This window comes from Aristolochia californica, unplaced genomic scaffold, assembly GCF_029961685.1.
Source record: "Aristolochia californica isolate CCGP_79_NKW_82.1479 unplaced genomic scaffold, dmAriCali1.0.hap1 SCAF_5, whole genome shotgun sequence".
NCBI lineage: Eukaryota > Viridiplantae > Streptophyta > Magnoliopsida > Piperales > Aristolochiaceae > Aristolochia > Aristolochia californica.
In genome coordinates this window covers 38,138,253-38,209,770 of record NW_027182214.1, presented here as the reverse complement: position 1 = coordinate 38,209,770, position 71,518 = coordinate 38,138,253, and the positions used below count along the sequence as shown (strand labels likewise).

At 37.1% G+C, this 71,518-nt stretch overlaps 4 protein-coding genes and 1 non-coding gene across 16 annotated transcripts; 3 read left to right on the top strand and 2 right to left on the bottom strand.

Moving 5' to 3' along the window:
• Nucleotides 1-24,191: 24,191 nt before the first annotated feature.
• On the top strand, nt 24,192-28,775 carry LOC137966037 (transcription factor ILR3-like). 6 transcript variants are annotated; one of them, XM_068812490.1, is made up of 7 exons: nt 24,339-24,427; nt 24,687-24,883; nt 25,021-25,129; nt 26,165-26,228; nt 27,145-27,222; nt 27,312-27,474; nt 28,370-28,775. In XM_068812490.1, the coding sequence occupies exons 3-7, from the start codon at nt 25,069-25,071 to the stop codon at nt 28,652-28,654; spliced, it is 651 nt and encodes a 216-aa protein (XP_068668591.1). In that variant the 5' UTR covers nt 24,339-24,427; nt 24,687-24,883; nt 25,021-25,068; the 3' UTR covers nt 28,655-28,775. The 6 variants fall into 6 exon arrangements, with proteins under 6 accessions (XP_068668589.1, XP_068668591.1, XP_068668588.1 ...); XM_068812487.1 differs by having other exon boundaries at nt 26,160-26,228; XM_068812488.1 differs by lacking the exon at nt 24,687-24,883 and having other exon boundaries at nt 24,192-24,366; nt 26,160-26,228.
• A 231-nt stretch (nt 28,776-29,006) lies between these two features.
• TRNAV-CAC (transfer RNA valine (anticodon CAC)) lies at nt 29,007-29,080 on the top strand. Its single transcript has one exon. It is a non-coding gene; the product is annotated as a tRNA-Val (tRNA).
• Nucleotides 29,081-29,236: 156 nt separating this feature from the next.
• Nucleotides 29,237-39,582, top strand: LOC137966142 (PRA1 family protein A1-like). The gene is made up of 8 exons (XM_068812667.1): nt 29,237-29,627; nt 30,306-30,346; nt 30,455-30,533; nt 35,532-35,618; nt 35,694-35,782; nt 35,878-35,949; nt 36,080-36,226; nt 39,301-39,582. Exons 1-7 carry the CDS (start codon nt 29,470-29,472, stop codon nt 36,181-36,183), a joined length of 630 nt encoding a protein of 209 aa, XP_068668768.1. The 5' UTR covers nt 29,237-29,469; the 3' UTR covers nt 36,184-36,226; nt 39,301-39,582.
• A 15,855-nt stretch (nt 39,583-55,437) lies between these two features.
• Nucleotides 55,438-57,203, bottom strand: LOC137966275 (uncharacterized protein At2g39795, mitochondrial-like). Its single transcript, XM_068812856.1, has 3 exons — nt 56,848-57,203; nt 55,849-56,189; nt 55,438-55,758 (listed from the first exon to the last, which is right to left on the bottom strand). Exons 1-3 carry the CDS (start codon nt 57,106-57,108, stop codon nt 55,599-55,601), a joined length of 762 nt encoding a protein of 253 aa, XP_068668957.1. The 5' UTR covers nt 57,109-57,203; the 3' UTR covers nt 55,438-55,598.
• A 91-nt stretch (nt 57,204-57,294) lies between these two features.
• On the bottom strand, nt 57,295-62,770 carry LOC137966274 (uncharacterized). 7 transcript variants are annotated; one of them, XM_068812850.1, is made up of 7 exons: nt 62,415-62,770; nt 60,756-60,795; nt 60,400-60,468; nt 59,000-59,162; nt 58,627-58,900; nt 57,878-58,106; nt 57,295-57,683 (listed from the first exon to the last, which is right to left on the bottom strand). In XM_068812850.1, exons 1-6 carry the CDS (start codon nt 62,466-62,468, stop codon nt 57,918-57,920), a joined length of 789 nt encoding a protein of 262 aa, XP_068668951.1. In that variant the 5' UTR covers nt 62,469-62,770; the 3' UTR covers nt 57,295-57,683; nt 57,878-57,917. The 7 variants fall into 7 exon arrangements, with proteins under 7 accessions (XP_068668951.1, XP_068668952.1, XP_068668950.1 ...); XM_068812851.1 differs by lacking the exon at nt 57,295-57,683 and having other exon boundaries at nt 57,728-58,106; nt 62,415-62,470; nt 62,620-62,770; XM_068812849.1 differs by lacking the exon at nt 57,295-57,683 and having other exon boundaries at nt 57,728-58,106.
• Between the last annotated feature and the right edge of the window lie 8,748 nt (nt 62,771-71,518).

Sequence of the window (71,518 nt, the reverse complement as noted above, 5' to 3'; positions counted from 1 at the left end):
GCTGCGCCTAAACCCTCTCTCCATGTGGGCTTAATGGACCCACATGGGCCATCCTCCATATAGGAGGGAACCCACACAACAAATATTCTTTTTATTAATAATAAAAATTAAATAATATCAAAGTAATTTTTTATATTTTAAATATTTATAAATATTAATAAAAGTAAAACATTAATAAATGAATTATATAAATTAAACAATTAACATATATAACATTAATAAACAATCAATAAAATAAAATAAAATATGAAATCAAGTGACACAAATATATATAACAAATAACTATGAATTAACATTATATAAAATTAGACTAATAAAATATTAACAAACTATTAATAAAAAATAACATTGGGACTAGAGTTTAATAAACTAACTGCAATCCAACTTCATAATTGTTTAATAAACAAATTAAGGGAAATGCCCGCATGACTAAATGGAGGCATGCTGGCTTATCTTCCCCATTCAAAAACATTCACAACAGAAATGAAAATAGAGACAAAAATTTGAGACGACTAGTAGCCAAAGTGGGTAGCAACGGTGAGCATGGACTTATAGTAGAGCAACTTACAACAAAGAGAGGGAGGCTAACTTGTAACAGAAGGAGTTATGTTATAGTTAGTGTTCCAACATAATTTTAATTTCAAGTTTGAGATTATCCGATCCATACATTGAATATTTTTCCCTTTGATCCTGATTTCTACTCCATTTCCCTGTTACCCAATTCTTTTTGAGTCTTTGTTTTTTTCTCTCTCATTGCTTCCTCACCGGTTTTTCTCTCCCATTTATTTCTCTATTATCCAATGAGCAATTCAATTTCTCCCACTTATTTCTCCTGTCTATTCTCCCACCAAATTTTCTCTTCAATTTTTTCTCAATCATTGTTTGCTTAGAGTTGAGGGGGCGAGAGGAGGAGCTATCAACTCTGTAAATTCTGAAAAAAACACAACACTTGTTTCCTTAGTATAAATATATATTTATAGACTAGGATTGAAAACTAGAAGTTGTGGAATGTTTTAAAAATGTCAACTTCGACAGCTCGATAACATTGATCAATCAATAACCTCTAATACCTCTATTTTTTTTTTTATTGATCGATCATTCTTGTTACATTAATAGACAAATCCCTTCCAATGGCTCTATTTCTTGTGCTTTCCTAACCTAATCAGCGATCAATAATCTATCAAATATTTTACAAAAATCAATAACACTAGTTGATTGATCCTACTTTATAAACTTGCCTTGTAACATTCTAGACGATCGATCTATAGCAAAAACTATGATGAATCATTCTTACATTGAGGGATCAAACTCAAAAAACATTGATTGATCATTCTTTTTGCATATTTTCAAAATTAAGTAGAAGTGTAAGAAAACACTTAAAATTGATCTATGATTTGTCTAAAACATTTATATGATAATTTAAAACATGGTTTTAGAGAATATTTGATGCACTAATATTCTAATTCATTCTTTATCCAAGTTTTGAAAGTTGGATGATATCCTTTCACGTGGCCAAAGTTCTTGAGATTTTTTGTTATGCTTAGACTCTAGGTCTTCCAATCTTCATGTTTCTATCTTTTTAATTTATTCTTCAAGATGACTTGACTTTCCTTTTTGAGCTCGAGGTCTTTGGTCTTGTGTTATTTTTTATAGCTCTTCCTTAGAGTTTGAATGAATGTCACTACAAGGCACAATGTGTTTTCTACACTTTAAATGCTTAATATTCATCATTAGTCCAAAAGCTCAAGTTGTTACTGTCAAATCTAGGGAATCCATATTTGTGGATTTGAGAGAACCTAATTCTTTGTCTAAAGGAGTTTTAGTTATTTAAATTCTTTTTTAATTTGAATATAATTAGGAGTATCATATTGAGTGTAACTAGGGCTTGGGTAGTTTAATTTCATTATGATTATATGTATTTTCTCTATTATAAATAGAAGCCTAATGTACTCAAATTAAACAAGTAAATGAATTATTTCTCTTTTCTAGAAATTCAACATGGTACCAAAGTAGGTTCTATTAGTTGACTCAGTCAACCCACAAAGATAATGTGGTCATTTTCTTATCTATATCCTATTAGTTTAGGTTTGCATTCTACTTTTTTCTTCCTCATTAATGTTTTCCTATCTTATTACCCATTTTCTTTGGAGTTAACACCTCCACACTACAATTTTCATATGATACATTATATATTGATGGAAAGGTCTTTTAGTATAATTTTAACAATTTTTTTTTTTTTACAATCAAAGTTTTTATAGAGAGAAATCGACATCTAAAGTAGCAAAAGTAAAGCAGTAAGAAAAGTTTGAGCAATAGCAAAAGATTTCATTTTTGAAACATTTTATTCCATCAAGAACCAGGCTTTATATGTAGAATTATATATGTGAAGAAAACTTCGTGAGTCTAGTTCCTAACCCAATAAACTATTTCTCAATTTGATATTTTCAAACAAAGATGTTAATATCGAAAGACTCAAAAGTTATACTAGGAGATTATTGCTAGCGGAAATCAGAATTTTGAGCTACTGCCTCAAAGATAACTCTTTGTGTTTGAATTCTGGTTGTTGTTCTTTTGCATACATAAATTTTAGGCTCCATAGTTTTGTTTAATTTTATTCCTCATCAATTTACAAGCATGTACATCATAGTCTTTTTTCTCTCTATCAAAATCCTGTTTTGCATGTACCATGCATGCAAAAAGTTTGTTTGTTTGTTTGTTTTTTCCTTTCCAGCCGTAACCTTCAATTTGTATGTCACAAGTTCACTCCAAATGGAAGAAAAGTCTTTCAAAACTCCAATAATGCTAGACAAAATTAACTTGACTCCCTCATGAAACCCTAGATTAGGGTTTGAGGTTGTTTCAAAAGAGAAACAAAGGAGAAGAGGGCCTATTTCTCACATTTTTTTTCTATAAGAGTTTTCTATTTTATTTTATTAACTTGCTACCATTGATTCATTGGCTAAGCTCTCTTATTCAAATTCTTTAACTACACTTATGTGTCAAATGATTTTTCGCAAAAGCTTCTATTATTTTGGTCAATTGTGGTAAAAATATTCTACTACTTAGTGTTACTTCATTCCTTTAAGAAAATTTCAGAAGGCATGGTAGAAATTTTCTATTCTAAGTTGCTTTGTCCCTTTCTTTTTGTACCGAGACAAGTGACTCTCATTAATCAAGTGAATTGATGAGTACCTCCTTCTTTTTTGGAGGTATGAGTGTAGCATTATCACATCCTTTTGTTTGAAGTATAAGTGTTGTTGTCTTTGTATTCGTCTACTAATTCTTCGATTAATCATATTTTATTTTTATCACTTTGGAGCAATGCCTACAAACTCACTACCTACAAAGTACTTGAGTGCACTCAACAACTAGTGTGAGTCAAGTCTTTTATTCACTCAAGTAGTAATTTATTTTTAGCTACCCTTAAAACTGAGTAGTCTTGATTTTATACAAAAAAAACAGGCATTTTTTCCGCCTTTGAAATTGAATGGAGTTTTTTTTCCAGACTTTGATAGTTTTACTTGGTATATGGATTTTTATCGTACGAGTAAGAGTAATTTACCTCTCCCATATTTGTTTTGTCCAAGTTGGGTTGTCCTTTTTATATCTTGTTTGAGAGGAAGAAGTAGAGGAAGAAGTACAAAGAAAGAGATTATTTATTTCACATGTTGTGGTAAATTTGAAGAAACCAAAATATTCAAGTAAGGGGAAGAACAAAAGAAGAAGATTTTGTATCAATAAATTTTTTTTTCTAGCCAAAGAAACTTGAAGATTGTAGAATTTAGGATCTCATGAAAGGAACTTTAGATCAACGAGGAAGAAGAAGAAGAAGAGAGAAGGAGAGGAGAAGAAAGACGTGGAAGGAGAGAGTTTGGATTAAGGGAGAAGAGGTTTGCGTCAAAGAGAAAATGAGGGCTAGATGAATTTGTGGAAAGAGAGGAGAGTGCTTCAATGCACTACTTCTTAGCCAATGCCTTCATTTATAGTCTTTACAATGCCCTTGGGGCTACAGCTTGATGAAATAAAAGACATAAAAAGAACACATATTTATACCTCTATGCCATCTTTAAGTGAAGTATCATATTTCACACATATGCAACTCCTTTGACGTGTGAGTTTCTTGCCTTGAGCTTGTGGGCTTGAGCCCATCTTCCAACACTCCCCCTCAAGCTGGAGGAGAAAAGACATCATAAATACCCAACTTTCCACATATAAACGATAGGATTTTAGATGTAACGGGTTTTGTGAGAGTATCAGCTACTTGCTCTTGAGATGACACATGTTTGAGAGAGATTACTCCTACTTGAAACTTCTCCCGTATAAAATGACAATTAACCTCAATATCTTTACTTCTTTCATGAAAAAATTGGATTTGAAGTAATATGAATGGCTGCTTGATTATCACAATGCAGACCCATGGACCCTTTTTATAAAAACCTAATTCGGTAAGAAGGGTCCTAACCCATAAGAGTTCACTAACGGTATGGGCCATAGCTCTGTATTCTGCCTTGGCAGTAGATCTTGCAACCACATTTTACTTTTTACTTTTCCATGTAACCAAGTTTCTTCCAACCAGAGTACAATATCCTGATGTAGAATTTCTATCATCAGGTGATCCAGCCCAATCTGCATCTGAGAAGCCTTCTATGTTGAAGTGCCCATGTTTTTTATACATCAATCCTCTTCCTGGAGCTCCTTTTAGGTATTGTAATATTCTCTCTAAAGCCTGCCAGCGGGTAATTTGTGGTTTGTGCATGAATTGACTCACCATACTTACAACATATGATATGCTTGGCCTAGTTATCGTGAGATAAATCAGTTTTCCCACGAGTCTTTGATATTTGCCAATATCAATATCTTCTTCATTTTTGGCACATAATTTTACATTTGTATCCATAGGTGTGTCGACTAGTCGACAACCCTTCATTCTTGTTTCTTCAAGGAGATCCAAGACATATTTCCTCTGAGACAATATTATCCCCATGTTTGGATTGAAGAACTTCTACACCCAAAAAATATTTAAGCATACCAAGATCTTTAGTCTTGAATTCCTGACATATCATCTTCTTTCCCTCTTGTATGCTCAGAGCATCATTACCGGTTAAGATAATATCATTAACATATACGACCAATAATATTTTCCCTTTGACATTATCTTTATAATATACGGAATGATCAACCGAGCACCGATGAAAACCAAACCGTAGAAGTGTTTGACTAAATTTATCAAACCAAGCCCGAGGGGACTGATTAAGCCCATATAAAGATTTTTTTAATCGGCATACTGACTCCCTCTCAACCACATAACCAGGTGGTTGAACCATATAACTTTTCTCACTTATATCACCATGTAAAAAGGCATTTTTAACATCCAATTGATAGACATGCCATGATGAGTTAGCAGCAATAGATAAGATGATGCGCACCGAATTCAATTTTGCAATAAGAGAGAAGGTCTCCTCATAATCTATCCCATAGCACTGAGTATAGCCCTTAGCAACGAGTCAAGTTTTAAGACGAGCAACCGATCCATCTGGATTATGTTTTACCAAAAACACCCATCTACAACCAACCGGTCTTTTACCTTTTGGGAGTAATGTTAAGGACCAGGTTTGGTTTTCATATAAGGCGTGCATTTCTTCATCCATAGCGGCCTTCCATCCTGGATGCCTCAGAGCCTCCTGATACGACTGTGGAATGGAAGTAGAAGAAAGAGACACAAGGAACTGAAAACACTCAGAAGACAAGCAATAGTGAGACATAAAATTTGAGATAGGATGCGAAATAGTACAAGAACGACGTTCCTTTCTTAAAGCAATAGGTTGAGTATCAAATTCATGCCCATACATAGGAGGAAAAGGACTTACCACTGGTGGATTCGACAACTCCACAGGTGAAGGTACGGACGGTGCATCAGGATTGGGTTAATTTCAAGATTGAAAGGCACAAGCGGACAAGGAGTGGTAGAAGGAAAAGTCCATCTTGGAGGAGCATCATGGAAGGAGTAGAAGGAGGTGTACTGATAGATGCCATATTCTGACATGAGAACTAGGTTAATTATAATAGAATAACCTTTATAATTGTGTTATAGGTGGTTATTTATCGGTTTTCAAATGAAATGAGCATTTATTGAATTTGGCATTAATCACTGTCGATATTGCATATTTCTCTCTCCTGAATTATATTTCATTATTTTTTAGTCTTATTTCTTCCTGAAATGCTTTTTATAGATTCAATTATGGAATTTCAGGAGAATTTGGGTGGAGAAGAAGATATTTACCAAAATGCCCTTAGTGAAATGGAGGTAATTTCTAGGGCAAATCGTTTTAAAATAAAAAAAATCATATTTAAAGGAAAGGGAAGCGTCGAACGAAGGGGGGGAAGGCAGCGTGAAGAGAAATAGAAACGGAGACCAAAACAGAGTTTTTTTTTACCAGAAACAGGGGAGGACCCGAGAGGAGTTCCCCACCGTCGTTCGCCGAGCCAATACCTTCCGCCGCGCCACCGTCGTCCACCGCAGTCCACTGCTGTCCTGCAACCGAGAACAAACCCGAGGAGAGCTCGAGAGAGTCTCTGTCGAGGTGAGTTCGACAGTCGTCGCTCGCCAGACTGAGAAGTGATCCGAGAGGGCTTCTCCGGTGCAACTTCCGCTTTCCGCCCATCCTCCGGCGTCGGTTACGTATTTTCGACCATTCCCGGAGCTATTCTGACTCCAAACGAGACTCGAGAGAGCCGGTTAGAGAACTTTAGCTCTGTTTCATTCTTCGCCCGACGTTCCCTCCATCAGCCGGCTTCCAACCTTCGTCGCCGGCGTCGTCTCTACATCCGACCACTCACTCTTGCCAACCTGAAGCCATTGATTTCTGGAAATTGCAGCACCCGTGAGAACGAGTTGCTGCCCGAGCGAGAGGAGGAAGAAGGGGAGTAATTCATCATTATTGAATTTAGTTTTTATATGGTTTGAACTTAGGTTTTGAATGTTAATTGAATCTGATTTGATAATTAATATTTATTTAAGATTTGTTTTCTGGATATTTGATTAAATTAGCTAATTAGGGTAGGATTATAATTGAGGTTGGATTTTGGTATTTTAATCCGATTTCTGTCTTTCACTCTATGCGCCCGAGAGGTGATAGACGCAAGGATTGAGAAATCGGATTCGTGATTACGTGGCGCTCGAGAGAGGCATGAATCACGGTAAAATCCAGAGTTGATAATTTTAGCATCATCACAATAGGAAATTGATTCTCTGCATTCTATTGTAATCCGCTCTTTGTCATTAACTCTAGGCGCCTGAGAGGGGCTAGACGCAAGGATTGAGAATCCGGATTCGTGGTTACGTGGCGCTCGAGAGAGGCACGAATCACGGTAAAATCCAGACTTGACGTTTCCTGTTGTGCAAGTAGTTAATTAGATTATTGCTTGATAATTTAGGATATAATTAGTGTTTACTTCAGATTAATTCATCATATTTGGTTAGGCTAGTTGACTGAAGAATACACAGAATTCAATCCTCCCTGTGGATATGACCCTCGCTTACTGCTAGATTACATGAACGATTCGTACGCTTGCGAGGTATTAAAGCCGATGTAACTAAAATTCTACATCATGTACTCAAAGAAAGTCACATCCCTAGAGATAAGCATCCTCCGAAGGGTAGGATTGTAACAGACATAAACCTTTCTGGGTGCGAGAGTACCCCAAAAAAATGCACTTCATAAACCGAGGATCATGTTTATTTTTATGTGGAGATGTAACATGAACAAAACAAGTACATCCAAACACTTTAAAAGGAAGAGAAAAAGGATCTTCACCATTAAGTAACACAGAGTAAGGAGTTTTATGATGAAGAACTGATGAAAGTAACCTATTAATAAGAATGCATGTCGTAAGTATAGCATGAGGCCAATAGAAATAGGGTACCTTCATGGAGTAGAGGAGGCCTCGAGCAACTTCAAGAAGATGGTGATTCTTCCTTTCAGCAACATCATTTTGTTGAGGGGTACAAGCACATGATGCTTGATGAATAAGCCCATTACTCTCACAAAATGATTTGAATTCATTAGACATGTATTTCTTAGCATTATTAGATCTTAGGATTTGAATTTTATTCCCAAATTGTGTCAAGACCATAGCATGAAAATTTTTAAACGAAGGAAGAATTTCTGAATGCTCTTTAAATAAATATAACCAAGTCACTTGGGTAAAATCATCAACAAAAGTCCCCATACATCAGAATGTATTAGCTCAAAAGGAGAAATACTTATAGTTGTAAGACAAGAAGAATATGTACTCCTAATATGTTTACTTAATTTACAAACCTCACAACTGAAACTAGAAAGTTCTTTTAAGGACAAAAGCAAAGAACGAAATGAAGGGGTAGACGGATGACCAAGCCGGTTGTGCCATAGTTGGGCCTCAGATGTAGTGGATGATAATGCTGCTAATGGTGGAAGAGTGAAGTAGTACAAGCCCCCCTTTTCATGGCTGCGACTAATCACCTGCTTTGTAGTGAGATCCTGAAATACACAAGAGGATGGTGAGAAGGTGATAGAGCAATTTAATTGTTTAGTTAATTGACTAACCGAGAGAAAATTTAAAGGAATTTGAGGGAAAAACAAAAGATCTTGAAGGGGAATAGATAAAGTAAGAGAGGAGGAACCTTTGCCAAGGACCTTGGTTTGGGTACCATTAGCAATAGCAACGAATTTTTGAGGATGACAAGGAGATAAGAACTACAACAAGTGTTTGTTACCTGATAGATGTTCGGATGTATCTGATAGATGTTCGGAGGCCCCGGAGTCGATGATCCAAGAGGAAGAGGAAGAAAGCATACCTGAGGCAATAGTAGTAGCAACAGTAGATGATGGGGAAATAGAGGATTCTATGAAGGACTTCATTTTCTGAAATGCAACATAGACTTCAGCAGTAAGAGTCACATTTTCGGAGGATGATTCAGCCTTATCTTCATGTTTCTCAATGCTAATAGAGACTGGGTTAGTCGTGGCCCAATCAGGCTTGCCATAAAGTTTCCAGCATGTTGCCACATGGTGGTTCTGACCACCACAGTAAGTACAAAGTCAAGGCTCAATACGGGAATTATTCGGACCCGTTTGACCACCTCTATTTTCAGCCCCTCTCATATTTCTGCCTCGTCCTTGGTATGATGAAGATGTACCCCGATTTCCGGAGAACATCGCCGATGGGGCATCAATAGGAGAAGAAGGGATTGGATCAGGTATCTGAAGTAATGTAGCACTAATGTCATCAAAGGATGGAAGAGCGGAAGAACTTAGAATCTGAGTTTTTGCAACCTCAAGGTAAGGTTTAATATTCGATAAGCAAATAGTTTCTGCCAAGGTTTCTCGTTGTCATTCTTGAACGATAATATCAGTGGAGTATGACTAAGCTATTTTCCATTCTTGGAAAAGGCCCCGAAAATTGGCCAAAAATTCGTGAATATTATCTCCATGTTTAGTATGTAACATATTTTGTAAGACATCACATACTTTTTGTAATGAGACAGTACTTGAGTAAAGTTTAGCACAAATGTCCCATATGTCCTTGGCGGTTTCCAAGTGGACCACATTGTTGGCCACATGCTCTTCCATGCTATTGATGAGGCAACTTATCACCATGTTATCATTTTTAACCCACTCGTGGTAGGTCTCATCTTCTTCATCAATCGGAGGAAGAAATTTAATAACGTGGCTTAAGAGGTCACAAGTAATAAGAACCCTCCAGACCGATTGTGACCAGCTCATGTAATTGGAGAGACCTTTTAGTGAAATCGTAGTAATATGGAGTATATCACTCTTATTATTGTTGTCTCCACTCTCCATGATGAGGCAAGTCAAATGTGGAGGTCAAGGGAAGGGGCTTTCTTCAAATAACAATTACTCAATATAATTTGACGAACCCATGGACCAAATCAGTCACCAAAAAAGAGAACAAGAAACCAATTTCCGTCATGAGAGCAAGCACCTAATTATCAAAAAATTTGTGCCTTTAGCAAGTGAGAATAAAATCTAGTCATCACTCAATTCCTCTTGTATTCTTAAAAACAAAGAGGAGAAGATAGATGCAACTGATTAGGAGTTAATCCAAACTCCAACACAAACCGAGAGAGAGAAAAAATATTTAGAGACGATTTAAAGGCAAATAAAGATACTTGGAAGAAATTTATCTTCAGCTCATGGGATACTTCAAAGTAAAAAAATTCAATTATTGAAGTTCAAAAGAAATCACAAAGGGTAAATGACTGCTAGAATTTCACCAAACATATAATGGGCATCCAACAACATAACACAAACCCATGAGCAACATTAAATAGGAGAAGTTACAGCAACATGTGCTGAATTCTACCTCAAATGAGATTGATCCAAGTTACATAAAAGGTAATTGAATCTCAACCATCAATCTTAATAAGACACAAACAACAAATGATTTTGATCACGCTTGTAATTGATTTACAAGAAGATCAAGATTATAACATCAATTTAGTCATAAAAATAAATCTTCACAACATATAAAGATTTATCTTGACTTGATGTGATTCAAAGTTCAAGAAGTAGAAAAACAGTAAAGAGGAGTATGTAAATAAGGAAATAAAACAAAATGTAAATAAGAAGATAACTCTTCATGACTGAACTCCTTCTTTTACAACTTCTTGAACAGATTCCATAATAACTTCATCAATAGGGATCCTAAACTCCTTGGTCTGATACAATGTAGAATTTAGGATCTCATGAAAGGAACTTTAGATCAACGAGGAAGAAGAAGAAGAAGACAGAAGGAGAGGAGAAGAAGAAGGACTTGGAAGGAGAGAGTTTGGATTAAGGGAGAAGAGGTTTGCGTCAAAGTGAAAATGAGGGTTGGACGAATTTGTGGAAAGCGAAGAGAGTGCTTCAATGCACCTCTTAGCCAATGCCTTTATTTATAGTCTTTACAATGCCCTTAGGGCTACAACTTGATGAAATAAAAGACATAAAAAAAATATATATTTACACCTCTATGCCATCTTTAAGTGAAATATCATATTTCACACATATGCAACTCCTTTGACGTGTGAGTTTCTTGCCTTGAGCTTATGGGCTTGAGCCCATCTTCCAACAAAGACTAGGATTGCAGATCAAAAATATTTTTTCTTGGAAGTTACAAACTGATGAGAATTATAGAAGACAAGATTGAAGACAGACTAAAGTTACAAACTCCATTTTGAAGGGAAGTGTTGAAGAATAGGTATGGAAGAGTCTTACATGACTCTAATAAAAAAAATATTAAAGAAGGAGAATTAATATGGTGGAATCAAACATGAATCCAATGAGGAAGTTTCACAAGAATGACTCTCTTAAAGGATGTTTTAGTTATTCTAGTTATCTTTAGTTATTGTTTAGGTTGGATATAATTAAGAGTATTATTTCTAGGCATAATTGGGACTTGGGTATTTTAACTTTATTACGATTCTATGTACTCAAATTAAAAAAGTCAATGAATTATTTATCTTTTCCAAAAATGTAAACACTAAATCAATCTCCCCCTCTTTTACAATGACGAAACTTTAGATTATATAAAAATGACAAAAGAAAAGCTTCCTCTCAATATATGCATGATTTGACTATTATAGTGGTAGGCTTGCCCCTTATGATATGCACACATTTCTTCTCCCCGTTTTTGTCACTCATTAAAAAGGAATAAATATAAACCACAATGAGAAAATGAAAAAGAGAAAAATATATTTCATTGAGTTCCAAACTTAGTACAAAGAAATAAAACCATACAAGGAGTGGTGTCATACAGACACAAAAAGATCATAAAGGAAAAAAAGGTAAAAAAACATAGTGCCCTAAACAAAAGCCAAGATTTATGCCTAAGGTGAAGATGGAGGGGGTTGTAAGAGTGCAGGTATGCTATAGAGAAGGTCCTTGGGTTCTGAGATGACCTCTTTGGTCCTCCATTGAGTTGCACGAATCTCCTTAAATTCTCCCTTAATCTATTCCAACTATCTTTTAGTTTTTGAGACAATCTAAACTCGAGGATTCTCCCATTTGTTTTCTTTTCACAAAGGCATAGCTGTCTCGTTGTTCCTCATCTTCACTCTCTTCATCCACTGATATCATCGTAGCAGATCATTTTTCTTTTTGATGTTTGGAGACCCATTCTCCTCTGACAGTCTCAAATCCAAATTTATTTAACTTCACCTCACCAATAATTATTTTCTTGGAGGTTGTTAGATTCTAGGATTTCATGATTGAAAGAGCTGGAGTTTAGGTGAAGAAGAGGTAAGAAGAATAAGAAGGAAAAAGGAGAGAAAGAAGAGCATAGAAGGAGAGCGAGGGAGCTTGAGTGATGGTTTTGAACCACACAAGGAGAGCTCGAGTATGAGCCTCTCCTCCCCATGATGTCTTAATTATCACCAAGGGTAGAAACCATAATACATGATAAATACGAAAATAATTTAAAACATTTAGTAGTTACAAGGTATGCTACTCAATCCCTTAATGACAAGATATGTCATTTAGTGTTTCTTCAACACTCCCCCTCTAGTACAAAAATATCAAATATACCAAGTTTTGTGAAAGTAGTACCAAGGGGTCCCATTGAAATAGTTTTTGTGAAAATGTCTACTAGCTAATTACGGGATGGAATATATTGCATAGATATGACACCAAATTATAGCTTCTCTTGAATAAAATTGGCAATAAATTTTGATATGCTTTGTTCTTTCTTGGAAGACTGAACTAGCGACAATATGAATGGCCACTTCGTTGTCACAATGAAGTTAAATGGGGTCGGTTATTGAAAAAATAAGTTTTGTCAATAAAGATCTAAGCCACAACAGTTCACTTACTACATATTCTATGACCCTATATTTTGTTTCAACACTGGATTGAGCTAGTTTTTTATTTTTCCAAGTGACCAAGTTGCCTTCAATAGTGGTGCAATATCCTGATCATCAAAAGAACCAACCCAATCAAAATAGGAATTCCTTCACCTGGATTTTTCTTAAGATATGAAGAATTATTTCTAATGCCAACCAATGAGGTTGTTGTTGTTGATTCATAAATTGGCTAATAACACTAACTAAGTTGGAGATGACCGGTCTTGTAACTATGCGTAGGGGTGGCATCAAACTGAGCCAGTTCGTGAGCAGCACGAGCTCGGCTCAGTTCAACTCAGTTACTCAATCTCGAATCGAATTCGAGATCGAGACCTGGCTCATTCAAGATAACGAGCTGAGTTCGAGTTAACCATGGTTCGGTTCAAAAGCTCACTAGTCGGGTCGTTACTTAACAAGGGCCCAAGAAAAAAATCAATGAAATGGGGATTCAACAATGGGATTAGGCAGCACCAACAGCAACGAGGTTGTGGGGATTTCGGGTTCAGGATGATTGGAAGAGCATCCTTTTTCTCTCATCGCTAGGCTAAATGATGATGAAGCTGCCCCCGTCGGTCGCCCTAAGAGTCGGCCATCATTTTTGCCACACACACTGGTAACACATCTGCCCCTGACGATCATCTCTCTGTCTTTCTTTTTATCTGTTTGTGTATTTGACGCTGCTTTGAATTGATTTTTATTTTCTATTCGAGTTTTTATATAACTATTTAACCACGAAGGTGATGCACATGTTTCTCCTCCTTTTGGAGCTCTAATGTTTAACAGAGCCTTTGCCCTGAGAGGTCTAATGTTTTGGTTCCCACCCTTCCACCCCTTAACCCTAATTTCTCACCATTTATTGTGCTTGTCCCATTTTTGACAGTTTATACACCATTTCCGTGTTATTCTGTATCATTTTAAGTGAATTCCCACCTCCTCCGTTGCTGCTCTCTTGTTCTCCCTTTGAGATCTATTTTTGCTCTTCTTCCCCTCTCTGACTGTTTTTGTGTTGGATGACAGTCGCCTGGTCGAGATTTCATTGGATCTCAATCTGCCCTTTCCTCAATCCGCCCTAACCTTTTCTATGTTGGTGAAGCTTTTTTTATTTATTTTCTTTATCTTCTTTGAGTTAAACTTAGGTATTATTTGATTAATGAATAGATAATATTTATTATTAAATTATAACATTTATTAGTGTTAGTTGTTTGGTTGTTTCTTTTTATGCATAATTAGTAATTATTAACTAGTAATTTTATACATTTTCCTAAAAAAATTATTAACTAGTATTTACTAATCAAGCTGTTATTTGTTTTACACATATTTTGATTCTTTTGATGTTGCTTGATAATGGTGGACAAAGAGAAAATTATTAGTAATTAAGCTAGTTCTTAATAATTTAATATCAATCAAGTAAGTAATATAATAAATTATATAATTATTAAATAAGTTTTTAATTTATTAAATTATTTCAAAAAAAATTTGAGACAACAAAAGAAAGACTTTTGTTTTGGGAGAATCTCTTTAAAAGTGTATGCAATTTTTAGTAGAGGTAATGCCCAATTTTAGGTAAGATTTATGTATAATTTATGTACAATTTATTTGACATATATTTTATGTAAAATTTTAAATGTACGTTGGAGCTCGAACCGGCTCGAGCTCGAGCTCGAACTCAGTTAAAATTATTGGGCTCGAGCTCGAGCTCGAACTCAGTTAAAATTATTGGGCTCGAGCTCGATTCCAATTTTAGGTTCGAGGCTGGGATCGACTCAAGCTCGAGTTCTAAGTATTTAAATCAAGCCCAACTTGAACATATGTAGGTTCGAGCTCGGTTTGACTCGATGCCACCCCTAACTGTGAAATAAATAATTTTTCTAACCAACCATTGAAATTTTCCAACATCTACATGTTCACTGGATTTAACACATAATTTAACATTTGGTTCTATAAGAGTATCAACCAGTTTAAAACCAAGTATGCCTATTTCTTTAAGTAAATCAAGCACGTTCATTCAAGATAAAACTATGTCATGACTAGATTAAAGTACTTCTATACTGAGAAAATATTTGAAAAAAACCCAAATCTTTTGTAGGAGACACTTTGATCAAATTCTCTTTAACGTTTTGAATTCTCACATGATTACTTCCTATGATGATAATATTATCTACATAAACAACTATAAGTATCGTGCCTTGTCTTGTGCTTTCAGTAAAAATGAAATGATCACGTTTACATTGTAAAACAAGTCTTTCCACAACTTTGGTAAAGTTATCGAACCAAGTATGACGATATTTTTTTAGCCCATAAATTTCATTTTAGAGACTGCATACTTTCTCCTCCTCAACCACATAACCAATTGGTTGAATCATATAGACCTCCTCAAATAAGTTAACATGCAGGAAGACATTTTTAACATCTAGCTTTAAAAAATTTCATTTAAAATTAGCACCCAGGGATATGAGAACACGTATTGAATGTAATTTAGCCATTGGTGAAAAATTCTCCTCATAGTCAGTGCCATATGATTGAGTATACACCTTGGCCACTAACCTTGCTTTACATCAAGTAAATGTTTCATCAAGATTACATTTTAAGGTAAATACCCATATACAGCCCACTGCTTTTTTTTGTGTGTGTGTGTGTGGATGGAAGTATGACTAAGTCCCAATGTTATTATGATACATTGCATGCATTTCTTTATCTATGGCAACTTTCCACCTTGGATCAAGATAGATCTCCTCATAAGTGGTTGGGATGCGAGAAGATGACAAAGCTGCCAAGAAGGTTGTAGACTTTAGGATCCCATGATAAGAACTTCAACCAAAGTAAGAAGAAGAAGGAGAAAGAGAGGAGAGCTTGACCATCAAAGAGGGAGGAGCTTGGATGAATCTGAGAACAGAGGAGATAACTTGATGCACTACCTCTTAGCCAAGGGCCTCTATTTATAGTTTTTGCAATGCCCTTAGGGCAACAACATTACAAGAGAAGAGACATAAATAGACAAGTAATTACAACTTCATGCCATCTTTATGAGAAGTCTTCTTATTTACCAATATGCCATCTCTTGGACGTGTGGGCTTGAGCCATCTTTTAAAAAAGATGACACAACTAGAAGACAATTTATAAGTGGACAAAAATGTGCAAGAGGGTCAGAGGCAGAGGAGTGTGGCTCCTTTCTAAGGGCAATAAGTCTTTTGTCATATGGTGGGCCAAACACAACCAGAGATTATGGAGGATAACTTACCTCAGAACCATTGGAGGACTCTACAAGAGAGTGATAAACAATGGGAAAGGAGATCTTAGTGAGCTACTCATCATGTATAATAGGTGGATGTGGTGGATCTTGCCATCCTTGTCCTAGGCTCAAAGCAAGCTAGAGAAACACTAGAGTAGAAAGGTTAAAAAAGGTACATCTGCTGAGATAAATGTTTTTTTTTATCATAGATGGAGAATAACAAACATACCCTTTTTGAGTTTTTGAGTAACCAATAAAGATACATGTAACAGCTTTAGTACTGAAGTTATTTTGGATGAGGGAAGTGTTATACATGAAAAACATCCAAACACACAAGGAGGTAACAAAAAGGAAAATAAATTTGTAAACAAACTGGAGATTGGTGTTTGATCTTGTAACAAACTAGAAGGCATCCTATTAATAAGGAAACAAACAGTGAAAATAGTACAAGGTCAACAATATTGAGATACATACATAGATAACATAGTAGTTCGTGCAACCTCAACATGTTGCCTATTCTTTCTTTCAGACACATCATTCTGTTAAAGTATGTAAACACATGAGGTTGATGAATGATGCCCCTATTTTTACATAAGAACTAATATTGAGAAGATAAATACTCCTTGGTATTATCTGACCTAAAAATATGGATTTTCTTGTTAAATTGATTTTCTACCATAACACAAAATGATTCAAAGATAGATAAAATTTCATATCTATCCTTCATTAAATAAAGCCAAGTTACTATAGAATAATCATCCACAAAAATCACAAAATACTTAGGTTGTGAAATAGTTGACAAATGAATTGGTCCCCAAACATGTGAATGAACTAAAGAAAACAAACCAGAAGCTACCCTTTCTTGCGTAAGAAAAAACATGGATCTATGATGTTTCTCAAGCTAAAAAAACTCACAACTTAACTGTGTAAGATATTTTAAGTGATGGAACCAACCTTTGTAAATTAGCCAATGAGGGATGACCAAGCCTATTATGCCACAGTTTTGCATTTGGATTGGTTGTTGCTACAGTTGTCAGAATGGAAGAGTACAAGAAGTAGAGACCTCCTCTCTCATAGCCGCCACCGATCTTCTGTTTCAAATTGATGTCTTGAAGAACACATGATGTTGGCCCTAGTAGCTTATCAAGAGGGGGGTGAATTGAGATATTCAAATAAAAAAACAACTTGTGTGTGCGACTAAAAATTCATGCATAAAAGCAATTCAAAGTAAAAAACAACATGCACACACCACATGGACAAATAGATTTTTTGTTCTTGATGTTTCCCTAGTAGTAGTCTCTATCCAAGAACCCTTGTTTGGGAAAATTACACTATTTTCTCAATACACAAATTTACACAATGTCAATCTCTCCAAGAGATTGCTACTAGATTCTAGCTCTAGCTAGGCCTTTCTATCTCGATTAACAGGTTCTAAATGAACCTTTCACAAATACATAAAAAAAAGGGAAAAAGATATACACTTACTTGGAGAGATGTTTCTCCTTGAGAGATTCAAGCAACCTTCTCCTTTGTAGCACATTGCGAAAAGATCAAGGAGCTTGTATATGATGAATGCAAGGATGATTGAAAGATGATAAGAATTTCAAAGTGTGTGACTCTCTCTTTCTCTCTAAAGCACTTTTTGATGGAAATTTGCAAGATAAAAGAGTTGTGGCTTGAAGATATGCCAATTAATGCTCATTCACTTCTTTACTCACGGTTTAGAGGGGTATTTATAGCTTCCCAAACACAAACTAGCCGTTATTTGCTCCTTTTCAAAAATCTTTACTTTGATTGATTGATCATTGTAAAGTGATTGATCAATTAATCGATCATAATGACTACTTTTTGGTCAAAACAATGACTTGTTGATCGATGGACTGATTGATTAATATATTATCGTTGGTCCAAAAAAGTTAAGTTGATCAATCATTGTCAATGATTGATCATTCAATTTAGATTCCCTTTGTCTTTGCATTACAAGTATGATTGATCAGTGTTTTGTCCTTTGATTGACCATGCTTTATGTCCCATACTGGCAAGGTTCTGACTGATCGGCCAATCAGGTAGGATGATCGATTATTCCATGTAAAATTAGCTTTCCTGGATAGTAATGATCAATCAATCCAAATAGGATGATTGATCATACATTATAGCATGAAATGGTCATGTCTAGGACGATCGATTAATTGACTATGGTTGACTGATCATGCTTCATATTTTTGGCTTGCATAGTTTTGGATGATCGATCATTACTAGTGGTTGATCGATCATTCCAATGCCAATTTAAGAGTGTAGATTTTTTAAAGCATGAGATTTTTTCTTTGAGTGCTCAAGTATATTCTAAATAATATTTACGATGATCTTAAACATGTCTATATGCAATTTATAACCTAAAGCTCTGATTTCACAAATGTACTTAAGGAAAGGGACTTTAGAATGCTCTCTTACAAAAATGGTTGAGTTTAGAATTATCTATTATACTTGAACTCTAGTCTTCTCATTGTCTTCTTCCTTGTGGGTGCTTTTTTAAGAGATGTTCTTCAATTGTGCTTGAGGTCTTGAATTTGGTTTGACGCTTTAGACCTTGAGATGTTTTAACTTTTGAAGGTGAGGTATTTGAAATATTTGGATTTTCTAGTTATTAGTTTAATTAAATTTTTTATCATCAAAAGCAATGTGGGAGTCAAACTACTTTCAATAAATGAAAGGGGAAATCTAAAAAAATATTGAAGAGAAAATATGAAAGCCTCTTACATGACTCTCACAATAAGCAGTCTCACAGGGCTAAAATTAATATGGAAGAGTCTTACAAGAGTCTCACAAAAGGTGGTCTCACAGGAGAGTCTCAGTTTAAAGGTGTTTTAGTTATGTTAGTCTTCTATTTATGTTAAATTATTTAATTATGCTAGGACATATCTTTAAGTGTTAGAGTTTGGGTGTCATTGGGACAAAGGTAGTTTAATTATAATTAGACTCTATTAAATTCATCTATTATAAATAGGGGTTCATGTACTCTGATTACATTAAGTCAATGAAATTTTTCTCTTTTTCATAAATTTAACATGGTTTCAAAGCAGGTTTTGTAAGTTGACTCGGTCAACCCACAAAGATAATGTGATCCTTTTCTGATCTATTATCTCTATCAATTTAGGTTCATATTTATTTTTTTCTCTTTTCAATCCCTATACCCATTGTTTGTTTTACATTTTCACCTCTATACTGAGTTTTTAATATTACATATTATAAATTGATGGAGTTTTATTTTGAGAATCATCTTCTTTTCTATTTTTTTATTGCTGCTCGATGGATGACTACTTGGTGGATGATCAACATGACGATCACTCTATCATATTTTTTACTCTTATCTTTGCTGCCCTAGCGTTTTGGTTTATGGATTTGGTTTCTAGTAACTTTATGTATCTTGAATTTAATCTGTCGGGAAGAGAGTCTTTGTTTTTTACGCTTCAGTTATTGTTTTTAATCCCGATTGCTATCTTTTGACTACTATCTTTTGAAGATAGAATCGTATCTTCCTACTGTCGAAATCTTTCAATTGGTTTATTGAGCTGGTTCTGATCCCGCACTGTTCGGGAGCCAGTGCCCTGGGGAAGACGGTAGCGTATTTCTCGATTATTGCTGTTGTCTTGGTTCAAATCTTCACTGCTATTAGTTTATTTTCAGTAGATCATCCGAGATCAAATCTGTCTGACTATCATTATGCCATATTAAAACCCCAAAAGCCACAAGCATCAAGGCTTCCACAAAGAATCCGAAAATGGGAGGAAGATGACAGATTGGCATCGACAGTAGATACAATAGCTAGATTTAATTTTCACTTCTGGTTTTGGAAACTCTTGCCGGTTCAAATCGGTCCGATGCAACTATTGTTAGGGTAAAAATGATCGTAAAGAGACAAGTAATCATGCACAACACAATATTTTACGTGGTTCGGCAAATTGCCTACGTCCACGGGAGCTTCAAAGGATTTCATTTCAAATCAGTTTGAGGATTACAGTACAATAAAGAGGTTTCTCTATTACAGTAGCAGCGTCGTCCCACTGTCTCTCAGTTGCGACGACTCCCTGTTATCTCTACTAGTAACACTTGGAAAACCTCACTGCAGTAGTCTCTGCCTACAACCATTGTTGCCTCTACCTCTGCCTCTGTAGCAACTGCTACCTCTGCCTCTGCCTTTGCCTCTGCCTGCAACAACTAGAAGGCCTCCCTGCTGCATCTGCCTGCAGCTACTGGAAGGATTCCCAACTGCAATGACGCCCACTGGAATCTACCCTCTGACACCGGTGAGTCCACGACTCTACCTCGGGCAACGGCGAGTCTACGACTCCAACCTCTGGCAACGGACGAGTCTACGACTCCAGCCTCAACGGCGAGTCTACGACTCCAGTCTCTGGCAACGGGCGAGTCTATGACTCCAGCCTCAATGGCGAGTCTACGACTCTAACCTCTGCCAACTGGGTGAGTCTACGACTCCAGCCTCAACGGCAAGTCTACGACTCCAACCTCAATGGCAACGGACGAGTCTACGACTCCAGTCTCTGGCAACGGGCGAGTCTACGACTCCAGTCTCTAGCAACGGGCGAGTCTACGACTCCAACCTCAATGGCGAGTCTACGACTCTAACCTCTGGCAACTGGGTGAGTCTACGACTCCAGCCTCAACGGCAAGTCTACGACTCCAACCTCAACGGCAATGGGCAGTTTATGACTCCAGCCTCAACGGCGAGTCTACGACTCTAGCCTCAACGGCAACGGGCGAGTCTACGACTCTAGCCTCAACGGCAACGGGTGAGTCTACGATTCCAGCCTCAACAGCAAGTCTACGACTCCAACCTCAACAGCAAGTCTACGACTCCAACCTCAACGACAACGGGTGAGTCTACGACTCTAGCCTCAATGGCAACGGGCGAGTCTACGACTCTAGCCCCTGCCAATGGCGAGCCTCCACGGCTCTGCCCTGATCTACGCATATCCTCTCTTTCGACACCAGCGAGTCCCGATGAGACCAAAGCTTACTGCTTTGTCTTCTTGGTAAGACCGAAGCTCCAGACTCGTCTTCCTGCGGAGACCGAAGCTCCTGCTTCGTCTTCCTGCGGAGACCCTCTCTTCCGGCGACGGCAACGACGTCGCACGGCAATGCTCACAGCGCATGTACTGTATCTCACAGCAGCGTCTGGAACGGTGCCTCTACTGTATCTCACAGCAATATCTGGAACGGCGCCTCTCTGCCTGCCACGGCAAAACTGAGAGTCCCACTGTCTCTCGGTTTTCCGGCAACGGCATCGGAGTTCCGAGCTCCGACGACGGCAACAACGCCGAGCCCGAGCTCCTCCTTTGCTTCCGCTGCGTCACTCTGAACGACGCTGGAGGTCTCTCAGTCCCGAGAGACTCTCTGCTTCTTCTCACCAGAACAGCGTCGCCCAACAGCTCCGACAACGACGAGCCTCTACGGCTCTCTCCTCTCCGGCGACGGCGAACCTCTACGGTTCCTCTCCTCTCCAACGACAGTGAGCCTCTGCGGCTCTCCTCTCTGCTGCAACGGCGACGCCTCTACGGCTCGCCTCTCTGTTGCAACAGCACTGGCGTCGTCAGTGGGAATCCGAACCCCCTCTCTGCTCCGACAGCACCGTCGAAGCTTCACGGGTTCACGCGTCGTCTCTAGGCCCTCTGCCTTCCTGTGACGACGCCGAGATCTGAGCTTACACGGCTCTCTCTTCTCCGGCGTTGGCGAGACCTCTCTCTGCAGCGTCGACCGGCGAGACCTCTCTCTGCAGCGTCGACCGGCGAGACCTCTCTCTGCCAAGACCTCTCTCGGGCATCGGCGACGATCGTCCCGAGCTGCTCTCTTTCGGGGACGAGCGTCGCCTCTCTCCGAGACCCTCAGTCTGTGCCTGTCCCGACTAAGCCCATCTCTTCCTCTTCCCGGCGCCGAGAGTCCCAAACTCCCACTGCTTTCCGGCAATGGCGACGTCTGAGGTCCACTCTCTGGCTCTGGCGACGGTCGTCCCGAGCTACGCTCTTCCGTGGACGAACGTCGCCTCTCTCCGAGACCCCTGTCTCTCTTCCAGCACCGAGGGTCCCGAGACCCTCTCTCTGGCTCTGGCGACGGCAAGACCTCTCTCCGCCGGGTCCTCTATCTGCAGGGCTCTCTCTCTTGCACCAGCGACGCTCGTCCCAAGCTGCTCCTGGTCCGAGCGTCGCCTCTCAGCCCTCTGGAGCTTCCTCCTTTCCGCCAAGCTCTTCTCTTCGAGAGTTCTCTCTCCCGGCGACGGGAGTTCCGATAGAACTCACCTTCCACTGCACCGGTTGACACTGGATGGTCTGTCAGCACCATCTCGGTAAATCCCGATAAGAGATACAATCTCCAACGGGAGGGAAACTCAAATTTCCCTTAACGTGTGGCACACGCGAAACAGAGAGAGAAATTATCAGGAGCCCACCTCTCTGGCGCTGGCCCCGATACTTCCTGACGACTATCTTCGGTAAAAAAATCTCTGCCGATCCGTTGCTGCGTTATTGATCATCTAAAGCTCAAGCATCGCAGGGAGGAAGGAGACGTTGATTAAGCCTAGTTCATCGTATTTCTAGCGTCGTGAGATTTTTTCTCCACTACTGTTGCCGATTGATTTTCAGAAACTCCTATGATCTCCTCTGGTCATTTTCTTGCTGACTCTGTTGGACCCGCTGGATAAGATCTTATTTCTATCGTTGTTGCTATTTGTTTGAAAATCACACAGCTATCTGTACCGATCATCCCACTCTGCTCAGCAATCACCAGGAGCCGCTTTAGGAGGATGAAGACACTCGTCCAACCTGTCGGGTTCTATTTTTGATTTGTCTGCCATCGTTGTTTCATTGCCGGCAATCCTCTCTGTTCGCTGATTGATTCCCATAGCCGTTGCCGGAGAAGACGACTCTGTTGAGTCCGTTTTCAGTTTTGGCCCGTTGGACTATTTCCTCCGCCTAGAACTCTGTTTTTGCCAAGTTATTTGCTCTCACCGGCTATTGACATCTTCCAAAAATACTTGCTTGAGCGGATGGCCGTGATGATGTCTCTCTGCTCTCTGGTTTTTTCGCTCTGTTCGACGCCTCGACGAAGAAGAAGCTACTGTTGAAAAATGAATGTTTCCCTAAGTTAGGAATATGGGTTCTGTTGATTCTCACGCCGAATGAGCCAAACAAAACCAAAGACCCGAGCTTACTGCTTCCGCACCAGTATGTCGGGTTAACTCGGACCGAGTCAACTCAGTCCGGGTCAACCTGACTCAGCCCACTTATTTCCTGCCTCGATTATACGTGTTCAGGTTCCGAATTCTATACATATTTTTTTTGTGACTCGGTTATATTAGTCTACTATTTGATTTGGTTTGACTCAGTTCTCTATCTCCATATGGGTTATTATCTTGGATTATTACTCAGTTCCAACATACTATTTTGTGTAACTTCCTTATTTACTGATGGACTACATATTAAATAGTCTGCAAATTTGGTACATATTATTTGGGCATTGGCCCATTTCCGCTACTGCATTTGTATCTCTTTGATTGAGACTTTATTTTTGAAGAAGAACTCCTTGGTCGCTAGCCTTGGGTTCGTTATTTGCTGACTATTGTTGGCATTGGTTTGTTTGATGTAGAATTTGAATTTCTTAAAAAAATAAAGCACATACATGGTGGCCTCAACATCTTATTTTCCTCTTTATCCATTACCCATTGGTTATTTGGCTTTCTCATACCATCCTTTATTTGACTTTCACATACTCCAGCCAACATCTTGTGTGTTGTTTTGGTTGGTTTACCTTATTGTAGGAAGATACGGAGGACTACCATTTACATGGTTTTCTCCTACGAAAGTAAATTGGCTTTTTTACATGGTGAATGAAAATACTAAATAAATAAACTACGAGCCTCAGTATCAAGTGTGGACTTGTGTTATTTCGACGAATAAGAATAAAAAGGTCCTAATCAATGCTCTATCCTTGAGTTTCGTATTCCACGTCCACCGTTGACAAAATAAGGCTTTCTTAGGCGAGCAAGATGCAGCCATTATCGATTGGGACGTCAATGGTCGAAATTTCGTTTTCTATTTGCATCACTGAAAGTGATACTCTTCTAGGGGAGCACTGAGCGGAAAGAAATTTGCTCTAGGCCAGGAAGAAAAGCATGATAGAGCGTGTGGCACGCGCGTGGACTTGCCCTTTTCTGTTCTTGACGAGGCAGTTTGCTTTCTTTGGCTAGGTAATTCAGTGTTACATTTTGAAGGAATTCCAGTGCTTCCTTTCTTGCCAATTTTAAACTGGTAAGACATTCTTCAATCCAAATTTCTTAGGTTAATACTACATACTTGTTATCTCTTCCAAGTCAATTATCTTTGTCGACTCGCGACCGAGTTCTCTGCTCAGTCTAGTTTTCGACATTGGGACTGAGTTTCGCCGTAACTCCATGTTGGTTATATCGTATAAAGAGCATGGTGATAACTCAGGCGACAGAGGGAATGGTTTTTACTTTAATTGTGCTGTTCAGGGGCCCCTGAATCGATTCACAATGTGACTATGCAGTGTTTTCCGGGAACCTTTTTAGCTGCCGAAGCTAAGATCATTTTACCATGGAAGTGGGTGGTTAACTCGGGGCTCTACCGTAGGGCACAGACGATTGTGACTTCTAAAGAAAAAGGGCGGATGAAATCACAGGAAGTCACTCCGGAAAAGCAACATTTAATATTATTTTTTCCGAGTGAAGACGTCTGCATCTTCTGGTTTAGCCTGACGTGATTGCTTTTCCGCATTTTTAAGATCAGATGCATTTCTTTTCTTCTGTTTTAAACTTTTTCTTCATATAATCTTTACATTTCTCGATTTGTTCACCTGGGTCATCGTCAAATTGATTCTGGAGAAATGGGCTCTGCTCCAAGCGGCTGGATTCTTGATTACAATACCTTCGATGAAGTGCAAGCTTCTGATTTCATCTGGCCTCAGATTATCAACGATCAAGCTGTTGAAAGGTACTAGATGATTCTCTTTGCTTTTAGACTTTGTTGTGTGGTTGTTTTGTTTCGTTTCTCGTCGATTTATTGCCAAAGCCTAAACTATGGAGGTTGTTGTGATCTGACTGAAACTTATCTGGGGCTTTGGGGAGGTCTTCCTCTTCATTTTTCGTCATACTGGTTCTTGTTTGACCTTTTTATCTGCATGCTGTTTAAGTGATTTGTTAGACGATTTTTTGTTATTTGTTTTATTTGAGCTTTTTATGTGCTGTTTGATTTCGGTGATTTACAGTTTCTCCATCCTCGTATTTGTTTTTATTGTTGATTTAACTGCATGGGTTCTCTGAACTTTTGTTTCTATGTTTTTTGTGCCCACAGAGTTGAAGGGTACATCGACATAGATGAGTGCCTTGTCAAATTTAGTTGAACTATTTCTGTTATGGATGAGCCATTGGATTTCTTAGTTTCTTTTTATGTTATTTTGTGGATGACAAGGCTTTTGTATGAAGCATGGTAGTTTCACTATAACTGTTTGTTCCCTTTCTGAAAAAAAAAATGGTAAACAATAGTATGCAACTGCGTGGAAGATCATAAATGCTTGACAAGGAACCTAGATGGACTGCCTTAGTACTGGAAGAAGGGAATGGATTATGGAGAGAACTCCTGTGGTTTCAGAAACAAAACCAAACGGTTCCCTTCTCTGAGGTTTTACAAAGTTACTCTACCACATAGTGTACTCTAGTTACTTTTGTCCCAATCATCAATAGAAATATCAACTTTTCATGTTATCTATTTGCTTAACTGTTAATCTCCAGACGTAACTGCACCAAAACTTGTGTGGCCTTGAATTTTCCAATCTCATGCCACAAGATTTTGTTATTTTTTTTGTTGAAGGTCCAAGATTTATTTCATAGCTGATGTTTGCCAACAGAAACTCTCTTTGTATTTTCTTCATTTGGTTTCTGTAATTGGTGAGGAAATTTGTGAACTCTGCTAGTCCTTGTGACTAACTTTATCTGGAAATTGATGCTACGACTTCTGTGTCCAGCGAAGGTGTAGGGCTTCATATCTTAGTCAAGGAAAACAGTTGCTCTGATAAGCAATCTTCCAGAAAAAGGCAAGGATTTAACTTTTTGCTGACCTTTCTGCCAACTCTATCACTGGATGTTTAAACCTCTTTCCTGCTGATGAGCAGTCACCTTTAACTGCAAAAGAGATGGTAGTTCATTCTCTAACATATTCTCTGTATGGTTTAAATCACATGCTTATAGATGTGTAGAGGTATACATTTCTTTTTATTCTTGTTGTGGTTACATTGCAAGTATTATTGTAAAGCTTTTAAAATCTGCAGCAACTCGGTTCTGTAGATGTTTTAAAAGCACAAAAGCTAACTGTTTGAGGACTATGCTGGTGGCTATGGAGCTTTCAATAACCATTGGTATATATTTTGTCTAAAGAAAAAGAAAAAAGCGTGTTCTTCACCTTACCTGACAATAGCTCATCCATGTGATTGGACACTTATATGGACCAACTCACTGTGGAAGGTGTATGTAAATTGATGGACTAAAACATCAAGGAGTATGAGAAACAGAAAGGAGACATAAACGAACATAGTAGACAAAGTTAAGACTAATGAAATGCTCTGTACTTACATAGAAGTGGTATTAGTTATGGACTTTTATTGGGACATTTACCTAGTTGAGATGCTTAGAGTACTTTATAAGTTGGACTTGATTTTGATTGTTCTTGCCTTTATTGCATGATTCATGATAGAGATCCAAAAGGAGATAGGAGGCTTGCTTTCTGCATAGACATTTATGATGAAGCATGCTGTGATGTTGTTAAAGTAATGAGATGCTGCAAAACTCAGTCGGTTCTGTTTGATTTTGTTCCAAAAGTGTATAGTCTTGACAATAGTTCTGAAAAACTAAACCTACCTGCTTACTAGCTCTTCTTCTTTGCACATGTTTATCTGCTGATTATTTGTGTCTCCTTTTAGTTCCTTTTTAACGTTACCAATCCTCATCTTGTAGAACTCGCATGGAGTCACGTGCAGGCCTTGGCACGAAAGCATGCCGTGAAAAAATGCGAAGAGACAGGCTTAATGATAGGTTCAAAGCCTAGTTAGTGCAAGCTTTCATTTTGATGCTTGTTGATTCTTTCTCTCGTCATTTGATAGTGGATTCTGTTTTACTATCAGGTTTGTAGAGTTATGTTCCATTTTGAACCCTGGGAGGCCATCAAAGACTGACAAAGCCATTATTTTAAGTGATGCTTCTCGCCTTTTAAATCAGCTCCGTGTTGAAGCACAGAAGCTTAAAGAAACAAATGAGGCACTTCTAGATACAATAAAGAATCTGAAGGTACTTTCTATGTGGCTCCTTTTCTTTGAGGTTTCTCATGATTTGCCTAACCAAGGGGAAAAAGCATCTCTTTGCCCGGGAACTTCATGCAAGCAGATGGACATTTGGTCTACATTGAGAATGATTTGCCAAATTTAGTAAAAGAGCGCTCATATATTTCTGTCCACTTGAAAACTTGTTTCCAACCTGGTGGGTTCAAATGGCCCTCCTCATATAACTTGACAGTCAGTGAAATCCATTTTAACCAAGTGAAACCTTCTTTAGCTTCTTCTAAGCAATAGCATTGATTAGAAATGTTGATCACCAAAGAAGGGTAAACTCAGAGCGACAATGACATATCATATTTGTTTTGGTCATGGTCTAGTGTGGAGGACAATTAGAGTTCAGATTTGCTATAACATGGATCAGTGACCAAGCTGGTCCTTTCCAATCATGTGGAGAGGATGAATGGACCCAATCATATTAGAAAAAAATGTTCCCTATTCACCCTCTCCTTGTGATTAGAAAGGACCAGCTCAATGCTAATACATGTGTACTCGCAGATCTGATCCGGGACAATTATTCCCTCTATAATGGGCTAATATGCATCCACCAGAATGGGTGAACTATTCAGATTACATTCTTTGTCCATTTGGATGTGTTCCACTCAAAGTTGTCTTCGTAATGTTTGAATATTGGGAAATATTGAATTTTTACAACAAAAGAAAGCAATGCCGATTCATTAAATTGAATTCAGGAGCATACTGGCACTGATGCAGCATTGATTCTCGCCTACTTCTATAACGTAATTATGGTAACATTGTTGAGGTATTGGCAAAATGATAAATTTCTATTTTTTTTGCATATCATCTAGGGGTACCGGTAAGTGTATGATCTGATTGTTTTTCAATTCCAGGCAGAGAAGATGGAGCTGCGAGATGAAAAAGTGAGGCTGAAGGCAGAAAAGGAAAAGATGGAGCAGTTACTGAAAGGAATGAGTGTTCCATCACCGTTCATGCCCCACCCAGCTGCTGCATTCCATGCTGCTGCTGCTGCATTCCATGCTGCTGCTGCTGCTTTTGCCACAAATAACAAGGGAATCCCTTTTGCAAACTACCCTCCAATTGCAATGTGGCAATGGATGCCTCCAGCATCTTTAGACACCTCTCAGGATCATGTACTCAGGCCTCCTGTTGCTTGACTGTTGGCTAAATTTGCCTGCATAAAATGGAAACAAGCTGTAAATTTCTGCTTGTAATCGTGTGTAACTTACTGATTTTAACTGTCTGATTGGAAGGAATCCCTTTCCATGGGTTGTCTAATGATGGAAATCGTACCACTGATCTGATATTGAAGATGACGGCTTCTCAGTGTAACTTCTCGTGAACGGAATTTATGTAAACTGGAAGCGGGAAGTCTCTAGTCTCAGGTCTACTGAAACAGGTAGAATTCTGTTTCTATTCATTCCTTGTGAATACCGGTTGCAATTAATTGAGCGTTCCCTCGGTAAATTTCAAATATATAAAAACTCTTAATCTGCTCAACACAACAGCGTCTGGGTGGTGTAGTTGGTTATCACGCTAGTCTCACACACTAGTGGTCCCCGGTTCGAACCCGGGCTCAGACATTGTTTTTCCATTAACTGTCCGTTATGTTTTCGTTACTTCCAGGTTTTCGCTTACCTGTTATTTATAATTTGTAATAAATCCACAGTAGAGGACATGTTCGTCATATAAATTTCAAATGCAGCAGGTCAGAGAATACGTTCACCGAACCACGCAAGCCATCACCACTTGGAGTTCCTTCCAAAGTGCATTCATCTCTGACAAGACAGACCTTCTCGTCTTCAGAGCTCGGCAATCTTTAAAGTCGCTACCAACGACCATCGAGATCAGAAAAAATTGAAACAGAATTTCTTTTCCGCGCTTTTCTATTCCTTTTCAACTTTTCTCCTTCTAATAGGGTTTCGTTCGATCTCCCACAGTCTCTTGATTAGGGTTTTTTCGGAATTTTGAGATGGATTGGGGAAATGTAACTGCGGAAGATTTAATGGATGGTCTTCGAGAGGTGGATTGGTCTTCACCTCCGCGGCCTCTTACCGAGTTCTTCTCCAAGTTTACCTTCCCGAGATCCTATTCCAAATGGAACAGCCGCCTCAAATGCAATCTCTTTTAGTAAGATCTTTTCCCTTTTCCCACGTTCAGATAGCGATAGCGATACACTTCCGGTAAAGAACATCTCCCTTGATCTTGAATTTGACCAGATGCTAGAGCTACTTGAATCGTCTAACGATGATTTTCAATTATATAATTCTCTCCTATGGAGAATTTCTTACCAACTTGACTTTAAAATGAGCGCTCTCGCATCGTGATCTAATACTGTGCGTAAGTAGGACTTCGATTTCTTAGCAGGAGGGCGTCTTTATCTGTGTTGATTTTGTTGTGTTTGTCTAATTTATTTTGGTTTCCAGAGAAACTTGTTGAGTTTTGCTGTCATGAACTGCTGTTATTATTAGATGGGTTCATGTTTCTTACGGAAAAGATATGCCAGTATTTCTTTCTCTGACTATATATGTGATTACTTACTATGAGATTTGAAAGTGGTTAATTGTGCGAGTTTATTTTTTTCTCCACCACTCAAACCTACAAGCAAATGCAATTATCAACTTCTGATCCCATTTTTCTGCGTGTCCTTGAAATTAGCAGAAAGGTCTTTGCTAATATTCTTAGCCTAATTCGTTAGTTTACTCTTTTTATTTTGCAATTTTGTACTATATTAGGATGTCCGTTCTTTTTTATCTGTCTTTCTTCTATTGTAACTCACCTTGTAATATATTGGAATCTGGTCTGCAGCTATCGCACAAACTATTTCATCATGGTAGTTGTCATACTAGGTAAATTGGTTCCTGATGTTTTTTCTTCCCCTGTTAAGATTGTTGTTAGGCTAATAATTTCTTAAATTGCTAATGGATTGATTATTTGTTGTATTGTCTGATTTTCAGGGATAGGATTTCTCAGAAAACCACTTGCTATTATTGCTGCTCTATTAACAGCCCTAAGTATTGCTTTTCTCAATGACAGGTAAGCTTCATTGTCCATTGTAAGGTTTTTAGCATCATTGCTTGTATTGTTGTGATTTATTATGAATCTTGATCTAATGGGCATGTTAGGGAAAATAAGGATAAATTTCTAAAAATTATGGGTGAATGCTCAGTTTGGAGAAGACAATTTCAGACGTCCTAAGTTCCAAAAATGTTTTTTTGGGACTGTCCATCTATTAATGCAAATTAATACCTCATAAAAACTTCTCTCAAAAAATAAAACTAAAAAACTGTAACAATACAGCACATCAAATCTTATAAATAAAATGTCTCGCACAGTCCATCAGGTCATACAAATAATTACCTCATAACAGCATTTTATAATATCGTTTTCAAGCATATGAAAATAAACATGTTATCCTAATGTATTATAACAGCACAGTCCATCAGATCATTCAAATAAATACCTCGGAACAACATTTATACTATTTCTTTGAAGCATATGAGAATAAACATGTTATCCTAATGTATCATTCCACCCCCCTGAAATTCCAAACCTAAACAATAAACTCTAAAAGGTATTGTTACTCTAGTGCGGTATTGGCATATTGCTGCACTGATTGGCTTGTGGGTTATAGAAGTTCACGTGCACTTAGGGTTGCAAATGGGTTTTGTTGATTTTCCCTTGCTTTTGTTTGTCAGCTTGACTTTTAATTGGATTGGAATGCCTCAATCGTTCTAGTACCAATGTTTCAATAAAATAAAGAGAGACTCACGCATAAGAAAGGGGTTGGAAAAGGACGTTGTAACCCATACCCTTGAAAAATGTGAGCAGCTTCAGAGAGGAGAGCCATTCCGCTTCCCGTAAAATATTACTGGTAACAGATTGCTTCTTCTGAAGCGCGCCCTATGCATTCCGCTCGCTACAATCCGATTAGTTCTCTGGGTGAAAATACATTAGACATTCCATCTGTAGTAAAGGGGTTTGTGCGAAGTGCAAATGAGCGTGTGTGTGGTTGGGCCTTCTTTTTGAATCTCCCTTTGCTCCACTCATTTAAATAGACCCAAGGGAGCGGAAGATAACGAAAGGGAGACAAAGTCATAACTAAATCATAACACTATAACCTCAACCATCTAGATTTGTTCTTATCTATAGATAATGCAAGAGGGAACTTATGACCTCGCAGGTGGAGAGGGATTCGAACACCTGATATTCATATCAATACTTCAATTTTCAAGACCGACTCTTTCAACTGCTCAGACATCCATCCCTTCGCGTTTTACTGCGAGTAGGAAGTGGAATTAATGCAATGGATTCAAAAGCATCAAACCTCTCTTGTTTGGAAGAATCAAAACGCATTGAAATGGTACCAGCCATACTTAATAATGGAAGGATTTGGCAGAAATATGTAAAATTGTCCCTCCTAAATGATCCACTCAATAATGAATTCAGTTCCTATAGTTGTTATGGATAGTTCAAGTGTAGGTACTACACTCATGCATTATCATCACCTTTAAATCCATTGCAAGTGTATCAACAACTCTGATACATCAAACAAAGCCTTCTTCTCAAGTCCAATCATTGAATTCTTCAACTACAGATTTTGAACTTTCAAATTCCACCTTATCTGTTGCACTTTGGGAAGGAAAAAGGCCATGTATTTCTGATCCAGAATCGAAATATGTGTCCTTTGATTTTTTGTCACCGTCCTATAAATCATTTGCATTGTCCTTGATTTTTTGTCTTCATCCTATAAACCATTTGCATTGTCCTTGTCTACTTCTTCTATGATTTATACAGTGCAAGATGCCTTAGCGTTGCTGAAGTGGAAACAAGTTATGGATGAAAAGATGGATGCCTTGGTTTCTAGGGGTACATGGACACTGTGTGACCCACCTAAGGGTGTTGCCATTGTATGATGCTTCTGGGGTTTATACTATTAAATATAGAGCAAATGGGATTGTTGAAAGGTATAAAGCCCAATTGGTGGCCAAAAGTTATACCCAAACCTTGGGTATTGATATGTTCGAGATGTTTTCACCTGTTGCTCGTCTTACTTCTGTCAGAATTTTTGTTTAATGGATGACCTTTATATCAGTTGGATATAAAAAAATGCATTTTTTTTATGGTGATTTGCAAAAGGAGGTGTATATTGAGCAGCAACCCCTTGGTATATTGCTCAGGGGGAGAGTGTAAATTGCAGGATGTTATTTATAGCCTAAAACAAAGTCCCCAACTTGGTTTGAAAAATTGAGTGAGGTAGTTATTAATTTTGGTTTTGTAAGAAGCCATTGTGATCATTCCATTTTTGTGTTGAAAAGACAGTATTTGGTAAAACATTTTCAAACAAAAGATTTAGGACCACTAATGTATTTTCTTGGTATTGAGGTGGCCCGAAGCCAAAAAGGTATTTTCCTATCTCAAAGGAAGTATATTTTAGATATGTTACGAGAGAATCGTGTATTGGGCGCATGTCCAGGGGATACTCTCATGGATGTCAATACTAGTCTTCACAATGATCAGAGTCTTGAACTTAAGGATTAAACACAGTACAAGTGCCTAGTGGGCATGTTAATTTATGCTAGTATTACAAGGCTAGACATATCGTTTGTAGTGGGAGTTGTTAGCTAATTTGTATAGAAGTCACGCAAAATACACTTAGAAGAGCACATAGAATCCTAATATATTTGGATGGTGCTCTTGGAGATGGTATATTATACACTCCTCGTGGAAAAAAATGATGTGGTAGGATACAGTGATACAGATTATGCAAGATGCAAAATGGATAAGAGGTCCTAGATATGGTATTGTTGTTTTGTTGGGGTAACTCGGTTAGTTGGAAGAGTAAGAAACAAAGTGTAGTGGCCAGATCCAGTGGTGAAACTAAATATAGAGTGATGGCTCACATAGTGAATGAGCTAATGTGGATGAAATTAGTTCTTGTTGACTTAGGATTTTATATTACAGAACCTATGGTTATGAAATGTGACAATTAGACAACAATTTTTATAGTTAGTAATTAAGTCTTCCATGAGAGAACCAAACACATCAAGGTTGACTGCCATTTGGTGTTTTGTGACAAGCTGGAACTTTAATATTTATAGCCAGCTTGAAGGGAAGTGTTAAAACACATGTACTGGGGTATTTTGATAATATATGGCCCTCATAAGATACTAGGAAGTTTGTCTACACTTTCGTGTTCCAAGTTTCAATTTTCAGTTTATTCTAATATTTATTTAGGAAGATATAAAGGTTTACGTATAGAGGGGATTGACATTTTTTTTCACTTAAGTAAGTTTATAGGAATTGGGGGTTGAATTCCGGTCCCTAACAAGTGCTTCTTATTAGGCACTCTTCTGATCTCCTTCATGCACTTCCGCTTCTCCTTTCTTTCTTTTTCTCTCTCTTTTAATATCTCTTTTAACAATTGTCCTTCTTTCCAGTAGTATCTTCTTCTCTGAAAATATTATTGTTAGCTTTGCCCATTCAGTTTGTGCAATTCAGTTAAAGCTGCTATAGGTTCTTAGGTTTCCAATACCTCATTTTGGACTCCTTCTGATTGTGAGTAGTCAAACTATTCAATTACTCCACTTTTTTCCACCGACTTCTCTATGGGCCGTTTCGTGTTTAGCATCTTAGGTGCTATTCTTTACTCCATTCTCCTTGATCTATGAGCCAGTGTCAATCAGACATTTTTTTTGTCAGACATGTGTTGGATGTCTGCAGAAAAAAAAAAACAAAAACAAAACAATTTCCCTTCTCTAAACTTCCGATCGACTCTAGTCCTATTATTCCTCTTCTCTTTTGTGACAACCCTTTTCTCCGTTGTTGTCAACTTCTGTTATCTGTGCATTTGAAACATGTGGCAAGTAAAAGTGATAATGCCAACCTATCCAGTTGTGTTTATTTTGGAGGATGATCATTTTGATTAAAAAAAGGAAAATTTTACAGAAGCCTCCAGAAAGGCAGGGTGCCAAAATTACTTCAAGAAGGAGAAACCAACAATAAGTGGCTACATTAGTGTTGGAGAGACAACTAACAACAAGTTGGAGATTGCTTCTCTAGCTAGAATATTAGCAATTCAATTGCTCCTGTTGTGCATGTCTGTCTTTCATTGAGGCTATCTTTTGCTTCAAACTTCTTCACTCTATCTTTCTTCGTTGTCTCAATGTGCATCCTTCTAGGGAAGCACAAAAAAAAATAAAGAGAAAATGACGGCTGATTTTCTCTGGGTAATGCAACTTCAATGCCAATTGGGTAAGTCTGCATTGAATAGGGTATTTTAGGGGATGATTTCTACTTCAAAATGAGGGTAAATTTCTTGAAAATGAAGGGTAGCAGCTCAGTTTGAGGAGACTCTGACCGTCTCAGTTCGTTCAATATGAACAGACTACCTAAAACCAAAGGACCATTTTTTATCGCAACTTGGCTGCTGTCTAGTGTTTCTGCAATGTAAGTGGAAAGAAATTGAATTGTCCATTAGATCATATAAGTAACCACCTCATTATGACAATTTTTGTACTGATACCAATGGTACAAGAATAAATTTGTTACAAATGTAATTTCTAATGAGTAATGGAGGTTGCCTATGATGATGCCACCAGAAATTTTTTTTTTTTTAATTCACTTAGTTTCAGATTTTGTTTTTCGAGCTAGGAAAGGTGGTTATCCACTTAGCTCTTGTTTTCATTCCCTAGACTTAATCAACTGTCATACTGAAGCAGGAAAAAATTATTTTTTTATTATTATTATGACTATTTTTACGTTGATAACACTTGCACACTACACCCAATAACTTTGGTTGTCAGAACACCCCCCACCCCCCCCCCCCCCCCCCCCCCCCCAAAAAAAAGTGCCTCTTGATGACTTATTATACAGAATCTATTCACAAGACTTCTTTTAATACTTTTCAACCTGTTTTTTTTTTTTTGTCAATGACCTAGTACTGAATTCTAATTTATGCTGCTAACAACTTCCTGCTAGCATACCTATGGTTGTTTTTCTATTGTGTGTCGTTTCTGAAGACTTGATTTGCAGCTTTGCAGTTACTTTCAATGAGAAGGTTACAAGGACTGTTAGACAGTTTTCGCCCCACTTGGCTGCAAAAATGCGACCTTCTATAACGTAAGAGTAATAAGCTCTACTTTTATGTGTGCTAGGAACTTAGTTGTATTATATAAACTAAGAATCCATTTGCAGGCCTGTTATTCGTGGGCGTTCCTCTGCAAAAAGACCAATTCATATATGTGGGAAGCCTCGTTGGGTGTTTGTTGCTGTATTTGCATTAGGTACCTCATGTTTGAAGTCTGTTTCCTTTGCACTGCTATCTTGCTGGGAAGAAGAGTTCACTTCGACTAATCAAACATTAAATGTTCCTCTTCAGCCTGTTGTGTCCTGTGGTTTACCTCATGCAGACTCCTTATAGTCCTATGGGCATTTGTGATTGGTCTAATTGGTAAATACTATTGCCACTAGTTTTTTATTTATTTTATTTTGAGAACGAATACTCTTGGCACTAAAGTATACAATTTTCTTATCCCCTTCATTTAATTGATCTAGTGAATAAATTATAACTTCTCTTACAGCAACGATTCTCCATGCAAGCTTTAGAACACCAAATCTCAAAGCTCGCCTGAACACATTCCGGGAGGATTTTCGTGCAGTCTGGCGCAATTATAGTGAGCTATGAATGTAGCAGTTCCTCCTGTGGGATTATGGGATTTGTAGTGCAGGTGAAATTCTATATTTTAATTGTAAAATATGATGGGTGATGTATCTGTTGTTGTTTGTCTATAATCTATACCTTGACCAATTTTGTTCTCTTTTACCACCTATCTCTCATTCTCTCTTCTCTTTTGAGGAAGTTGTCTCCTCTTTCATAAATCAATTGGAATTCAAGAAAGTTCTAGTACTTATCAACCTGATAGAAAATTGGAAGTTTTGTAGGACTTGAAACTTCTGGTTGTTTAGTCCTTAAACTGACAGGATTTTTAGTGGTACGTGGTTTTAGCTTTGACGTGCCTATAGATCTTATTTGGGTGGGAACTGACTCTGTTTGCAAGAAAGATGATAAACATTTGCTGTTAGCACCGTGATCTAAATAACCTGGTTTGGAGGTATATCACTGGTTTGGGAACTTTTTATGATCTTGGGATGAAAGAATTGCTTTTTGAGGATCAGTAGTTTTTTTCTGTTTTTTTGATAAGGTGTGACTATTAAAAAGAATTTGGTCTACATGTTGGATGGTCCTGAAGAAAATTGAAAGCTTTGGAGGGTAAATTTCATGGGAAGGTGGGCCTCAAAGGTCAGTATTGGAGTGAACTGGTAGTATTTCTCAATGCCTGTTGATCTTTAATGGGCTGCAATTGGGACCTAGCTGTCTTATCATAGTCTATGATTGTGTTCAGCTACTAGGACTGATCTTGGAATCGATTTGGAAGGACTTTTGATGATTCCTGTTACCCATAATTTGAAGAGCAAGTTAACTCTGGTTGTGAATTTTCTAAACTTCTATAGTCAAGTTACAAGTTTTCATCAATTTACTCAGACATATTCACCCCATACCCATACCCATACCCATACCCTTTTGGAAACTTGAACACAAGGTGTTATGAACCTCCTTTGGCCAATGGCCTATTATCTTGCGGAATTTGTTATGAAGCTGGGCTCCTAAGAAAACTGCCAAGCTTAAGCTTTTGACTTGGTTGGATTAATGGTGGTTCCCCACGAAACCCGACCCAATGCCCACCCTAGTCTCACTGGATTATAACAATCCATCACGCTTCTGTATTAAGTCCATGTCCTAGCCAGCCCATTCTATATCGGCTCACTTCGGTTCATGGAGCCTTTTTACCTTGACAACAACTCTCACTCTAGCACCAGGTAACCCTTTTCATAGGTTGCCCCCTCTAGGGTTCAAACACATGACATGATGGCTGCTCGGATACCAATGTCAGGTACCTAGCCAATACTGTAAAAGTTCTAGAGCTGATAGAATGAGGGGAGATTAAGCCCTTTAACCTATCCAATACTAGGTTGTCCCAACCCTCGCGTCCATGCCCTAGGTTGGGCTCAACAGGACCATAAAAGTTGATCTCTCAAAGTGTTTTTGTTTCAGCTCTCTTTGATTAATCACCTCCTAGCAGCTTCAGAATTTCAGAGGTGACTTCTCTTCTTTTTTATTCACGTCATGTGATGTGCTTCTATACCAATTCTTTGATTAGTCGCCTCCTTTAAACAATTGTTTGCCTTCAAACCTCAGCAAACTGGCTTCTATACAATTTGCATGGGAGGTGAAACTATCCCTCTGGGGGGTGCTTTGATTCCAGGCATAAGAGTAGGAGCCAAATTAGGATATTGGAGTTGTCGAGTCACCTTGAGGGTAGTTTGAGTCGCCTTGAGTGGTTTTGAGAGTTGGAGTGCTTTCTAGATTGCTTCGAGTCTCCTCACAGTGGGTTTGAGTTGCCTTGACTAGTATCTGTGATGTTTTCTATGAAAGCTTTGAGTTGCCATCAAGGGAGGGTTGAGTCATCTCAAGATAACAAACCATTGCAGCACAAATATAGAAGATTGCTGTCTTTGATCAAACTTGTAGAAAAAATTGAGAACAACAAGACTTGAAGGAGGGTTGAGTCATCTCAAGATTACAAACCAATGCGGCACAAATATAGAAGATTGCTGTCTTTGATCAAAATTGTAGGAAAAAGAGTGAACATCGAGACTAGGGTTCCCTCACCTAATATCTCCGAGTGGAAACAGAAATGCCAAACATTCACTTTTCTAGTCTCATCCTTGTCGCATGATATGTTGCATCAGCCCTGGGATGGTCATTGCATTGATACTACTTTGTTATGAACCTATGCTGAGAAGAGAATTTTCAAGCACAAGCTCATGTCTTGGTTGAATTAGTGGTGGTTTGGAGTGACAGAGGGTTAGGATTTGGCATGAAACATGCAAAGAGAAAAGAAGAAACAAAAGAATAGTTTTTGGGGTTTCGACTCTTAGCACCCTCTTGGATGTGTTTGCATTCTTATATCCATGAAGTATTAGTTACTACAGCTTTGGTGGGTCCCATAACTAGGTGGAAGCCCCCTTTCCCTAAAACCTTAGCAGTTAAATGTAAAATATCCCCATGTACCCCTCCTTATGGATATCCTGATACCTTCCATAGTCTTTTTTTAAATGATACCTTCCCCCAGCTAATAATTTAAGTATGATTAGTCTACCACTACAACTTACCCAACTAAATACTAAAATAGAATGTTAAGCGAAAGACAATGCATAAATTTTTGGCACATAGATTCTCTAGAATTCGTATACAATTCTGAACTCATCACCTTTTTCTAAGCACGTCGAGTAACTGTGCAGTTTTTTTTTTTTTTTTTTTGAAAAGGAGTAGCGGATGAGTGCTCAACCTAATGATAAATTTCTTGCTTCTTGGCAAGGGCCATGTTGAGTGGGAGGTTTGATAAACCACACCTGGTAGTTCTTTTCTACAGTTTGTGGATTCAAGGTCAGTGAGGTGCTGGGGCCCCTGTGGTGCTTAATGAACATGGAGATGTTTGCTGGGGACAGATTTTGGTTTTAGATATACCATGCTGAGAATTTGTCAGTGTCTATGATATTTCTCAGTTTTCGTTAGTCTCGTCATGGGTACTGAAAGAACTTTTTATTACTTTTGACCTGGAATTTATTACTGGCATGGTGCTTATTCTGCTGCAAGCTCTACTTGAACTGACATTTTCCGCTTCTTTTACTCTGTCCAAGTTTTGATAGTCATTCTCATGCTTGCCTCACCGTTATGCAGGTCTTGTTTATCATCATGCACCGGTGATGGTGCCACGACCACTGCTTGTTTTAGTATGTTCAGCTTCCTTATTTTGTGTTCAAATCTGTACAGAACACTGTAAATTGGTGGTGTATCTCTAATGGCCGTGTAGAACTTTTCTTTTTTTTTTGTTCCATTTTACAAAGCACTTTGTAGCACTGTAAAAGCGCAGCCCATTTCCACCAACAATTACTTTACGTAATTCTTCAAGGAGAATAAGGTTGATACTATATATAATTGCAGTCTCAATGTAGATAACAATTAGTGCTGCACCCTTAATAATCTACCAGAACCGGTCATTGGTTGCGATGTTTGTGATTTGAAGAGTTGAATTCCTGTTTTTGGAGAATTAAAAGTCGGTTTGCATTGTCTAGTTCTAATAAGTAATTGCACTAAGCTGGTTGTTTTTTTTGGGGGGGGTTTTGCATTGTCGGAGTAGCAGCTGCTATTGTCGAATAAATCACGCATTTTTAGATCTCTTTGGAAACCATTTCCCTTTCGTTTTTGTCCATTGAGAGGATGGAATGACATCGATTCCTGAAATATCTTTAAGGAGAAAGTCAGAGGAAGCTCACTTCGTCCTACTACCGAACAAGAGACTGGTAGCTTTCAATCATTCGTGGATAGATACCATGGAGGACTCTTGATGCAAACCAAAGAATTTGGTGGGTAAAGAGATGGGACTGGATGGATAGGCCTTGAAGAAAGGCGTGCCTGTGAATATTTCAATCTTTAATTCTTTGAGCATTGGACCTCTGCTGGGTTATTTTGTTCTCTTAATGTTGGGATGAGGGGCATCCTTCTTCGTCATATAAGGGAGAGGGAATCCCCAGCTTTTCCTGTCTGCGAGGTGAGAGGAAAAATGAGAGGCCCTTTAATTCTCCGTTTCTCCCTCACATTTATCAAGAAGATTATTAAAAAGGTTAGTTTCATTATTTTCTATTAAAATTCAATAATGATGTAGCCTTCATTACCCATTTGAAGACAGTATTCAGAGTTAAAATATATCCTTGAATGTCAGGAAGAATAAATTTCATTGGGTCAACTACAAAGATCCGAGATCCTTCAAAAAGCTTTTCAGGCAATTTAGAAACATCACACATATATACCATCAATAGATGAGGCCCCAAAAATAGCCACGACATTGCAAAAAATGTGAAGTAACTATCTTCACATAAACTGCTGATAGGACAAACCACTGCATGAAGAATGTGAAATCTCTCTCTCTCTCTCTCACACACACACACACACACACACACACATAAATACAAAATGAATTTTTTAAAAAGTATAAGCCCTGCTCTTTCCCCTCTCTTTGTGCATGTAAGGGAGGGATCACATGATGGCAGAGACAGGCAAAGCCCCAAAGAAGTTTGGCTGCCTGTTCAACATTTGGCTGTTAAACCTTTCAAACCAACCGCTTCACTGATTTCTACCTCCCCCTTGGTTTTTCAATTTTAGAACTGGAAAAGGGACCTGTTCAACTGGCTGGTCTAGCCCAGTTTTAGCAAATATTGGTCCTTATAAATCTTTTGTTTTGCATCCCTTATCCCCACTTCCTCAACACCAAAAGAAAACGTGGAAAATATTTGGCTTCCCTCTAGAAAATGCCCCTTGAAAATCAATATGACTCTAGCAAGGATGTTCACCATCCTTTTAGTGCTACTATTTTTCAATTTCATGATCACAACTGCTAGAAGATATAAATATGTTGGAGTGTCATTGATGTAATTAGGTTATGTTTTTTGCCTCTTCTTCACTCTTACTAGGGTCAAGGGTATAATTGTAATATTGGTACTTTTATCATTTATAAATAAAACTTAAGGAGGATGGTTTAGACTAAATCCATTATGCTATTCTTCCTCCTCTTTTCTCAAAATTCATCACTCTTCCTCTTGTCCTCCTAAAACCTTCTCTCCACAACTCTTCTTCTTCTTCTTACTCCTTAATCCTCTTCTAATGTGATTATACATCATGAAATCCTAAGTTTCAACATGGTATCAGAGTGGGGAAAATACAAGATGGAAAAAGAGAAGAAGAAGAAGAAGAAAAAAAAAAATAAACAAGAGGGGTTTCTCGATTTTCCTTTAGTCTTCTTTCAATATTCATGTCTTTCATTGTTTTTTTAACTCTCTTACCATATGTTTCATATATAAAATTATATAGTGTTGGAAAGATATTTGAGTCTAGTTTCCAAGTCAAAAAGAATCATTGAAATCAAATTTTTCTAGAAAGCGAAATCAACATCTGAAGCAGCAAAGGTCAAGCAGCAGAAAAACTTCTTGCAACAGTAGAAAACTTCAACTTTCAAGCCATTTTATGCCATCAAGAACGAGACTTTATATGGAGAATTATATATATATAAAAATATATGTAAGTGTATTTTTTTAACCATTCAACCAATTCTCAATCTGAGTTTTTTACATAGAGATATCGATGTCGGAAGAGTCAATAGTCATGCTCGTCAAAGAAGAAAGAGTACTCAGTTCGGCCAGATTATAGAGTCCAAAATCTATCAAATTATTTATCTTAAAAGAATATAAATTACACTTGGATGAAATTTATTTAAGTCTAGTTTCATAAGGACAAAATTTCATGTCAATCTGATTTATATTTAAGGAGATATTCACATCAGAAGAATCAAAGGTCATGTTTGTATCCTGTTGCATACGAAGATCCGAATTTAAGCCAATTTTTTTGAGTTGCTATTATTGATCAACAATATTAGGAAAGTATCTCATGATCTACCTTTGGAAAGTTTCTATTTTTTAACTAACAATATCTAAAAAGAATCTATAAAAGATCATCTTATTTTTCAGAAAATTTTCTTGATTTATTTGTCAAAGAGAAGAAGTGTTCCTATTCTGAATTATGATAACTTCCAAAAAAAGTAGTTACTTGATTTAATGTTTAAAATTACAAAAGTACCTATGTAATGAGATTTTGATCTAGGATCAAATTCAAAATGTGTGTTTTTTCTTTGGTTATGAGAAATTCTTGCAGCATATTAACAGCTTGTTGGAGCAGCACTCAGTGTACATATTCCCTTATGAACTGAGCACCCTCGCTCAACCTATCACTCGGTGAAATCCTTTCAATCTATAACCGGTCTAGCCTCAAGCTTTGCTTTCGATTTTTTATCTTACCTTTCAGAATCGGTTTCATTTTCGAATTATATCTCTAAGCATAGATTATATTCAGAAACAAGATACTTATGTCATTGACTGCTAATTAGTTAATTTAATATGGCTAGCTCTCTGTTTCGTGTCTAAATTAATCATTGATGTAGTAAGCGTGGAAGCAACATCCATTACTGTTTTATTCACTCTTTTATGTTTTTGAGAAGACCTTGCGGCTGCTCTAGGAACTAGCAACACTCAGTTCCGTTATTCTTTTTGAGAAGATTAAAAACACTTGGTTCAACTTACTGGCAACTTATTACTTGCTTCATCTTATTATTTGGTAAACATCTTCCTTATTCAAGGATGAACTTGCTACATATTATCTCATCTGTCCTTATTACTCTTAACAACTTTACTATTTACCAATTATGCGCTGCTATATAACAACATATTTGGTATGTGTTATTTGGACGTTGACTCATTATCGTAGTTGCTAGTGTATCTCTTTGATTGAGACATTATTATTGAACAAGAACTCCTCGGTTGTTGACCTTGGGTTCATTATTTACTGACTATTGTCAGCATTGGTTCATATGATGAAGAATTAGAATTATTTCAAAAAATAAAACACATGATGGCTCCAACTTCTTCGTCTTATCTTCCTATTGATTCCCCAATACTTTTTTATTATTTGGCATCCTTTCTCCAACCATCCTTTATTTGACTCTCATTTACCTCATTTGGCCAACCCGTTTTGGTACATTGTTGTGGTTGTTTCTTTTTATGTAAGGGTGTTTTTAAGTCTATTGAGACTTTTTATTGGTACCTTTGGGTTTTTTATCGCTGTCTTGTGAATGACAAACATTACCCACTTTAGTGATTATTATCACTATATTTGTTTGAAATCATTTGAGGTTGGTTTCGATTTACTTTTCTACCCTTTGAGAGTTTGTGCCCAATTTCATACTTATCCTTGGGGCATCATGATGGAGGAGATTCTTACTACATCTATGTTATTTTTTTGAAGCTGGGATCATTGCTATTACCTCCTATCTTGAGATGGAGTGTTGGAAAATAAGAATATGTTGGAGCTTTATTGATGTAATTAGTTCATATTTTTTTGTCTCTTCTTCACTCTTACTAGGGTGAAACATACAATTGTAATATTGGTACTTTTATCATTTATAAATAGAGCTTAAGGATGGTTTGGACTAAGTCCATTACCCTATTCTTCCTCCTCTTTCTCAAAATTCGTTATTCTTCCTCATCTCCTTCTAAATCCTTCTCTACATAATTCTTCTTCTTCTTCCTACCCCTTAATCCTCTGCTACTATGATTATACATCATGAAATCCTAAGTTTCAGCAACTACTTCTTCCAAATAGCAAATAAAGTAAGAAAATCTTACTTGTTATCCCTTTGACCCAAAAAAAGTTAATAATCCATAGAAGATTTAAAACAACAAATAAGAGAAATAATTATTGGATAATCAAGGCATAGCCACACCATTTACTTTTTATTAGACAACAAAATTTACCAAGATGATAAGTTTTTTGTTGAAGGTAAGATTGTAGATGCTTGCTCTACTATGAGAAAATTTAAGCCACCATGAATGAGTACAAGAATGAGAGAGCTTTAAGACATTCAAAACCTATTGAAACTTAGGATTTCATGATGTATAATCATAGTAGAAGAGGATTAGGGGGTGAGAAGAAGAAGAAGAGAGAAGGTTTTAGGAGGAGAAGAGGAAGAGTGACGAATTTGGAGAAACAAAGAGGAAGATTAGGGTAATGGACTTGTCTAAACCCTCCCCCATAAGTTGTATTTATAGATAGCAAAAGTATTAATATTACAAGAATACCCTTCACCCTAGAATGAGTGAATAAGAGAGATGAATCATAAAAAGATTTAATCAATACTATCTTTATAAGATGACTCTTTATTTACCATCATGCCACCGCTGTGTGGGCCTTCTCCTTGGTATGTCGACCTTGAACCCATCTTTCACCTCTCTTGGATGTGCGGGTTTTCCTTGGTCTTGTGGGTTTGGGTGCATCTTGCACACACTTATACATGTAGGCCTTCCTTGGTCTTGTGGGCTTGGGCCCATCTTCCAACACTCCCCCTCAAGTTGAGGGTGAGAGAACATCATGAATGCTCAACTTGCTGCAAATGGTGTCTAGGATTGTCCTGTATCAAATTGCAGTCCATCATATCTTCCAACACTACTCCTCAAGTTGGTGGTCTCTTTGTTCTATTCCAAGAGACCCAACTGGCATAATATAAGAGAGGGAGTAAAATCACTCCTAGCCGTAAGACATCGCTCCATACTCCAGTCAAATGGTTATAGTCCAAAATACTTTTCGAACAATTTCACAGGCAAAAAAGTAGCCCTACTGTGGGGCATAGAGTCTACCCACTTTCTTAGGGTATCTAAAACAACACCTCTTAGGCGAATAACTTGACTCACACTGAATGTTGGACACACTCTTATCCTCTGTAGGTAGTGGGTCTATAGGCATTGTTCATAAATGTAGTAATAAACTCTTCCATCATGCTGTCAAAACATAGAGCACCGACTCTTAAATGGTAAGAGTGAAAAATGCCAAATAAAGGGGGTAAAGGTAGATCATCGGAAGATAATATTATGGGGGCACCATATGCTTTCTTCTTCATTAGAATAACCAATGATGGCAACAATCAGCAACTGATAAGTCCTTCAATAATAATATCGCAATTAGAGATACACAATAGTAGCAACTAAAATGGGCCTCGACCCAAATAACACGTACCAAATTGGCAGTTATATAGCAGCGGATAACCAGTAGGTAGTAAAAGTCCTTAAGATTAATAAGAACACATAATATAATTTGCAGCAAGTTCATCCTTGAATAAGGAATCTATACACCAAGTAATAAGCTGAGGATAATCCAAAGTAATGATCAAGTCGGAGTCAAGCCGGTAGCAGATAGTAGATAGTAGCTTTGACAATGAGTGAGTGAGTCAAACTGAGTAATAGATTACCAATAATAAGTTGAACCAAGTGTTGTTTGATAATCAATAAATAAAACAATCTCTAATGTGCATATCCTTCATACTTCTCTGCCAATTCTCCCCCTCAAGCTGGGAGATAAAGTCAATGATCCCAGCTTGAAGTCAAAAATATTTTGCAAGCTCAAGTGCTAATCCACCTTTTGTATGATCAAGTAAAAGAAGGCTAGTATCAACAACTTCACTAACTCAAATATTATAAACCAAGTAACTCAAGCCAAGCCAAATATCACAAAATTCGTGGCTAGAAAAATCTTCTAAATAAGGTAGTTTTCTCCTTCAATTGGTGCTAACTTATAAATCAAAGAAAACACATTTTCGTGCCTTTTTTTTCATGAAATCTTTAGGCAAGGCAAACTTTGACAAATAAATCAAAGAAAGTTTCTGAAAAATAAGATGATCTTCTAAATATTCTTTCCAAATAATGTTAGTTCACAAATAGAAAATTTCCAAGGGTAGATTGTGAGATACTTTTATGATATTGTTGATCAATAATAGCAACTTAAAAAGTTAAGGAAAAAAATGGCTTAAATCTAGATCTTCGCATACAATAGTATTCCAGTATGACCTTTGATTCTTCCAATGAGAATATCTCCTTAAATATAGATCAGATTGACATGAAATTTTCTCCTTATGAAACTACACTTAAATACCTTTAAACCAAGTATAAAATCTATTCATGAAAAATACTTCTTTTGAGGAAAATAATCTGATAAATTTTGGACTTTGTAATCTAGATGAAATAAGTACTCTTTCTTCTTTGGCCAACATGACCATTGACTCTTCCGAGATTGATATCTCTATCTTAAAAACTAAGAATGAGAACTGGTTGAATATGTAAGAAAATAGACTTATAGATATTTCTTTTGATATATAATTCTCCATATAAGATCTCGTTCTTGATGGCATAAAAAGGTTCAAAATTTGAACCTTTCTACTGCTTTAGATGCCAATTTATCTTTCTAGAAAAATATAATTTTAACGATTTTTTTTTGAGTTGGAAACTAGACTCAAATATCTTTCCAACGGTATATAATTTTCTATATGAAAAACTATGGCAAGAGAGCGAAACTTCCAATGAAATGTAGAAATTAAGAAATAAGACTTAAGGAAAAATGAGAAACTTCTTTTTTTTTTTTTTTTTTTTTCTTCTTTTTCTTCTTCCTCCCTTTCTTCTCCATCCTCGTCTCCTTTTACATCTCAGATTATTGCCCACTCTAATACAATGTTGAAACTTAAGATTTCATGATGTATAATCACAATAGAAGAGGATTAAGGGGTGAAAAGGAGAAGAAGAGTTGTGGAGGGAAGGTTTTAGGAGGAGAAGAGGAAGAGTGACGAATTTGGAGAAAAGAGGAAGATTAGGGTAATGGACTTGTCCAAATCCTCCCCCTTAAGTTGTATTTATAGATTTCAAAAGTATTAATATTATAAGAATATTATTCACCCTAGTAAGAGTGAATAAGAGACATAAATTATACACTAATTACATCAATTCCATTTTATGAGATGACCCTTTATTTACCATTATGCCACCACTGTGTGGGTCTATGGGCCTTGATCCCATCTTCCACCTCTCTTGGATGTGTGAGTGTTCTTTGGTCTTGTGAGCTTGAGCCCATCTTCTGCACACTTGGATGTGTGAGCCTTCCTTGGTCTTGTGGGTTTGGGCCCATCTTCCAACAAGATTGTAGATGCATGCTCTACTATGAGAAAATTTAAGCCACCATAAATGAGTGCAGGAATGAGAGAGCTTCAAGACATTCAAGACCAAAACCCAAGAGTGAGTGCCAAGGCAATGGACGGATTTTTTATGTGTATTGAATGAATGGTGGAAAGATTACAAGGGTTTATATAGGTTTTTCAAAAAAACCTTAAAGGAGAAATAAATTACAAGGACTTCCTCTTACAAGTTGTAATCTAGGTGTCTTTATATAATTACATAAATCAATTCCAAATAGAGTTCAATCATTCTTTTCTTCTTCCTTTGATTTTGGATCTTGATTTTCTTGCTTGATTTTTCCTTGATCTTCTTCCTTTGATTGAGTAATTTGAGATAATTTGATCATGATTTATAGAAGATCCTTGAGTTGGAAGTAGTTGGACTAGCATATGAGAGATTGAAGAGATTGAATTCTCTAGAACCATGTATGGGGACGTCCTCTTTTGCTTAGGTGAGGTGGACGTCACCCTTGCAAGGTTTTGCATGGGCGATTTGTCCCTCTTTGCCTCTTGTGCCACCTTTAGATGAACAAGGTCTTCCTTTGTAGAGAAGGGCTTTGGTATAACTTGGAATAATGTATCTTCTTGTACTTGTCTTTGTATGTTCATATTTCTTGGTTGTTTTTCATCTCCCCTCAAGTTGAACTGAGAGATTGACCGAACATTCAACTGGGTGATAAGTCATCAAAGCCAATTGGAAGATAACAGTTTGGTGAAAATGTCTGCAAGCTGCTTGACAGAGGGAATATGACAAACTTGTAGACATCCCATTATAACTTTCTCACGAATAAAATGATAGTCTATGCCAATATGTTTACTGTGAGAGTGAAAAACAGGGTTGTGACCCAAGTAAGTAGCACTTAAATTGTCACATAGAAGAGATGGAGTTCGAGTTCAATATATGTGCAAATCTTTTAGAAGATATTGAAGCCAAGTGATTTCAGCACATGTAGAAGCCATGGCTCTGTATTCGGCTTCAGTAGTGGAGCGAGATACTGTGGGTTGTTTCTTTGTAGACCAAGAGACAATGTTGGGTCCTAAGAAGACTGCATAACCAGTGGTAGGTTGCCTTGTTGTGGGCAACCACCTTAATCTGCATCGGAAAAGACCTAGGCACTCAAAATTCTACAAATTTTATGCTTAAAAGCATCCAATCACACTATGCAAAGAGTAAAGGAGAGTTTAAGCTAAATTTTAACAATCATCATAAAAAAAAGGGATATTGTTGACCGTAGGTAGACTCTCATGTTGTTTTTTATGATAACAAACTTAATTGTTCTAAAAACTTGAAAATCTAAGTATTTGAGATACTTCACCTTCAAGAGTAAATGCATCTCAAGGTCTAAAGCATCAAAATAATCAAGCCAAACTCAAGATGTCAAGCACCATTGAAGAACGTCTCTTGAAGAAGCACCCTCAAGGAAGAAGAGAACGAGAAGACTAGAGTTCAAGTGAAATAGTCAAAATGTCAAACTCAATCACTTATGTAAGAGAGTATTCTAAACTTCTTTCTTTAAGTATATATGTGAAATCAGAGCTTTAGATCATAATTTGTACTTAGATATGTTTAGGATCATCATAGACATCATTTAGAGTACTTAGAGAAAAATATTCTCATGCGTTAAAAGTCAACATTGTAGAACTGGCATTGGAATGATCGATCAACGACAGGTAATGATTGATCATCGTTGATCGATCATCCAGAACTATGCAGGCAAGAAATATAAAGCATAATCAATCAACCATAATCAATTAATTGATCATCCAAAACATGGTTGTTTCATGCTATAAAGCATGATCAATCATCCTACTTGGATTGATCAATCATTTCCTGCCTAGACAAGCAAATTTCACTTGGAATGATCAATCATCCCACCTGATTGATCCATCAAACAAAACCTTGCTAATAAGGGACATAAAACATGATCGATCATAGGAAATACATTGATTAATCATACTTGTAATGCTCAACCAGAAGGAATCCAGTTTGATTGATTATCCCCTTATCAATGATCGATCAACTTAACTTTTCTAGACCAACAATAACATATTGATCGATTAGTCGATTGATCAATAACTCATTGTCTGACAGAAAAGTAGCCATTATGATCAATTGATCGATCAATCAAAGTACTGATTTTTGCAAACGGGCAAATAGCTGCTAGTTTGAGTTGGGGAAGTTATAAATACCCCCACCAAATTGTGTATAGAGAAGATAATGAGCAATTATTGGCAAACACTCAAGCCATTATTCTCTATATTGAAAAATTCCTTTGAAAGTGCTTTAGAGTGAAAGAGAGCCTCACACCTTGAAAAATCTTATTTCTCTTTCATCAATCCTTGCATTCACATAGTCAAAGTTCCTTCATCATTTCACATTGTGCTATTAAGGAAGATGAAACTTGAATCTCTCAAGGGAAAACATCTCTCCAAGTTATGGTGTATTTTTACCTTTTTTTTATTTGATTTTTTAGAATTTAGGATCTCATGTGGAGGACTTAGATTAACTAAGAATAAGAAGAGGAAGGATGGAGAAGAGATGAACCAACGAAGGAGAGAGTTTGGATTAAGGGGAAGGAGAGGTGTGCCGACCAAGTGAAGGAGGGAGGTTGGACGAATTTTGGAGAAAGGTGGATAGAGCTTCAATGTTCTACCCTCTTAGGCAATGCCTTTATTTATAGTTTTATAATACCCATAGGGCTACAACTTTATAAAATAAGAGACATAAAAAGAAAACATATTTACACCTTTTTGCCTTCTTTTTGAAAAACATCCTATTTTACCCATATGCCTCCACTTAGACGAGTTGACTTACTAACCTTGAACTTGTGGGGTTGAGCCCATCTTCCAACAGATTTTGTGAAAGGTTCATCTATAACCTGTATAATCTAGATAGAAAGGTCTAGCTAGAGCTAGAATCTAGCAGCAATCTGTTGGGGAGATTGGCATTGTAAAAATTGTGTATTGAGCTACATGTGGCCAAAGAGAACCGAAATCTTTTTTGTAATTCTAGCTATTAAAGCTTTTGAAAATAGTGGATTTTTTTCAAGCATGGGTTCTTGGGCAGTGACATTTTATCTTGACTTGCTTTTATGCATGATTTTTTGGCTACACTCAATTTTTTTTTTTTAACTTGATAATCTCAATACCCCATTAGAAGCCACCTGGGCCAACATAGGTTTCAAGTAAGCCACTTAAAAAAAAAAAAAAAAAAGTCAGCTTATGAGGGTGAACATCCAAGGCAGCCATTGGAAGGAAGAAAGGTTGAAGGAAGAAATTCCAAAAATGTCAACAAGGTCTCTAGATCAGATATGTTCAATAGTTCCTCAACTTCCTAGTGTTCTTTTAATTTAAAAAAAATCTCAATTTGTGTTTTATTTTTTTGGATGCCCAATTCAAAAAGTTACAATTTTCATATCATGCTATTTTTTATAACCCAACTTTTGCTCATTCAAAGGTTATTTTTATCTAAAAAATCCTCTTCTAAGGTTTAGAAAACTTTGAATTTATGGCTTGTGGTCAAGTATTATCTGTTATTTCATGAAACCCTAAAGAATGATTTGGTGTTAATTATTGCAAAAGAACTGTTCATATAAGGTTTTTTATCTTTTTAATTCTCACCAATAATTTCTGTGGGAATAATTGGAAATTTATGGAAACTAGTTTTTCTCTATCCATACTTGCCATGCATAAGTTCTTCTTGAGTGATTGTTAGAATTTTGACCCTTTCAAAGTGGTTGTTCAGGGTTCTCAATTGGCTTGTTATTTGCTGGTCTAACATTGTAGATAATTCAAAAAAAATCTCCTAATTTGTATGCTGAATTCAGCAAGCATGATTTTTTTTTAAAATCCCCAATATTTTGCATAAAGGCTTGTTTAATTATGCTTCATGGTCACAATCTATAAAAAAAATTCGATCAAAAGTGACCTTACTAGACACCTGACCAAATCATTTGTTGATGAAGATGACCCATCCTATCAAAAGTGATTAAAGGAAGACACTTTGATCATAAGTTGGTTGGTAAATAGTATGGAAGAGTCAATTGCTAACAATTATGTTCACTTAGATATTGCCAAAGATGTTTGGGATACTTGTTCTAAATTTATTCCACTCTTAACAATCTTCAAAGATTTATGATATTTTTCAAGAGATGCATATGACCAAGCAAGTGACAATCTCCATGTGTACTTATGCTAGATTCAGAGGTCTTCTATAAGAATGGAAATTTGGTCAGTCATTCTCAACATTTATTGCAACTCAAGAAAAACAAAGAGAAACTCTTGTCTCAACCATTTGTCTTACCAACTTGAAGCCCTATCTCGATGTTGTCAAATTCTAGGTACTTAGCTTCTCAATTAGACCTTATTTTGATGATTTTTGTGCAATCATGCTTAAGATTCCAACCAAAGGACCCACATCCCAACCTACCCAATTGAAAATTTATGCCATATTCTCCCAAAGGAGGGTGTGGTAGCTACGGTAGAGGTAGAGGTAGAGGTAGAGGACGAGGAGGAAAATTTGGTGACGAGGCAAAGGAAGTAGTGGTGAATTTACTTTCTGATCATAAAATTTAAGTGATAATAGAAAGTGTACTTATTATGGCCTCAACAACCATGTGGTAGAAAGGTGCTAGAATCTACATGGAAAACATGATTTTTTCCAAGGCTAATTAGGCCTAAACTACCACCACTAAAACCAAGAAAGAAGTACAATCAAATCCCTCTAAATGGAAGATGGTTCTCACAAAAGAGGAGTATGATCTTTTTCAAAAACTTAAAACCTTGATGACATCCTCACAAAAATGCTCCTGCAATCACTGTTGCTACTATTGGTATGTTTTAGTTCTTCAACTTGGATCATTAATTTCAGAACTTGTAAGCATTTTATTGGTAAAATTGAAAAGTTATCTTCTGTGTCTTCATGTACTCATTAAATTGAACTTGAGCTTCAAGAATTTTAAATGAGTTCATGCTCAAGCTCAACCTATAGTTAAAATTGTGCATAATTTTACTTAGTGCATAATTTCAACCTTATGATTATTCTTGACACCATGAAGAACCTGAATCTAGTCACCACAAAATAATGAAAGCTTAAATTGTATTTGGTGTTATAGGAGAATGATATGGGTCAATCACTCTACCACTGACACTAAAGGTAGACTTCGAGGTCACTATAGATATGGGAATTGTAAGAATCTCCACCACCATCTTATATAATACTGAATTTTTTAATTTATTCAATTTTCACTATTTTAAAGCATCAAATCATATTCTGAAGTCTCCTCACAATTATACACAACTTTTTCAAGATAATTATCCAATTCTAACTATAGTGAATTCACTACTTCCGATTGTTTCACATAAATAATTAAATTTTACCAATTTGAACTTGATGAATAATGAAACCTAGAACACCTAAAGAGCCAACACTCAAAATGAGCACTTCAGTACTACGTCTCACATTATACACATGGCTATTATTCATCATAAATCTTAAATAAGGTGAACGAAGTTTACATTCACTCTAGCTTCAACCTCAGAATATATCGCCAAAAACCACATGTCAATCAACCTTCTTGGGATCCAAAACTTAAGTAATAGGCATCAACAAGATGAATTCAACTAAATACTTCTCAAATTTTCCTTTCATTTTACTAACCATCGTCCCAATGAAACTATTTTCATTCATAGAATAAAGAAATAATTTTTTTTACCCTATATATCTCATTAAGATACAAATTAGAAGTAGGGTAGTCATTTCAAAAAATGATATTAGTGACTGTATTAAAAACTTTTAGAATCTTATAGTCCATGTCAACTTTTTTCCCATTTATCAAGATTTGGTAAACACTAATAAGTTGGTTTTTTTATCTTGGAATCTAAGAAATATATCTTTAAATTTTAATGCACAAGACAACATATCACAAGTAGAGTGTCAAAAACTTAACCAACCTTTTTGTACCTAGCTGTAATTACTGCAAAAATTCATAAAAAAATGCAAAATCTTGCCTCAAATTGATTAATAAATTTGACACTCTCATACCAGATCTCAATGATATCTATAATTTCATTAAGGTGATCTTGGACTAATAAGTTCAGAATGTGAGCACAACAACACACTAAAACGACTTTCCCCTACAAAACAATTTCCTACTTCTTAAAAAATTATCTTTTAAAATATTTAAACAAACATCATTATAAGCAGTATTATCAATTAAGATAGTAAATAATCTATTTTTAATTTCCCAATCTTTCAAACACTTATAAATTGCATATTTTATATAAACAACACGACGAGGAAGAGAAATGTGCACGAAACGTAAGACTCATTTTTGTAGCATTCAACTGCTTGTTGGTCTCAAGATCCCCATTGAGATAATTTTGATATTATCTAACACTCAAGGTACTAATAATGTGCATTAAGTATGTTGTGCAACTCAAAACTCCCTTAAAGGAAATTTTTGGTTGCATATCCATTCTGAGTAGCAAAATATTATCTTAACGATTCTTATAAAAAGGAAACAAGTAGCTCATGGCATAAAGTACACCATCAAATCAACCTAGCAATACCATTTGACCAAACAAGAGAATGGAAGAGCCAATTTTGCAAATAGCAACCTAGAAAAAGTAAGAAGAGTAAAGTAGGCAAAATGAGAAGACACATAAGAAGAAGTCAACCACTTCAGCTTTAGAATTGAAGAATTCATGTGCCAATGGTTGAAGGAATCAAGCCCATGTGTAGAAGTCAAGAAAATTAGTTAAACGACGAAAAGCCAAGCATATGGTGAAAAAGGAGCAAAACAAACCGGCCCCAATGGATGGAGTGGACCCCTTGTCAAAGCAGAAAGAGAAAAGTAGTATAAAGAAATAGGGAGTTTTCATGGTGAAAAAGAGAAGACACCCATGAAGAAGATCCGACCACTTAGTATAGGAGTCAACCCCTATATTAAAGCTACAAAAAGAGTCAACTACATAAGGAAGGAGTTGATCCCATTAAACAAGCATAAAAGAAAAAGGATTCAAGCCCCGCTAATAGTAAGTTTTGGAATTAAAACCCCTATAGTAAAGCTGTAAAAGGAGTCTGAGTATAAAAAAATAGGGAGTTTGGATGGTCACAAAGAGTCAACACCCATTATGAGGATTCTACCCCTTAGCATAGCGATCAACCCATGTATTGAAGTTTAAGGAGTCAACTGCATAAGGAGTCCATCCCATTAGACATATAGAATTGAACCTTGCTAACACTAAGTTTTGGAATTAAAATATGAGTGAACCCCTATAGGCTTTCAGCTATTGGAAGCAAAAAAGATTCAACCCCAAGCACAAGAATCAACCTCATGCTACATAAATTCAAAATTTTGAAATGTCAAAGGTTGATTCAGAGGTTTTTGGTCTCCAAGTCTTATAAATGACCTACCAACAACATGTTTAATAATAAAAAAATAGAACTTATCAAGTATTTGTTCACAATTTAGTGCACCTAGTTTTCAATTATTTTTTCTAAAAGCCCAAAATAGCCTTATCCATTCATAGTGGCTAGTTTTTTTTAATACTGGGAATTATGCCATATACATTAAACTCTTTACAAATAAAATATCTCTCTCCCTCTAGTGAAATAAAAAAGCCTCTGAAGCCCACACACTTGTTTTGAGAAGTTTTAGATTATTTGATTCAACCATTGTATTATGATAGTTATGAGATTGAATACCACTTAAAATTTGTATTAACAGCCTTTCTTTATTTTTAGATCATATTTTAATGTTTAATTATAATGTCATCTAAAAGGGGTTTTGTAGAATATTAAAAATTGGGGATAAAATTTCAAATCCAAGTATTTACATGCTCATATTTTGAACTAATAGTGATTTTACTTGATCAAGAATACTGAACTAGTGCTATAGCACTTTGAAAGCATTCATTTAAGTTCAGATTACTACTCGTGCGTATACTTTCAAATCAATTATTACAGTAAATTGTTTTGTGTGCCGCCGTCTCCCTCTTGAAAAACCAATTCAAGATTTATATTAAGACAGTCTTCCCACGCTAGGGACAGGGCCAGAACGTCTGGGAACCAAGAAAACGCTTGCGAATATAAAATTTTAATTCAAATGTAAACAAACTACTGACTATTTTGAAGAACTACAAAATAAATTTGAAGGTAAAAGAGCTAATTAGTACTCGCATTTACGGCATCAATGGAAATAAGCAAAATTAATCGCTCCTCAACGAAAAAGACGAACTCAAATATAAAATTGTCAACATGTAGTGGGTACTGAAGATAAGATAAGATCAAATGAAACATTAATGAAATTTTGCCAGGGTTTCGCGGTATTTAAAGCAAGTAAAAAGATGTAAGTGTATGCTGACATTTTTGTGCTGCTGATTACTTCTGAACGAACTTCTTCAATGTTTGTAGCCAATTCAAATATTCTCTGCTGTCTTTGTTTATCATGTACTCATGTAGAAAATTTGTTGTGCTCGGCTTAATTCCCCTGATCTCCAGATACTTATGGAGAGCTTTCTGTAGGTTTTCGTCCAAATCCCTTCAAGAAAACACAAAAGTATACAGTCAAATAGGAAGTAAACAAACCATCTCCAACAAGTTTCAGATAATCGAATCCTCAGATACTTACACGAAGTCTGGTCCTTCGTATGCTAGTTGATCTTCAGAAGTCTCTTGTTCCTTGAGCGACAAATTATCGATTGAAATTTCATCAGGGAAGGCCGTGACATTGAACTCCATAATAGGCCCCTGGCCTTTAGAAATACTGACAATCAATGGGATGCTAGATTGGTTTGGATTCTCATCATTCTGATCATCATTATCATCCTCGTCGTTCTCACCGGAAACAAGGTCAGGCATGTGAACCACCACAGTGATGGTCTCTCCCTGGTACTCTCGTCTTAGAGTTATAGTTTGGTCACCAGGATTATCTTCGATAGCGAAAGGAAAACCCTCTGGAACTTCCTCCACCTATGATGAGGAAAATCAAAACAATCAATTGATATGTCAATGTGGATGCAGCTTCAAGCACATTTATTGTTCTTTGGTTATAGAATACAAAACACTCTCCAAATCTAATAACCTCTAATAGGCATCCAGTACAAATTTCAAGGTTGTTTAAGCAACAATATAACCCAAGCTCTTTGTCCATCAAAAGCTACACAATGGCTAGAGCACAGACAACAAGAAAAAATACACAATTGATACAAGTCGTATAACCATTGCCACCACCGAGTTCTCATAAAAATTATAGTTTTCCTAAGAAATATATAAATAATACTACTCTAAACAACCATTTCAAACAAACAAAATCAGTTCCCCAGATGCATTTTCTCCATGATTGAGACAAAAAAAAAAAAAAAAAATTTGACCCATCTGGCCATCTACGCATCCCAGAATCCTAATATAAACAAATCCACTATTAAAAATCGAAGTCGTTTAGGGAAAAGGTGCGATGTCTTTACCACTAAAACATATATAAGAAATACGATCGTAAAGACCAGGAAGCGGCACAAACCAGAGCACTAAGTAAGCATAACAGCATCAAGAAAGTGTAAATATATAATCAAAAGCAACCCAAAAATCCAGAAAAAGAGACGCGAAAACAAGAAAGAGTATCGAGGCTCACCTGATCATGATCGTCAGATTCCTCCGCGCTTTTGATCTCATTGTCAATGACCTTCAATAGGTTAGCATCCGAGTTTGGTTTTTTGGCGAGAGAAGAGAAATGACGAGAGCAAACAGGCGTCCCTCGGCAAAGCTCCCGAGAGATACTCTTCAGTAAAGGAGAGAAATTGGCAGGCCGACAAGTGGTAGGGGTTCCAGTTGCCCGATTAACGAGAGGAGCCACCACTGAAAGTGTTCGACGGAGAACGCGAGAGAAGGCCATTGTTGCAGGAAGACTCGAGGTTGTGACGGGAAGCGGCTTCCGAGCTCGTGAAGTTTCTTCTTTAGGGTTTTGCAGGGTTTAAAAGTTTTGAAGGCACGGGTGGAGGGTATATGGTTCCTCTGACGCAATATTGCAGTAAAAACGTAAAAAACACGTGCCGACCACTGACAATAGAGTAATCCGGACATCGCCGCTTGAAGGTGGAGCCCCCGGGCTCGGCAGTCCATTTTAACTTTCTATGTGAAGTGGTAAAAACTATATCGTGCAAAATATGTAAAAAGGCTACCTCACCCGTTCGATTAACAGTTATTTCAACCGTCCGATTATGATAGCTGAAATATCGAACAGCTGTCACATGTTTCACTCTTGTGAGATAAGAAATGTAATTGAAATGTAACTTTTCCGTGAAACTAAGACACCCCTGGATCATGAACACTGAACCCCTCACTTTTCACAAGTTTAATTTAGATCTTGGTAGATGGAAATAAAATGTTATCTAATTTGAACCATTTGTCTATCACAGAAATAGTGTTTGGCCTGTTGAAGAACTGCTCGCTTCATGGTTCCTCAGGTTCCTGCTTAAAAAAAGGAAGGGTGAGTGACCATTTTGGCTCATAAAGTAGGCATTCATCACAGTTCAACTCTTTAAAAGGTCATCCAGTGCAGTTTACAAAACTTGTGTTAAGCTTTCAATCCTATATCAAAACCAAGGTTGCAGAGAGTATCCAGCTAGAACTGAAATACAGCCAACAGGAATTTTGATGTTCACCTTTACATAAAAGACGATGACATTTCCCATGTGTAACGTCTCAAGGGAAGAAATACGCCTTTATGAAAATTGCCAGAGCAAATTGCAGGATCAAGGCGCTAACTATTACCAACATTTCCGCCCCTTCCATGTAAGACTTCAGATTTACTGCAACAAAGCAAGCTGATGCACATCCAGCCAGCAGGATGATGATCCACCGCACAAACTCAATAGGTATTAGCAGCAGAATCTGAACATTACTTGCAGGAACAGGTCAGAAGACATTCAAAATGGAAAAGAAAAGGAAATCGAATATAAAATGGATGTTACGCATAAGAAATAAATACGGTAAATCAAACAAATTCAATTAGCATCCAAACCTGCAAATTTTTGTAATCTAGAGTTGCTATTTTACTCAAATTTAAGTCGGCCACTCTTTTATTTGTACCCCCTTTACTAAGCAACAATGAATGTAAGTGCGAAAGATATTATCTGTAAAACTATTAGTCTCGGTTTATTTTTCTTTTATGGGGTCAGATATGGAGGGATTGGGATCAGGAAGAAATGCAGAGGGAGTGTTGTGGGTTTGATTGTCGAAGCAAATGTGAAGGATGTTACAACCTCCCTGCTGATTTTCTAGCATTACTATCAGTCCATATCAAATCAATCTTCCATCATGTCCTTCTAAACATATAGACTTCTGAAAATGCCTCCAAAAATGAGGTTTCTGAAATTTAAAAGATAGAAAGCAATGCAGGTGAGACTATTACCGAAGCAATCATAAAGATGAACAGTGAGTACCCCCACATACACCAGAGGCATATGAGACTTGAATTTGATCCAAGATATTGAAGCAAGAAATAGTATGCAACAGGAACTGCACCAACATAACCATAGCTAACGCCAGCTGCAACATTTACTTTGCTCACATCAAAGGTCCACGTCGTGCTCTTGTCAGTTCTTTTGTCCATAAAATAAGTAGCACAGTTTCCAAGGGCAGTAAACATGAAAATCAATGTGGTGGAAATCCAAAGTGGGCCATACCTTAAAAGAAACATCAATAATTGAATCATCAACAATGATCATGTTGGACAAAAAAGAAGCCAGGTACAGCAAGCAAATAAGAAAAGAAGAAAAACTTACAGATCAGGATTCTCAACAATCTTGGAAAAGAAGTTTCCATTGAGGGGGTATAGTGAACTCTTGATTCGATCAAGAACAACATCAGTATCCACATTGAAATATGGTTTGTATGATGAGATGCTGAAAACCCCCTTCCAACTAAATGTGCCTTGTTCTTCTCCACCTACATATGCCGAGAGGAATAAGGATAAATAAAACAATTTTTTCTACATTAAACATGAAATTTATGCAAGTGTGACAAGAGTTACCAGCAGTATCATTTAATTCCCAACATATCTTTTTTTTTTTTTTTGGCAATATTATTCATCATAAAAAGGTTATTGTAGAATTTTCTGAGAAGAAAAATGCTCAAAACCAGTAACAAGAGGTCCAATCCATCAAAATCTGTTGAAACCACCAAGTATTCTCTCTAGCATTCCATATTGGTAAAATTTGTCCTCCTTTTTGTTAAAAATGTAAAATTTCATTTTTTTTCTCAACATCAAAACAAGAACCTCGCAATGAAAGTCAATGAATGTTGTTAAGGGTTCAAATACCCACCCCCAACTGGACAAGCTACCACTGTGTCTCAGTAGACACTAATGACCTCCAGAGTCTTATTTTGAACCAACTGCAAACCAGCCCAAACATGGGTACCAATTTGGACCTAGTGCATCTAAATCCCTTCCATCTGGGCATGATTGCATATTAGTATATCATGAAGCTGGTTATCATGCATATTGTGTTGTCTTCTAGTTCCAGGAAATGTGTATATTCTAAGATTCAGAATATGAAACAATGCATCACACCCAAGATCTGGTGTGTGTTCTACCTTAACGGTTAAGTCAGGTCAAATGAAAGTCCATTTGGGACAACCAGTATGCAACCTATCTATTCTATAACCAATAGCAGCGAGTTGCCGCAGTAAATGGCCAAAGATATTCTCCGACAATGACTCGCTGTACAACAATCCAGATTGAGATATTTTTATTCAAGTTCCAGAAGAAAATAACACAAATCGTCAGCAGTTGCCAGAGAGGCAGCCTAATTACAACAAAAGCACATTACATCAAGGTTCAGTGCCTCAAACCATCACATATAACCAATCAAGAAATGATACCAGGCCCCTGAACCATGCACTTATCAATATAATCCAACAGATTTAGTTTCTCATCTAAAAATAAACATTGCTACACACAGCTTTAAATAATTTTTCCTCTGAATTGCCCAAATTTTAACATCATGCTTTATGATGTTTCCAACCATGAAAATACCAGAATTTCTTTTTTAAAAAAAAAAAGGAAAAGGAAAAGATACCACAATATGTATATCCTAAAGGTTGAATTTTTTTATGGGAATAAAAGTTAAAAAACTGTATCCTTGAAGTTCCAGAAGGAAAAGGGATTTTTTAAGAATCATACCATTTGAACTACCAGGCGAATGATATCCTCCACGAGTGGGTGGAAATATTTGCATATTTGATTCTGGTACTGCAAGTAGCTAAGCAAACAGATGAAGAGAACTGGATGACAAACAAAACCTAAAACTAGCAGACTGCAAGTCGGTTCTAGCATGAAGTCAATAAAAGTGGATCAGCTCAAGTTATCTATGACCATGATAGGAACGTAAATAAACAAAAGCACTGATTCAAGGCTAAAATCAGACATTTATTTTTATTTTGTTTAAGAAGTACATTAGACTATAATAACATGCCATCATAACAAGGAAACAAATCCAATTTATCAAAAATAAATAAATTACAAAGAAATCCATGTACCTTGATAGGTAGTTGTTTTCCTGTCATCAGAAATTACAGCCTGTAGACAAGTGGAACATAATAACATTTGAATAGAGGTCCACTTAGAGAAACACAGAACTTTAGGATTTGCCATAAGAGCAACAGAAATGATTAAAATAGAACAAATCCATCTCTAAGTTTTCCCAAATTGTCTTTCCCTTCCTTAGAAACTAACTAAATGAATAAATACATGGATGAGCTTTCACACTAGCACAAATCATGGTAAACTATTGGATGGTATTTGCTTGAATAAGTAGATACTTTCTTTTCGCAAAATAAATGAGTACATAGTTTGGTACATGTCCCGGTGAATAATTTCAATTTAGATGCATTTAACTTTCCTTCATTATCATGAATCCTAAAGAGTAGACAGCAAGAGTTTCTGCAAGGCCCTCAAATACTAAGCCTTGAAATGCAGACAAGGCCCCATAGTTAACTCCCATAAAAAGGTTATTTCAAGTATTGAATGGTCACCATGTCCCTGCTGTCAACTTGTGGGTAAATAACCTCCAGAAATGCATTTTTTGATAATTTCTCCTCCATCCAAAGAAATTTCGAGTGTGTAAGTTGATTGTAAACTTGGGAGCAGCTGCCAACTGTATAAGGCCATGCAATTGGTTGCAGCATTGTTTACTGTAACATATCGTTTAAGAACAAAGTTCAGGAAGCCTCACTTCCACTTATATTCATTTCAAAAATGATTTTACCTTAAGCCCCTTCCCCTCTCATTGAATTATGAATTGCAATTTTTGGAATTCTGACATGCTACCAATGTTCTTGACATACATTAGTAAGATTTATTCAGGTATATTGTCCAATTACATGTGTAAGAATGTCCATTACTTAACCTCACAACTCTACAGAATTGCAATTGACTATTTTTATAAATTTTTACTTTACTCTTTCCTCTGGTATTTCATGGCTAAAGAGTATTCGAACTCAATGAGACACCTATGAGTCAATAAAGAACACAATGCAACCAGAAATCCTGTTGCCAATTAAAAGTGATTGCTCGACACACGAATCCTGTACCTACTAACTTTCGCAATAAGTTCAATTTGGAATATTCTACATGATGACAACTGATTTTTTTAATTTCGACCAGCTAATTCGGTTTGACAAGCAACAGAAACTCAAAAGGACACGAGACAGAGTCTATGGGATCTAAGGTCGAGAAGCAGAAACTTAAGTCCAGAGCTTTTCCAGCAACGACAAAAAGACGAATTAATAAGAAGAAGAAGAATGAAGAATGAAGAATGAAGCAAAGATGAAGCAATGTACGACAAAAGTATAATAAGGAAGGCATATGCAGGAGTGAAACCTCTTCACAAAATGGTCAGTAAAACTGGATTAGGCATTTCCCTAAACAATGACAATATCTACGTAAGAAACAACTACAATTTCCAACTACGTAATATTCGCCTTCAATTATATGATCCAAATTCTCGTCATCGGTTTTCATAGAGTGGAAGAGCAGTTTCCTAATCACGATGCATTTACAAAACAAAAAGCAACACAAATTGACGGAGCATAATGCCTAAAGAAAGAGAAAATCCCGAAAGAGAAGTATCAGGATTGAAAATTCAAACAACAAAATACGCATGTAATACCCATCAGAAAGAGCAAGACATGACATACGGGAACGGAGCCGAGCAAATGACTGGTAAGAAGACTGCTCGTAGATTCATCCATTGCTGCAATGGAGAGGGACGGATCACGTATTTACACAAGCATGGGAAAATCAGTCAGATCGCCATTTTGGCCTTCTAACCTCGCGCTCGAGGTGGATACACGAAACTCTAAAAAAAGATGTAAGAGAGGAGCAAAGGTGGGAAGAGTTTACTGGTCAATTATCTGGAACAAAAAGCCCGGACCCGGAGAGGTCGAGAACGACAACTCAAGTTTGGCCGGAATGAGCTCAGCCGTGGTCTCGTGGATCAGCAATTTTATAGCTTTCTCGGGCAGGATTGGCAAAAGTTGCAGCGCACATGACAGTGCCATCCTTGTTAGAAAAGGAAGGGCGCCGTAGATAATAACCACCAGTGTTAGCGTGGTATGAATCATTGCTTGTTTCTTTTAAGGCAGGTGGAGCTGATAATCCACCATGGTTACTTTTTACAACTCGGCCTTCAATTCTTGAGTATTTCAATTCATGTTCAAAGTCAAACTCATTTAATCTGATATTCAAAAAAGTATTTTATATCGGTGACATATTGGGCACATAAAATAGGTAATGAAAATGTAAATCTTGTCACCCGTCTCAAAATCCAATATGTATTTGATGATATAAGCAACACTAGGTGATAAAAAAATATGATTTTTTTTTTAACTATTAGAAAATTTTAGGCAATTTTCTGGTAATGAACTAATAAGATATCAGCTCAGATTATTTTTTTTAAAAAAAAAAAAACTCAAAATACAAGAAAAAAGGTTTCTAAATCTAACTTTTTTTATTGGGCTAAAATTTGCTGAATGACAAATTGCTTTTGACCTAAGTAGTGTCTGTTGGATTAATGAGTGGAACCCATTGGATTAATATTTTGCTTCAAAGTAAAACTACTGCTTAACATGTTGGTATTGTATACTTGTACGTGGTATCATTGTCAAAGAATGAACGTTATTCTTCTAAGTCCATATTGAGCATATTGTGTAAATATTTTGTTATTTTTGGTGGGTAATGTACAATTTCATAAGCAATTGCACAATATCCGACTAAAATAGGAGAAATAAACGTTGTTCTCTTTATTTGTATGTTAATATAGTTCCACTTTTAGTAGATTATGTTCTTGACACCCATTACTATAATGCCAAACTATAATCTATCATACTCTTGTGAATTGTAGTTATCTAATAATATAGTAATTTGATAGTACATTACATAGTATTACACTACAGAGCAACATAGTTATTATTTATTGTTTAATATAGTAATATTATATTTTTCTAAGTTCAACAAATGCATGCTTGAATTTTTCTCTATTTTAAGTATCAATTCATTAATGAAACAAAGACCTGATAGGTGATGACCCTCAATTTTATAATATTTTATTAGGACAAACGAGTTTGGGTTACATAGAAGGTTCTACAACATTCAAAAAACTAGTCGTTATAGCTGAAAATGACATTTTATCATTTACAAATTTTGGTGTAGATCAAGTTCAAAAATTTTGAAAATATATTTTAAATCTTTTTTATTTGTTGAACATGGTGGTAGGTCATTTACACATTTTATAGGTCTACAAAATCCACATCTCGGCCTGACATTTTGACAATCTAAATAATAGCATGGGGTCGAATCTTCTAGTAGTGGTCAAATCCTCAGTTTTTAGGTTGCTTTTGTTTGGTTCGTCCTTGCATGGGATTGATTCCTTTTCTGCCTTAAAAGTTTTTTTCATTTAACCTAGTTTTTTTTTGTTAATGTATTAAGTACATTGAAGTTGATTATCACTTTATTCAAGATTTGTGTTAAATGGGAAACATTGTTACCCAATTTTTTTGTTGGTTTGAAGAACACCTAGAACAGTTGTTGACTAAGCTATTGCTCAAGTCTTGTTTTTATTCATTATCTAACGATTTGGGTTTGTATTACGCATGTTCTCTAGCTTGAGAGGGGTGTAAGAAATTCAAGTCTATTAGGAAAATGCAGTATGGGAAAGTTCAATTTGTATTTAATTTTTTGGGTTTACACGTTTGTAAGCCCTAAAGAGGCAATTTGGTTAGTCACGTTATCAACTCTATTATTAAGGGAAGTAGAGACTCATTGTCTCCTTAAGTGACCTAGGATAAGGATTTTTCCTTCTCCTTTTGACTCCTCCCACCCCCCCCCCCCCCCCCCGCGTCATTTCTTTCTTCAAGTCTTCTCTTATTTCTTATCTAAGTCAACTTTAGATCCTTTAAGTTTTCATCTTCTTTCTATACTAAAACATAACCTTGAGCTATGGCTACTTGTTGAGGACTCAATAGCTAACCGAGTCACCCAAAGGAGGCGTCACTAACTCACTGAGTCAATTGATTTTACTTTCATATTTTATATTGCTTTTAAGTATATTTTTTATTAAGTTTTTAAGGCAAGATGCCACAGGGGCAGAATTATAATTATTAAACCCTAAACTCTATTTGCGTCAAACCCTATTTAGAGGGCAAAGGAATGAAGATAAGACAAGTATTGATTTTTAGGTTAAAGAGGGTTTAAAAGTTCTCCTTGACGAGCTCTATGGTTTGGAGTTCTCCTTGACAAGCTCTAGGTTCAGGTTCTTTCTTGAATCCGATTTCTCTTCTATCCTTTTTTTATCTCTATTGTTCTCTATAGCTTTATCGAGAGAGAGAAGGTTCAAATTCTGAGTTTCTGTGAAGAACAAGAGGGTTCTCAACCTCTCATCCGAGACCAGCAAGAGGCCCTTTGAAATCTCCCTTTTCCGAGTTCCATAAGAGGTCCCTATACTTCTTAACAAGAGCAGCAACACCTAACAGTGTTGAACTCGTCTTTCTCACTCTGGATTTACCACTCTCATGCCGAGTTACTAGATCCATGGTTAGGGATCATAATAACGTGGTATCAAAACAGGTTAACACGAGGGAGCCCAACAATGGTGAGTTACAAGAATTGATGATAAGAAGGCAGCAGGCGCAGGCAGAAAATGAGAGAAAGTTCACTCTAATCATGGAGAAGTTGGAACAACTTCTCAATATGAATCTCCAGATCGATAGACTTTCTAGGATGATGGAAATATTACCGATGGAAGTAACTCAACCCCGGAACAAAGAGGAGAGAACAACTCACATAGCCGAGGGGGAGACCAGTTTGCAGGGCACAATGCCTTTCTTGCTCAGACTGGAAATTTCAACCAGGGAGGAGGTACCATACCCAAGTATAAAAAATTGAATTTTCCTACTTTTAATGGGTCAGACGACCGGTTACATAGGTGCGAATTTTTTTTGTCCATCAAAGAACATCAGAAAATGATAAGGTAGGACTGACTGCTTTCCACATGCTCGATGAAGCACAACTTTGGTTTCATCAAGTAGAGTTGAATAGATTGGTGCTGGACTGGGAAGAGTTCAAATAATTATGCACTATACGGTTTGGTCCTCCAACCCACAACAACCCATTGGGGTATTTGGTGCTATTACGACAAATTGGTCCAATGGAACTATATCAAAAACAGTTCCAAGAAAAATTGGCCCGAGCCAGCCGGATGGTTTGCGTAAACCAGCAGGTCAATTTAATTACAACCAACCTTAATGAGTCTTTAAGGTTAGAGGTGGAGCTCCATGCACCTGCTGACTTACCTCAATCAATGAATTTAGCTCGCACACTAGAAACTCGACAAAAAGTTCAAAATAGGAGGACAACTTGGCAAGGGGATCAAAACACTTCCAATAGGGTAGGTCATCAGTGTAAATGGTTGTTTTGGTTAGAAGTCGTGAACTAGTAGAACCAGAACCGGTTGATGATAATACTGAGGAAGATGTGCCAAAAATCTCTCTGCATGACATTACCGGCCAGAAATTCTCCAAAACTATGCAAGTTAGGACTCGAGTGATGGACCAGGAACTTTTCAGCCTTGTGGATTCGGGAAGTAGACATAATTTTCTCAGTTTAACAGTTACTCAACACCTTCAACTACAGATCCTTCCACACCCAACAACCATGATTTCGGTTTCCTATGGAAAAAAAGTTCCTAGCTCTGGCATCAGCAAAGCAGGAAACTTATCAATCGGTAAGACTTTCTTTCATTCAATTTTTTTTGTCATACCTTTAGCTTGGTTCTATATGGTATTGGGTATTAAATAGTGGAAAACCTTGGGCCCTATTTTATTGGACTTCACTGCTTTAACTATGAGTTTTGAAACGGGCGGACGCCAAGTACTGTTACAGGGCAGTCAAGTTGACAAGCCACATCACATTCATACCCTTCCCACATAGGACAATTCAGACAGCACTATAGAACATCTCCTAGATGAATTCTCGGTCGCGTTCCAAGAGCCCTCCGGGCTACCTCCCTTGAGGCATCGTAAGCATCGGATATGTTTAAATCCGGGCTCAGATGTGGTGGTGGTTCGACCATACCGGTATCCACACCTCCAGAAAGATGAAATAGAAAAACAATGCCAAACAATGCTGCAGTAGGGCCTTATTCGCAGTAGTCATTCGCCATTTTCTTCACAAGTCCTCCTCGTTAAGAAACATGATGGTACATGACAATTTTGTGTCGATTATCTGGATTTGAAAGCCCAAACTGTAAAAGACAAGTTCCCTATTCCAGTGGTGGAGGAGCTTTTGGATGAATTACATGGGGTCATGGGTATTCACCAAATTAGACTTGTGCTCCGGATATCATCAGCTTCGTATGCATCCAGCCGACATCGAGAAAACTGTCTTCCGCACTCATCACGACCATTTTGAATTTGTGGTGATGCTGTTTGGGTTATCCAACACCCCATCCACAATCCTTGCATTAATAAATGAGGTATTCCGCAATTATCTATGAAAATTTGTACTTGTTTTTTTATGATGTACTCATTTACAGCCAATTTACGTGCACATTAGCTATATTTAAAGAAATCTAAATTTTTTTTTTTTGTGAAGTCACTTGTGGCCTATCTCGGTCATATTATTTCCCATGATAGGGTCACAGTTGATTCTGAGAACATTCAAGCCATTTCCGATTGGCCGCAACCTATGAATACCTCTGCATTGTGAGGATTTTTGGGATTAGCAGGATATTATAGAAAATTTATCAAAAAGTATGAGCCGTTAGCAGCACCATTGACAAGACTCCTCAAGAAAAATTCCTTTATTTGGAATAACTAGGCCGTACAGTCTTTCACAAATCTCAAATTAGCTCTTGCATCCAAACTAGTTCTACAATTTCCATTTGACGAATTATTTGAGGTTGAGTGTGACGCATCCGGTGGGGGCATTGGGACCATTCTCTAGCAGAAATTTCATCCCATTACATATTTAAGCAAACAGTTGGCAGAACGACATCACAAATTGGCAGCATATGAACGCGAATTAATCGAGTTGGCCAAAGCTGTCCAACATTGGTGGCCTTACTTATGGAGTCGTGCATTTCTCATTTGTACTGATCATTACAGTCTTAAATATTTGCTGGAGTAGCACCTCACAACTTCTCCTCAACAACACTGGATTAGTAAATTGATGGGGTTTGACTTTTCAGTGGAATACCACGCTGGGCGGTTAAACAAGGCAGCCAATGCCTTGTCACGGTGTTTGGAGAATCCGTCGCTTCTCTATGCCATCCACCAGCCTCGTTTTCTTCTCTTAGACTTGGTTAAAGAGGAAAATACCAGCAATTCGGTCCTCCAAGATCTGCACAAAAAAATTACAGAGGGGGCACTGGACTCTAGATGGTCGATTCAGGATTCTCTTATTTGCTACAAATTGTGCTTATATGTACCACACACTTTCGAGTTGGTTTCAGCCATCCTATCTGTATACCATGACAACAGTCATGAAGGCATACAAAAAACCTTGCATCCCATTCGAGCAGATTTCTATTGGAAGGCCATGAAAACCTCCATTGCAACATATGTCAGAGCTGGTCTGGTTTGTCAATATAACAAGGCCGAACACTTAAGTCCAGCGGGTCTTTTGCAGCCTCTTGCACTATCTACACAAGTGTGGGCCGATATATCTATGGATTTTGTTGAAGGTCTTCCACAGTCTTCAAGCAAATCGGTATTATTTGTGGTGGTGGATAGGTTCTCCAAGTATGCTCACTTTATTCCCATGGCACACCCATATACTACATCCCGAGTGGCACAAACATTCCTAGAGCATATTATTCGTGTACATGGCATTCTAGAATCGATTGTTAGTGATCGTAATTAGGTCTTTACCAACACTTTTTGGTGGGAAATTTTCGTATATGCGACACCAAGCTGAAATTCTCATCATCCTATCAGTCTCAAACCGATGGCCAAATAGAGGTGCTTAACCGCATCGTGGAAATGTATCTCCAATGCCTTGTGGGCAATCGTCCTAAAAACTGGGTTCAATGGCTACCATGGGCTGAATATTGTTACAACACTTCCTTCCACACAGCTTTGCAGTCTACTCCCTTCCGAGTTCTATATAGAAGAGATCCTCCTTGGCTTTTCTTTTATACTCTAGGCTCCACCCTAATGGATTCTATTTATCAAGCACTCATTGAATAGGACCAAGTGATACAAAATATTTTGGCTCGCCTTCTCAAGGCACAAGTTTGTGTGAAAGACTTCTATGACAAGGGGCACAAAGATATATCATACAAGGAAGGGATCTAAATTTGGTTATGCCTCCAACCTCGCCGACAACAATCAATTGTTGGTCAATAGCGTAATAAACTTTCCCAAAGTACTTTGGGCCTTTCTCTATTATTCGGCGAGTGGGGCCGATCGCCTATCAACTACAACTTCTCACCACAGCCAAGCTTCATGATGTGTTTCATGTCTCCCTACTTAAACACTTTCAAGGCTCACCCCCTCCTTCCACCTTGTCCCTTCCTCCGGTGGACAATGGATGGGTTATTCTTATTCCAACCACGATAATGCGTGCCTGCCTTATTCATGACCAATGGGAGATTCTAGTCCAATGGAAGGACACCGAACCAACCGCTGCTACATGAAAACACTTGGACAACTTCAAGCAAGTCTACCCAACTTACGAGCTTGAGGACAAGAACTTTCTCCAAGGGAGGGGGCAAATGTTGAGGACTCAATAATAGCTAACCGAGTCACCCAAAGGAGGCACCACTGACTCACTGAGTCAATTACTTTTACTTTCATATTTTATATTGCTTTTAAGTATATTTTTCATTAAGTATTTAAGGCAAGATGTCGTAGGGGCAGAATTTTAACTATTAAACCCTAAATTCTATTTGGTCAAACCCTATTTAGAGGGCAAAGGAATGAAGAGAAGATAAGTATTGATTTTTAGGTTAAACAGGGTTTAAGAGTTCTCCTTGATGAGCTCTAGGGTTTGGATTTCTCCTTGATGAGCTCTAGGTTCAGGTTCCTTCTTGAATCTGATTTTTCTTGTATCCTTTTTTATCTTTATTGTTCTCTATAGCTTTATCGAGAGAGAGAAGGCTCAAATTCTGAGTTTCCGTGAAGAACAAGAGGATAAAAATCCTCTATTTCCATGAAGAACAAGAGGGTTCTCAACCTCTCATCCGAGACCAGCAAGGGCCCCCTGAAATCTCCCTCCACAATGTTGCCTCAGGTAACGCACTTATCATTTGAATTCCACATTTTAAAAAATTCATTAAGTTTCTCTCTTCCACTTCTTTTCACTTTCTACAACATAAGCTCAATCTCCAACCTCTACCTACATTGAGTTGGGGAAATTTTAAAGGCTCATTATTAGATTCGCAAGAGAAAAGTAGTCGGAGAGATTAGGATTTTGAGACCCCTCCCACATACTTATAACTTAAACATTACCAAAATTATATATATGTCCCTACAATTTGTAAACCATAAGAAACAATTTTTTTAAGAGAAACAAACACTTAAATTATATAAACTACATAAACTCTAAATTATAACTTCTAACACTCCTCAAGTAGTGGATATAGATTTAGCTTGTTATAGAATGTGTCTCACAATTCCTATTTTAAGCATAAGAAAAAAAAACTACAAAATTGGTCTTGCACAAAATTGATCTTCAAAAAAACTATAGCTTGTTATTGCTTTGAGGCTTGTTGTGATCTCTAGCTTTTGAGGTTGCACATGTACTTAATTCTCTTTCTACCCTCTCGAGCTATGGAGAAGATGCTAACAATCCTCAACTTGAAAATAACAAAAAATACTTTAGTAGTCATCTTATTCTATCTCCTCCCCTAAATAACGAACTACCTCAAGATGTCAAGTTGGACAAAACAACAAAAATAAATATGAGTGCAAAAAATGACTCTTTCATTCCTAACTAAAGGGCACAACCCAAGAAAATGGTAGAAGAAATATTGGTGATTTTTTTAAAATAAAAATAACAATTGTATGATTTTTAAAGACAAAATAGTAATAACAACCATTAGGTAAAAAAATTACCTACTCAAGAACAACAATAGACCCACTAACGGTAATAATCAGTTACCAAGAACAAAATCATCCACATATAGAAATAAAAAGAGAAACACGAGGAACTCAACTATTTGAGACACTCAATTTCCATAATATGAGAAAATATTTCTCAAAATAAAGTTTGAAATACACAAAAATATTTTTAAGGTTTGAAAAAAAATAATGAGTTGATCGTGATCAACTCACAAATGCTAAAAGGATTGTTGATTTCTAGGGCTAGCACATAAACCAAAGAGATCTCAATGGAAGGAGAGGAAAGAGGAACTCTAACTCTTGGGGGAGAGGAGAGAAGAAACCAAGGGAGAGAAAGAGAGAGAGAGAGAGAGGTATATGGCCTAATTTGAGCCAAGAGGAAGAAACCTGAATGCTCTACCCCATGCCTCGAGGCTGTATTTATAGATGCATGAAGGTGTTTATAATGACTACAATGCCATTAGGGCTACACACTTCAAAAAGGAAAAAAAACATAAGTGGACATACACTAGCTTGCATAATTAAAGTTCTATGCCATCTATATAGAAGTTCTTTTTATTTACTAGTCATTCCACCCCTACACATGTGGGTGTCTTTTAACACTCCCCTCAACCTGTAATTTGTAACTTCACTTTTCAAATAATCTTAGTCAAGAAACTTGTTTGCTTGAAAAAGAAAATTTG

Coding starts and splice junctions, on each gene's coding strand:
- LOC137966142 (XM_068812667.1), top strand. CDS start 29,470: ATGGATTGGGGAAATGTAACTGCGGAAGATTTAATGGATGGTCTTCGA. Junction 35,619..35,693: donor AAAATGCGACCTTCTATAAC/GTAAGAGTAATA, acceptor ATCCATTTGCAG/GCCTGTTATTCGTGGGCGTT. Junction 35,783..35,877: donor TGTTGCTGTATTTGCATTAG/GTACCTCATGTT, acceptor GTTCCTCTTCAG/CCTGTTGTGTCCTGTGGTTT.
- LOC137966275 (XM_068812856.1), bottom strand. CDS start 57,108: ATGGCCTTCTCTCGCGTTCTCCGTCGAACACTTTCAGTGGTGGCTCCT. Junction 56,190..56,847: donor AATCTGACGATCATGATCAG/GTGAGCCTCGAT, acceptor TCCTCATCATAG/GTGGAGGAAGTTCCAGAGGG. Junction 55,759..55,848: donor TACGAAGGACCAGACTTCGT/GTAAGTATCTGA, acceptor GTTTTCTTGAAG/GGATTTGGACGAAAACCTAC.
- LOC137966274 (XM_068812850.1), bottom strand. CDS start 62,468: ATGGATGAATCTACGAGCAGTCTTCTTACCAGTCATTTGCTCGGCTCC. Junction 59,163..60,399: donor TTCGCCTGGTAGTTCAAATG/GTATGATTCTTA, acceptor CGGCATATGTAG/GTGGAGAAGAACAAGGCACA. Junction 58,901..58,999: donor ATTGTTGAGAATCCTGATCT/GTAAGTTTTTCT, acceptor GTTTCTTTTAAG/GTATGGCCCACTTTGGATTT.
- LOC137966037 (XM_068812488.1), top strand. CDS start 25,023: ATGGGCTCTGCTCCAAGCGGCTGGATTCTTGATTACAATACCTTCGAT. Junction 25,130..26,159: donor AACGATCAAGCTGTTGAAAG/GTACTAGATGAT, acceptor TTCTGTGTCCAG/CGAAGGTGTAGGGCTTCATA. Junction 27,223..27,311: donor AGAGACAGGCTTAATGATAG/GTTCAAAGCCTA, acceptor TTTTACTATCAG/GTTTGTAGAGTTATGTTCCA.